This window comes from Oncorhynchus mykiss, chromosome 25, assembly GCF_057628025.1.
Source record: "Oncorhynchus mykiss isolate SJ-2025 chromosome 25, ASM5762802v1, whole genome shotgun sequence".
Classification (NCBI taxonomy): Eukaryota; Metazoa; Chordata; class Actinopteri; order Salmoniformes; family Salmonidae; genus Oncorhynchus; species Oncorhynchus mykiss.
This window is the reverse complement of record NC_143046.1, coordinates 30,522,894-30,575,299: the sequence shown is the minus strand read 5'-3', so window position 1 is coordinate 30,575,299 and position 52,406 is coordinate 30,522,894. Positions and strand designations below refer to the sequence as shown.

General features: G+C 41.9%; 3 protein-coding genes across 4 annotated transcripts; 1 reads left to right on the top strand and 2 right to left on the bottom strand.

Annotated features, from left to right (window-relative positions):
* Positions 1–12,391: 12,391 nt before the first annotated feature.
* LOC110504969 (ligand of Numb protein X 2) lies at positions 12,392–27,726 on the top strand. The gene is made up of 9 exons (XM_090219640.1): positions 12,392–12,858; positions 13,773–13,969; positions 16,497–16,693; positions 22,395–22,832; positions 22,969–23,112; positions 24,050–24,224; positions 24,461–24,701; positions 24,937–25,095; positions 26,314–27,726. The coding sequence occupies exons 1-9, from the start codon at positions 12,446–12,448 to the stop codon at positions 26,447–26,449; spliced, it is 2,100 nt and encodes a 699-aa protein (XP_090075766.1). The 5' UTR covers positions 12,392–12,445; the 3' UTR covers positions 26,450–27,726.
* Positions 27,727–30,614: 2,888 nt separating this feature from the next.
* Positions 30,615–35,870, bottom strand: LOC110504968 (cysteine-rich hydrophobic domain-containing protein 1). Of its 2 annotated transcripts, XM_021583882.3 has the most exons (6): positions 35,674–35,870; positions 34,715–34,769; positions 33,458–33,613; positions 33,035–33,091; positions 32,535–32,594; positions 30,615–32,352 (listed from the first exon to the last, which is right to left on the bottom strand). In XM_021583882.3, exons 1-6 carry the CDS (start codon positions 35,814–35,816, stop codon positions 32,302–32,304), a joined length of 522 nt encoding a protein of 173 aa, XP_021439557.2. In that variant the 5' UTR covers positions 35,817–35,870; the 3' UTR covers positions 30,615–32,301. The 2 variants fall into 2 exon arrangements, with proteins under 2 accessions (XP_021439557.2, XP_021439558.2); XM_021583883.3 differs by lacking the exons at positions 30,615–32,352; positions 32,535–32,594 and adding an exon at positions 32,737–32,882 and having other exon boundaries at positions 35,674–35,839.
* Positions 35,871–37,379: 1,509 nt separating this feature from the next.
* cdx1 (caudal-type homeobox protein 1) lies at positions 37,380–40,868 on the bottom strand (the record flags this gene model as incomplete). Its single annotated transcript, NM_001124632.1, is given in 5 exon segments — positions 37,380–38,185; positions 38,297–38,442; positions 40,353–40,772; positions 40,774–40,777; positions 40,779–40,868. Coding segments are annotated over 5 exon segments (810 nt in total). The 3' UTR covers positions 37,380–37,954.
* Positions 40,869–52,406: the final 11,538 nt, after the last annotated feature.

The window sequence follows — 52,406 nt, the reverse complement described above, 5'->3', positions numbered from 1 at the left end:
CTCCGGTATGCTTGCCGTGCGGTAGCAGAGAGAACAGTCTTTGATTTGGGTGACTGGAGTCTTTAACAATTTTTGGGGACTTTCTCTGACACCGCCTAGTGTATAGGTCCTGGATATCAGGAAGCTTGGCCCCAGTGATGTACTGGGCCGTGCACACTAACCTCTGTAGCACCTTCCGGTCAGATGCTGAGCAGTTGCCATACCAGGCAGTAATGCAACCGGTCAGGACTCTCTCGATGGTGCAGCTGTAGAACTTTTTGAGGATCTAGGGACACATGCTAAATCTTTCTCCTGTGGAGGAAAGGGGTGTTGTTGTGCCCTCTTCACAACTATCTTAGTGTGTTTGGACCATGATAGTTTGTTGGTGATGTGGACACCAAGGAACTTGAAACTCTAGACCCGCTCCACTTCAGTCCCGTTGATGTTAATGGGGGCCTGTTCGGCCCTCCTTTTCCTATAGTCCACGATCAGCTCCTTTGTCTTGCTCACATTGAGAGAGATGTTGTTGTCTTGGCACCACACTGCCAGGTCTCTGACCTTTTTATAGGCTGTTTCATCGTAGTCAGTGATCAGGCCTACCGTTGTTGTGTCGTCAGCAAACTTAATGATGGTGTTGGAGTCGTGCTTGGCCACTCGGTCGTGGGTGAACAGGGAGTATAGGAGGGTACTAAGCACGCACCCCTGAGGGGCCCCAGTGTTGAGGATCAGCGTGGCATTTAGGGCCTGCATGTGGAGGCCAGACAGAGCCTGGGGTTGGGAGTGCAAGCTGTGGTCTAAAACAAATGCCTTGCTGTCTAGCCCAGTGGTAGGTTCTGTTTGGTGAGGGAGGGGGGGGGGGGGGCAGGACCGGGAGGAGGACTGCGGGTTAATTCCCCCCCCAGGCAATAGTTAAGCAATAGAGTGATATTCATTACACCTGCGCCTTGGTCTGTGTGTGTGTGTGTGTGTCTGTGTGCAGACGCAGGCCCAGGTCATATTTTTAAATGGGTCACTTGTTTTAAGTCATTGGGATATCCTCCTCTGTGTAAAACAGCCATCACTCACCTTATATCCTCTTCTTTCCTTTGGCACGTACATTTCTGATTTAAACCTTTTTTAACAGGAATATTGTACAACAGTACAGCATTTAATTTTACTGCCCTAATCTAAAGGCAAATTCATAGGCCACTTTACATATCTCACTTAACTCCATATGTAAGCCTAACACCATATAACAGTAATTGACAGAACCAGATTGACTTTTGTTCTGTGTACTATTTTTAAACATACAATATCCCATTACAGACATGGCGTATCAATTTGTAACATCCAAGCTCCAATAAAAAGGATCAAGACGTTAGGGGACTTCATTGTCAGCTCTGCCCTAAAGACATCAAAGGTGGAGTGAGAGTGCAGCTGCCCTCCCTGACGGTGTGAGTTTCTGCTCTCTCACTGGCGCTGCGGCCAAGACAGTGTTTGTGTTGAGGATGTTTACCAATCCCAGGAAAGACAAACAGCTTCATTCTTGTTTGTGAGTCCCCTAGCTCAAACAGAGGGCCGTAGGTCCTTTGTGTGTGTGTGTGTGTGTGTGCGTGTGAGAGAGACAGAGGATGTGTTGCATTGTGTATATCTTGTCTCTTTTTTTTCTTCCCTTCTCTTTACTTCCAGCATTTCCCGTCAGCTGCCATGCCAGATTAATTGTAAATCAAATCAAATCAAACACAATTTTATTTGTCACATGCTTTGTAAACAGCAGATGTAGACTAACAGTGAGATGCTAACAGTGGGATGCTAACAGTGAGATGCTAATAGTGAGATGCTAACATTGAGATGCTTACTTCCCCTTCCCAAAAATGCAGAGAAAAAAGTGAAAAAGAATAACACAATGAGTAACGATGACTTGGCTATATACACGGGGTACCCGTATCGAGGTAATTGAGGTAGATATGTACATATACTGTAGGTAGGGGTAAAGTGACTTGGCAACAGGATAGATAATAAACAGTAGCAGCAGCGTATATGATGAGTCAAAAGAGTTAGTACACCATGCAGATAGTCCGGGAAGCTATTTGGTTGACTATTTATCAGTCTTACGGCTTGGGGGTAGAAACTGTTCAGGGTCCTGCTGCTTCCAGACGTGCATCGGTACCGCTTGCCATTTACTGTGTGTTCTGGTGTGGTTCATAATAGAGCTTTATAATAGCAACAAAACAGATGAATTAATTTGGGCAAAATAAGATTGACATTTAGTCATCATAACAACTTGCAGTCATGCGGTAACTTGTTCATAACAACCTGCATCCTAGCAGAAACTTGTGCAAATGTATAACACCTTAATAAAAAAGACAGAAAAATACACAACATTTGTACCCTTACTTGGGTCAGTGTGAAACAGCAACGCTTGGTCATTAAAGGTAGGCTCAGCAAAATGACGTTGCCACGAGCAGCTCCACAGATATTGAGATGAGTGAGATGAAAGACTTCGCTCTCACACAGTCACACAGTATCTATGCATGAGTTCGCTTCATGCAGTTCACAAGCGCGGTAGCCAGGGCACCAAAACAGAGGAGAAGTTGAGCCTCCCGCTTCAACGCTCTTAGTTGTTGTGGGAATTGACCCACTATGCTGTATAGACATCACATCACTATCTATCTTTACTAGTCTATCTTTAACTTGTGTTAGTCATGCTACAATTGACCACATGGTGTCACTCTTACTCACCAAAGCTCATTCTCTTCAAGCAATGTGACAGTGTTAACAAGAGGCTCCGCATGCCTCTGTTCGATTCAAGTGGTTTACAGTAATTCACAAATGATTACCTCCCGCTGCTGGATATTGCAATTGTACCCTATAACGTCAATCTTTAGATCTCTTCCATTGGATCTGTTGGTGGGAAGAACCAAAAAATGGTCTACGCTACAGTTAATAACATTGTTCTAGACGTTTTTCTGAAGAGTGGGCTGTGATGTTATCACAAAACGGTTTAGAAATACATAGTAATGATAATGACAGTTAATTGAGGTTTGAGAGAATTAGGACACAACACATTTTTGGGATAAAAGTGTTACACCAAACGATTTCATCCGGTGAGCACAACACGTCAACAAACGTCAATCTTTGGATGTAGCTTTAACAGGCCTTAACAGAGAGGTTTTATGACGCAGAGACTTCCCTTCCATCCTGCAGGGGGTATGAAGCTAACACTGTTCATGTGTCAAAAGCCTTTTAACTGGCAGGGTCCCAAAGCAAGTATTATTACTTTATTGGGCACCATTCAGACGGCTCCTTTTCATTCAATGTGATTCTTCTTACCCATAAATCTGGGTTTGGGAGGCACTGAAGGGAAAACATAGCTTACAAACACTGTATTGTGTGTCACTTTCCTCACTCTCTAATGCAATGAGAATAGAGAGAAACTGGGAATGTTATTACAATTGAAATGAGCACAGTTACAATTTGTTCTCATAAAACTGTTATGGTCACACAACTCTGGAATCTCAATTGATCCTCAATTCATCATTCATACTCAATTGGTCATTACATTGTAGACTACTAGCAGAAAAATTGTCTTCAGCAGTAGGAACAATAATAAAAAAAAGTGTCCTTCCTGCCCCTGTATCAGTAAAAAGCTAAGGGATGGGGCTGGAGCAATGTAACCACTCTCCAACTCATAGACAGAGCTATGGATGGAAAGTCTGACCATCCATGATATCAAAAGGAGAGTTTTAACCATATTTTGAGGTTATACAGTGTTTGCTTACCTTACATTTGTTTATAAACATTTGAGTAAAATAGGCTTATATTTGGGTTCTGATGGGGTGCGGCACTCGAACTAAGCTCATGAGAAATTTCAAAATTATATTCTTCAAGAATCAATGTGTGCATATCATTAATTTATAAGTCAAACAATGAATGTAGGAACTGCTGATTGACCCTTAAGCATAACATGGTCTTCCACATAGTGTTTATTTAGCTAATTCAAATCTACATTTCCCTAAATGGGTTTTATGAATTCCTAGGCTACAGTATAGGCTGCTACTATGTCAAAACTGAATCTGAACAAGGGACTGCCATTGTTCATGCAGGTCCTTCCAACCCAACTTTGTGGTATAGTGACTTGTATCCTGTGCATCGTCAGGAAGGGCTCGTAAGCAATCATTTCGTCGTAAAGTCTACAACACTTGTATTCAGCATGTGACAAATACAATTTGATTTGGTGTTCAATAATTAAAGATAAAGGATACCTATGCAGTGAGTGATTTATGGCAATGGTTTATCGCAATCCACGTGATACTGAGAAAGATTCATTGGAAAGTGAACAAAACATTTAAAAGTAACCTGGCTAATTTGAATATCACTTTTACGTCAGATCCTACTTGTTTGTTGTTCGAAACTAGGAATATTGCCTGGAGCAAAGATGGAAGATGAATAAAGGTAGTTCACTCTGGCTATTTACCATTGAAAAAAATGTCAGTTCCTGTCTACTTAAGGGGGTGGTTCTCCCATAGACACCAATGCGATAGCAGCTGGGTCTGGACTTCTTGGTTCATTGACTTCCATTGAAACATAAAACATGAGGGAGTGGGATGTCTCGCTGACTTTTCCATCTCTGGCCTGTACAACCAACAACACCTGAGGCGGCGCCCTGTGAAGAATGATCTGTACTATTCACTCAGAAATATAACGTATAGGATTATTGTAATCGTTTCTAGCTTTATTATCGGAGTTTCTCGAGGCTATAGGCTACTTTAGTCATAGCACGATTTCACGACCGTCTTTGTTTTATTACTTCCGGGAAAAAGCCCTTCACACAGGTAAGAAGACGAGTTTCGGTCTCGGCCATCTCTATGGTCTCGGCTCCCGCAAATTCTATTCTCTCATCAAACATGCTTGTTTTACATTTTTCAAATGTATTCTCACACATTTCATACAGTCCACCTATAGCATAAGTGTATGAAAATATAGCCTAGCCTAACACATTCCAACTAATTAAAGGTAGCACATATCACCCGCTGTGTTGTTGAAGGTGAGAGAACGTAATGTGGCCAGTAAGTTTCTGTTTTTAGATTGCGTAATGTTTCGCATTATTTTCCAGTGACTTGAGTAGATAAAATAATAGCCTATGTCATAAAATGTAAAGGAGGGTTAACACGTAATAAATTTGCCATACGTGTGCAATGTATAAATGAAGGAAGGGGAATGTTTGCTCGGTTGTTAACCTCGTCATCAGCTGTTGGTGTCAGTGGGGACAGTGAATTATTTATGGTTTCTGACCAAGGAATAGATCAGCCCCAATGATGGCCTCTTTTCTACATTAACACCATGGTGCTGAAGCCTGTGTGTCAGCATTAAAAGCGGGCACTATCTGGTGAATGATGTAACAATGTAGAATATAACTAGTTTAATAAATGTTAAATAAAAATAAACAAAAACATGTTTTATTCTATAGTACCAAGGCCGTGTTATTTACAGTGAATATTGCAATAATACAGAATATCGAAATGGTACATAATTTGACTTAAAGCATTTAAATAGAGGTAACAGAAGATTTGCTCATACAACCAGGATGTGCATGGCAATTTCAGACAGTCCTATTTGATCTTGAGGTGGTAGGGGCTACTGGTTAATGACGTTATTTTCGTTAATGCTGAGCTCCTCTCCATGGGAAACGGGTGTCATTTTTCCAAGAGCCTAAATCAGGAGGTTGTTTGTATCAATTGAACCATCGACTTCACATGATTATTAGGGCTCCCAAGTGGAGCAGCGGTCTAAGGCACTGCATCTCAGTGCTAGAGACTTCACTACAGACACCCTGGTTCGAATCCAGGCTGTATCACAACCGGCCGTGATTGGGAGTCCCATAGGGCGGTGCACAATTGGCCCAGCTTCGTCTGGGTTAGGGTTTGGCCGGGGTAGGCCGTCATTGTGAATACAAATTTGTTCTTAAATGACTTACCTAGTTAAAAGAAGGAAAAAAAAGAAGATGGGCAATTCCACAGTAATGGAATGATGCTTTGACTGTTTAAAATGTATGCCAAACAAAAACCAAGTTTAACAAACCACACAACTATGCACAAGGACTACATTTAACAATTTAGACTGAAAAAAATGTACAAAAGCTCATTTAGTGGAAGAACTGTGCATATGTAAACTTTGTTTTTATGCGAACTCATTTTCCAAAAACTCTTGTTAAATATCTGTCGTTTGTGACCACTATGATTTCCTCTTGTAGCCAATTCAGTTGCAGTAATTGCATTACAAATGTTTTGATAATTCCGTTAACAATTTGGTAATGGAATTACGACTTTTAATCACTTCATATTTCATAAACAAAATTGATATCATAAAAATAAATCACTATAACTAATTGGTAGGTCTACCGTTACTTGTTACTTCTGTGAACTTTCATTATCCTCCCTCCTCATGAGGGATACAAATTATAAAATATCTTCAAGATATGTGTGTTTTTGGTAATGGAATTACAAGGCACAAGGCAATATTGCTTAAACTTACAGCTATTCTCTAGTTATGGATGGATATTCATAGATATTCATGGTCAGAAGTTAATGTCTTGTTTCTGGAGCCCAGTGTGAAGTGTGCTCTCTTCAGACAGTGGTCTGCTGCGGAACAGTGGGAGGATTAGAGCCTATGACTGTGCGCTTTAACCTGGATGGGTCTCTGTAGCAGAGACTGTGGTACCAATGGGTACCATGCTCAAGGCTCCAGGGTGGCTAGCAATCATGCGACTGTCTGGTAGAAAGGGAGTGGGTAGATTATGAAGCAATGTGAATTTTAAGGGGGAGGTTTTCTGTTTTGGCATTGCTTGAATTTTCACTTTCAGTCAATCCGAGTCAAATCCTTCAGGACACACCCCTTTTATATTATTAAATACTGTCTTAGCCAAGGGAGTTGTTCGGTCTGCCTCATGGCTTTACCCCTGCGTTCACTTCACGAGGGTGTGGCGGAACATGTGACATGGAGACACAATGGAGACATTTGTGAGGTGAGTTTTATTGTCAGTCATATAGCAGTTATAACCACAGTAACTGAACAGCTGACAGTCCTGTCTGACTTAAAAGTTCACCTGGCTATGAATGACTGTAACGATGTGCGCTGAGAGTCGGGAAGCAAGTTCAGGGAGTGAGTGTTTTTAAATAAAATAAACGTAAGATAATACAAAACAAGAAACATTAACAGCACACAGACATGACACAGAAACAATAACGCCTGGGGAAGGAACCAAAGGGAGTGACATATATAGGGAAGGTAATCAGGGAAGTGATGGAGACCAGGTGAGTCTGTTGACGCACAGGTGTGTGTAATGATGGTGACAGGTGTGCGCCATAATGAGCAGCCTAGTGACCTAGAGGCCGGAGAGGGAGCACATGTGACAATTACTTTTCCAATTCCAAGTTGCATTGGAAAAAGGACACTTAATGGTGAGCCAAGACATTTTTCCTAGAAAGCTTTGAATGTCACATGATTATTCATTGTTGTTGAGGCATTTTCCCCCATCAAGGTGACTTTGTCACCTTCAGAACATACCTTTCAACAGGATTCAACGTCACATGAACATTTCAGTACTTAACAATGCAACATCACGTTGACAATGTATACCACTGCTGTCAAAGCATGTTTAGCCCGAGATAACGATTGACTAAGAATTATGAAAACATCCATACCACTGAGGATTTTCCTCCTAGCAATTGCCTCCTAGCATTAGAAACCATTGATTAAAATATATGATATTAAACATTGAAGCTCAATGGGACTTTAGATCGGTTATACACAACAACATGCGCTTTTAGGAGATGAGTAGTTGAACAGACATAATTAATAAAGTTATAACATGAAAGAAGAATCAAAGAAAGGTTTATGTACAACCAGGGGATGTGTAAAGGCAGTAGTAATAACCAGGTGATGTGTAAAGGCAGTAGTAATAACCGGGAGATGTGTACAGGCAGTGGTAATAACCAGGGGATGTGTACAGGCAGTAGTAATAACCAGGGGATGTGTAAAAGCAATAGTAATAACTGAGTGATGTATAAAGGCAGTAGTAATAACCAGGGAATGTGTAAACGCAGTAGTAATAACCAGGGGATGTGTAAAAGCAGTAGTAATAACCAGGGGACGTGTAAAAGCAGTAGTAATAACCAGGGGATGTGTAAAAGCAGTAGTAATAACCAAGTGATGTATAAAGGCAGTAGTAATAACCAGGAAATGTGTAAAGGCAGTACTATTACACAGGGCATGTGTAAACGCAGTAGTAATAACCAGGGGATGTGTAAACACAGTAGTAATAACCAAGGGATGTGTAAAAGCAGTAGTAATAACCAGGGGATGTGTAAAAGCAGTAGTAATAACCAGGGGACATGTAAAAGCACTAGTAATAACCAGGGGATGTGTAAAAGCACTAGTAATAACCAGGGGATGTGTAAAAGCACTAGTAATAACCAGAGGATGTGTAAAAGCACTAGTAATAACCAGGGGATGTGTAAAAGCAGTAGTAATAACCAGGGGATGTGTAAAAGCAGTAGTAATAACCAGGGGACGTGTAAAAGCACTAGTAATAACCAGGGGACGTGTAAAAGCACTAGTAATAACCAGGGGACGTGTAAAAGCACTAGTAATAACCAGGGGATGTGTAAACGCAGTAGTAATAACCAGGGGACATGTAAAAGCACTAGTAATAACCAGGGGATGTGTAAAAGCACTAGTAATAACCAGGGGGCGTGTAAAAGCAGTAGTAATAACCAGGGGATGTGTAAAAGCACTAGTAATAACCAGGGGACGTGTAAAATCACTAGTAATAACCAGGGGGCGTGTAAAAGCAGTAGTAATAACCAGGGGATGTGTAAAAGCACTAGTAATAACCTGGGACGTGTAAAAGCATTAGTAATAACCAGGGGACGTGTAAAAGCACTAGTAATAACCAGGGGATGTGTAAAAGCACTAGTAATAACCAGGGGATGTGTAAAATCACTAGTAATAACCAGGGGACGTGTAAAAGCACTAGTAATAACCAGGGGACGTGTAAAAGCACTAGTAATAACCAGGGGATGTTTAAAAGCTGTAGTAATAACCAGGGGACGTGTAAAAGCACTAGTAATAACCAGGGGACGTGTAAAAGCACTAGTAATAACCAGGGGACGTGTAAAAGCACTAGTAATAACCTGGGACGTGTAAAAGCAGTAGTAATAACCAGGGGACGTGTAAAAGCACTAGTAATAACCAGGGGACGTGTAAAAGCACTAGTAATAACCAAGTGATGTGTAAAATCACTAGTAATAACCAGGGGACGTGTAAAAGCACTAGTAATAACCAGGGGACGTGTAAAAGCACTAGTAATAACCAGGGGATGTTTAAAAGCTGTAGTAATAACCAGGGGACGTGTAAAAGCACTAGTAATAACCAGGGGACGTGTTAAAGCACTAGTAATAACCAGGGGACGTGTAAAAGCATTAGTAATAACCAGGGGACGTGTAAAAGCAGTAGTAATAACCAGGGGACATGTAAAAGCACTAGTAATAACCAGGGGACGTGTAAAAGCACTAGTAATAACCAGGGGACGTGTAAAAGCACTAGTAATAACCAGGGGACGTGTAAAGGCAGTAGTAATAACCAAGGGACGTTTAAAGGGAGTAGTAATATCCAGGGGATGTGTAAAGGCAGTGGTAATAACCAGGGGATGTGTAAATAATAACCAGGGGATGTGCAGTAGTAGCAGTAATAACCAGTGGATGTGTAGTGGCTGTAGTTATAACCAGGGGATTCTGTATGGTAGCTAGGCTTGTGGCGATATACCGTATATACCGGGGTATATAGACATACCGACGGTATGATTTTCAATACCGTAAAAACAAAATGAGTGCCACGCCACTGCTTATAAATACAAGTAAACTGTCTAAGATGTGTCAAATAAATGATATCCAGCTCAGGGCTCCAGCTATGCATTTGGTTTGCTATTTGCTTGCTAGGTGGCAAGATCAAGCTTCTTGGTTACAGCAGAGACATTCAATCCCTTCCTGGATCAAGATCCATGTTGCCTAAATTATTTTGTGCGTCAAAAAATAAAAGTAATAATAGCGCTTCTTGTGTGCACATCCGTTAATACCGTATGGTACAAAAACTGTATGACGGTATGAAAATCTGTATACCGCCCCAACCCTAATGGTAGCTAGTCTCACCACTGCCATGAATGAGCAGTGTGCGTCCTTGAGGAACAGCCACAACATCGTAAACCACTGCAGTAGTGTGTGTCTGGGGGGGGTAGTGGACATTGACACATGGCTTCCCAGCTGTCCCTACTTGGTATATGAGAGGGCCTCCACCATCCAGAAAGAGCTGGAGTGGAAGGGCTAAGGGGCTGAGCAGGCCATCCATCACATCCTGCCTGCCTGGCTCCTCAGTGGCCCACTGCCTTTAATAACAGCAAGGGCTGCTTCCTCAATGACACTCAATGGATCCTTCCACTCCTTAGGACACGTTCTCTGTCCAGCTCTCTCCTATTAAACATTTATAGACAGTGTGCTTTTATGCTATGGCAAATATGCATATCAAAGATTATGAGGAATTTTATTTAGGCTAATCTCTTTCTCGGTCAGGCAAGTCTAAACATGCATGTGCTGAAAAGGAGGCATTCCACTAAAATGGGTAGGGTTTGTTTTGTTATGTACAGAATTCCAATATAGGACACCCTTGGCCTTCATCTGAAGTAGTCTCAGGTCAGATTGATTATTTGTAGAGCCATGGAGCCTGGTCATGTGAATTCCCAAATACTGTAAGTGGGGCAGAACCTTGGTTATGCTTCCTCCACCCAGCCACAGGATCCATGACCCTTATCCATTACAAGATGAGGGATCACTTGAGTAACAAGAAAGAAAGGCGAGAGAGTGGGCCGTCCTGTTTGACCTCAGGCTGTGTGTGTGTTTGTGTGTGTGTGTACACCAGCCTCTGTGTAATTGGTCAGCCCTCGGTTTGGTCTCCGAGTGTTTTGCCTGAGCTAGTGCGACATCAGCAGTTTTAGTCCCCCTCCACTCCTCCTCCTCTCCCCCCTCTTCAGGAATCGACGGAGGCAGGCTGAACGCCTCTCCTCCTCTCTGCCGAGCTCCCCTGTGCCTAGTCACACCACTCCCCCTCAGTTTGCCACACACACACACACACAGATCCACTGACTGTGTGCCGGGGATGTGGAGCTCTGGTTTCAGTCAGGCTGCAGGCAGCCAGCACAGCTGTTGGGTTTGAGGTTCTCGTTTGCATGCAGTGGCTGCCGACCGGCTGGGGTTCTTGACAACGCTGATATCAGCTTCTCGGGTAGGTGGAACAAAGCTAATGACGAACAAGATAAAGAATCCGTCTGCTCTTTTACCTTGCTGACCTCTCAACGGGGTCAGAGAGGAGTGCTGGGACCGGTGAATGCAGGGAATCTGATCTTAACCATGTGACAAAGTGGAACAAGAAATGGTGACATGTAAACACAGTATTTGCATCAGTAATGTTGGAGAGGAACTCCTACTCAGTGTACTTTGTAAGCACAGGAGGCTGATGAGGGGAGAATGGCTCGTAAAAAGGTCCGGAACGGAGCAAATGGAATGGCGTCAACGTGAAACCATGTGTTTGTATTAGATACCATTCCACCGATTCCACTCCAGATATTACCATGAGCCTGTCCTCCCCAATTAAAGTGCCACCAACCTCCTGTGTTTGTAAGATGTTGATATATGCTTGTTAGTTTGTTTTGCAGTTTGTGGGTTTTACGATTCATTTGACGAGAGTGTTGATTGAAACGTACAAATCAGCTCCTTTTCTTTGCACATGTGTAGAGTTTGTTGCCAAAAGACTTGTTGCCGAAGAATGCATTAATAATCAGCCTCTCCTAAAGAGAGGGAATTAGTGGAGAGATTAGAAGCCTCACAGAGGGATGGAGAACTCTGCTGATTGGGCACGAGGGGGTCATTAGTGATGGGGATTGCATTTCTGCCCAGTTCATTCAGAGTTCTCATTCTCTCCCAGTGCCATGCCTTTGTTCCTACCATTAGCACGGTTTTCACTTTTAGTCATTTTTTCTCCTTTTCTCGCCTCATTTCATTTCCTTTAGTTCCTCAGGAAACCGGCTGAGAGGAAACAGCTGCGGCTGGCCTCCATATTGTTGCCGCTCTGTGGATTTGTAATTTCCTGTTGTGCCGGTCGGTATGAGTAGGAAAAGTACCAACTCTAACTGCAGACCTCTTTGTGCTCCCCTCAACAGAAATCCAGGATGAAGACATGAGGCGGAGAGGACGAACAGTGGATCAGGGTTTCAACTTCACCCCTTTCAATGGATTCAGTCTGGGATGTTTGCCCCCTTATGAAATAATCTAAGCAGGCACTTCCTTTCTGGGATCAAGAGTGAGTGCGGGAACAGAGAAAGTTGGACAGTGGAACAAAGGAAGTTGAACTTGCTAGATAGCTATTCCAGCCAGTGGCCATGACGGAGCCCAATGTCCCCAACAGTAGCAGCAGCATCAGCAGTGCTGGCCTGGCATGGGCAAAGATGTGTAAGGACTGTGGCCAGCAGCATGAAGGGGGCCAGGAGAACCACTTGTATGAGTACCAGGATGAGGTAGATGATGAGCTGGTGTGCCACATCTGTCTGCAGCCCCTGCTGCGGCCCATGGACACGCCGTGCGGACACACTTACTGCTTCCAGTGCCTCAGCAGCTTCCTGAAGGAGCAGGACTTCTGTCCCGTGGACCGCCAGCGGCTGCAGCTGCACCAGTGCCGGCCCTCCAGCCTGCTGGTCAGGAACCTGCTGGACAAGCTGACCGTGCTCTGCCCACACCACGTTGAGTGCCAGCAGCAGATGCAGCGCTGCGAGCTGCAGCCCCATCTGCACAACAGGTAAAGAGGGTTGTGGCCGGGGCACAAGTAAGCGGGAGTTGGAGATGGGAAAGATATTTTGTTTAGAGTTAAGCTTTGCAGCAACAGTAAAAAAAGCCTAAATAGGATCTGTCTTTTTACACTGGTTTAAATGTGTCCATTTCCCTCTGCCTGAATTTGTTTATGCCTATGCCTGACATGCATTTTCCTACGCAATTCATTTAGAGTTAATGGGTACACAGGCCTGTCAAATGTTAACCTAACATGGATACACTGACCATAAGTCAGTCACGTTTAGACTTCAATGAAATAGCTTTAATTACATAGTACCTGGATTCGAAGGAGAGGTTCAGTCTCAAATATCATACCCTCCGGGAGGAGTGTAATTTATGGATTAGTCTTCCCTTTCATCACGTGGCCAGTGTGGTGCTTATCATCTTAGTGGTTAGCGAGCAACAATGACGCAGTCAGTAGTGGGTAAAGGTTGTTTTGTGATAGCTGGTCATGTTGCAGCCATCCGCCCAGTGCAAACAGAGAGGAGGCAAAGTTCAGACAGCAGGACCAGCAGCAGTAGCTCTCTCTCTGACTTAATCACACTCGACCTGTCCCCCCCTCAGACTCCCTGCAATGCAGTAAAATAGCCTCCTCATCTGCATAGCTCCTCTCCTCTTCCCATAGTCTCTCTCTCTTTAACTCCCTCACCAGTCACTAAATCTATTCATTTCCACACCTCTAGCTTGAGCCCCATTTGGTGTTTTAGAATGATCCTCCTCACTGAAACAAAGGAATAAACATCTAATCGTACTCTCTTTTTTTCTGGTCAATACTTTAGGTTACCTTCACTGACTGTTTTGGACAAATGTCATGAGGGTTAAATAAAAGGACTGTTGAAGGTTGACCTCTCTTTTTCTCTACCCCACTCCTCCCTCTCTCAGATGTCCTGTTTTCAGAAGGCTGAAGGAGGAGGCGGAGAGGAGGAAGAGACCCCACCGGAAAGCCCTTAAGGGGAACAGGGGCGAGGGGGAGTTGGATGCTGATGCTAAACACACCCCTACGATGACCCGCACCCCCACCCGGGGTGTCCTGCCAGAGCCTGGCCTCATCAACCCCGCCTTCGAAGAGAGCGAGGAGGGTAAGATGTCACACGTCACTCACTCCCTACTCTGCCCACACCGCAAAGAGTTAGACGTCTCACAGACGTCACTATGTCTGAAGTCTGATTTAATGTGTATGATAATGATAGTCTGTCAGTCTAAGTAAATAGCACTGAGCTCCCATTGAAAACATTTGAACTTTTTAAGAATGGAAAAATCTATATCCGTTTAGGTGCTGTGGCGGTCACGAAATGTTGTCAGCCGGTGATTGTTAAGCAAATAGCTGCCGGTCTCACGGTAATTGACCGTTAATTAACATAAACACATTTAGCATCTCCTGGCTTCCACAGCCTACAAGCCACTGATGCAGACCTTAGATTTATTATACTTTTTAAAATGTAGATGTTCCTATGTAATATAGCCTACACTTCCACAATAAATCCATGATTTATTTTAGACAGGTCTAAAGAATCATGATATGAAGAAAATGTAGTCTATTTCAGATGAACAGAATAGCATACTCTGAGTTGTCCTTATGTTAGGTCCTGATGTTAGGTCCTGTGCCATATTGCTGTGGGCTACACTAGTTAATTTAGCAGACAAGATTTGCTTAGAATTCCATGGCATTATTTAAAAAATGTTATAGTATGAAGAATACAATTGAACAAAGCTGAATAAAATAGAAAGGATATGCCCCATAAAAAAATATATTCATTTTGTGGCCAGTGGCCGTTGTGACCTTGGGCTAAATATAATAATTATAATTCCCTTATCCCTGAGTGCTGCATGCTCCGAAGCGCCTCTCAGTCACATGGCTCTCCATCAACTGATCGGGTATTTCTCACAGGCTACAAGTGAAGACAGACACATCGGGGACGCAACTGCGCGCGTCCTTATCCAATTCCGAGGTGCATATTGAAGATATTGGAAGAACTGTCCACATTTACTTTTCGTCAGCCAACAAGATGAGTAGACCTAACGAACATCAAAAGTACTACTAGCCTATGTCAATCTACTATCCTCCATAGTACAAAAGTTGACCAATTCTGTGCGAAAAATAAATATTCCATAGTCTGGGACAGTTGTGGAATGCGCTAGATCCCAAATTAATACAACCACTAGCATAAAAACAAAACTTTTTTACGCAATGTTGATCAATAACTATTAGGCTATTTCCTCACATTATAAGCGCAGCAATGCGAACACGACTATGATTCAAAAAAGTTTTGGTATTGTTTCTTGCCTTGGGCATCATTCACAAGTGATAGGCTAATATTGTCACCCATCAGACTATTCTTGATTTGATCTTGTCCTTACATACAGTATATTATTTAGTATATGTGTGAAATTTTTTTTGATTTAGAATGGGCCATTATAATGCACCTGTCTCGGAACAGGGGCAGGGGTAAAAATACATATAATCTATGCAGTTGAATAGCGGATGGAGGACACTTTTCCTGTGGGTCATTTTCATGCCAGCCAGGTAGGCTATACTCCTGTTTTAAAGAAAAGCAATTTGCTTCATATTATTAAAGTTGAGAAATAAATATAGTAGTCCTAGCCAATAGAAAGGTGATGGGATCCTCCTCTTTTTAATAGAGGCCATCACTCAGTTTTTTTTCACGCAATTGCATAGCCTATAGAAATGTAGCGCAACATGAGCTCATGGGCTCTCATGAAGTGTTTGATTTGATTTTCGATTACATTTGCGTTGATGTCAAAGTGATTAGAGGGCAAATAGAATGCTGAGTACCAGGCAGTTAGCAAGTTTGGTAGGCTACTAATGGCCATCAACAGCATGGAGAAGCCTAATTACAGTGACTAAACGGTCACTTGGAATTTGACTGCCTTTGTGACTCGTGACCGCCGGTGTGGGAGTAATACAGTCACCGTACCAGCCCTAACAGTGTTAATTGGGTCAACGAAGATGTAAGGAGTTTATGAACGACCCAAGGGAACGGAAATGAGTGGAAACAGTCTGTCAGCTGTGTTGACTTTAGGGAAAATCCCAAACCCCTTTAATGTGGCCATCCCTGGCAAGAGAGCTGTCTAAGCTGGAGAAGAGGAGTATTGCTGACATCGTTAATTTAGCTGGGGGCTTTGGATTTCAGACACTCGGGCCAAATCATCGTCTGAACCTTCAGAACGTGTATCAACCAGTCCTCCTATAGCTCCTCCCACCAGCCTCCTCTGGTATCAAATCTAAACTCTGTCTGGTCTAGCCTTAGAACCCCTTCAGGCATTTTGTAATCCAGTACCGTGGAACGAAGTCCATCAAAACAAAGTTACCTGGCAACTGGCGATTGATATCACAGAAATGATTACCTCATCGTGAGTGTTTCTTGGGGAATAGTTTGCTACCCGCCCTACTTGATTCAAAACCAGGGCTGTGTGTTGGAATTGGACACACAATAAAAGGCAACCATGGACCATTGATAAAATGTGTTTGAGCATATATGAATCTGTGTGTGTGTGCGTCAAGTTGTATGTCTCAGGTTGTTTGTCTCTATATATGTAAACATGTGTACCTCCATTGCCCATGTCCTTCCCCTCGTCTCTCCACAGAGACCCCCCTGCGGTCCAGCCTGGTGGCCGAGACCAACGTGGTGGAGATGTTTCGGGAGCAGCAGGAAGAGGAGTTGGGCTTGCGTATCGTGGGAGGAAAGGACACGCCCCTGGGGAACATAGTAATCCAGGAGATCATCCGTGACTCATTGGCAGGCCATGACGGCAGGCTGGCCCCAGGGGACCACATTCTGGAGGTGAGACAGTTTCTTCACTGTAAATAAGAGGGATAATAGGTCACCTGGAAGATATGTTCAGTCCTCTCCCCTCCTTCCCATCCTCGTGTAATTTTAGTGCTGTAGCTGTATACTTTGACATGATCGCCTTGACGATGGTAATGGCTGCACTTTGTGTAGATAGTGCTTGTTAGGAAGCTTTGACCTATCCAGTCAGGATACCCCCCCCAAAAAAAAAAAAAATACAGTGCCTTCAGAAAGTATTCATACCCCTTAAATCACATAAATATCTAATTTACATAAGTATTCACACCGATGGGTAAATACTTTGTAGAAGCACCTTTGGCAGCAATACAGCTGTGAATCTTTCTGGGTCTCTAAGAGCTTTCCACACCTGGATTGTGCAACATTTGCCCATTATTCTTTTTAAAATTCTTCAAGCTCTGTCGCAAGAAAACCATTTTAAGGTCTTGCTATAGATTTAAGTAGATTTAAGTCCAAACTGTAACTCAGCCACTCAGGAACATTCACTGTCTTCTTGGTAAGCAACACGATTTGGGCTTGTGTTTTAGGTTATTGTTCTGCTGATAGGTGAATTCATCCCCCAGTGTCTAATGGAAAGCAGACTGAACCAGGTTTTCCTCTAGGATTGTACCTGTGCTCAGCAACATTACATGTATTTTTTATCCTGAAAAACTCCCCAGTCCTTAACGATTACAAGCATACCCATAACATGATGCTGCCACCACTTGAAAATATGGAATGTGGTACTCAGTAATGTGTTGTATTGGTTTTGCCCCTATCATAACACTTTGTATTCAGGACAAAAAGTTACTTTAGTGCCTTGTTGCAAACAGGATGCATGTTTTGGAATATATTTATTCTGTACAGGCTTCCCTCTTTTCACTGTCAATTAAGTTAGTACTGTGGAGTAACAACATGAAATGCTGTTGATCCATCCTCAGTTTTCCATTAAACTCTGTAACTGTTTAAAAAGTCACCATTGGCCTCTTGGTGAAAGGATGCCTGTATCTTTGTAGTGGCTGGGTATATTGATACACCATCAGATGTGTAATTAATAACTTCACCATGCTCAAAGGGATATTCATTGTCTGCTTTTTAAATGTTTACCCATCTACCAATTGTTGCCCTTCTTTGTAAGGTGTTTGAAAACCTGGTCTTTGTGGTTGAATCTGTGTTTTGAAATGCACTGCTCGACTGTGGGACCTTAATTGTATGTGTGGGGTACAGAGAGAAGGTAGTCATTCAGAAATCCTGTTAAACACTATTATTGCACAAAGAGTCCATGCAACCTACGATGTGACATTTTTTACTCCTGAACTTATTTAGGCTTGCCATAACAAAGGGGTTGACTCAAGACATTTCAGCTTTTCATTTTTTATTAACTTGTAGAAATCTCAAAAAAATGTAATTCCTCTTTGACATTACGGCATAGGCCAGTGACATAAAATCTCAATTTAATCAATTTAAAATTCAGGTTGTAACACAACAAAACATGGAAAAAGTCAAGGGGTGTGAATACTTTCGGAAGGCACTGTAAACCCACTTTCTTGATAGGATGGGTCTTATTTGGTTCCCTACAAATGAAAGTGGACACTGGTTGAGAGAGTGACCTTTCAGAATCTTAATGGTTTATTCAAATGGATACATTGTGGAGAGTAGATCCTGAACTATTTCAAAACAGATGTAAACAATGCATTCATCTGGTTTTTATCCAAAGGGTACAACTAGTGTACAGAGATAGTACTGTATGTCTTTGAAGGGGGTTTCACAAAGATGCAGCTTCCTTTCTTCCCACGATCTTGCTCCCTCTCTCCTCCTTGGATTTCTCCTCCCCACCCCTCCGGCTGTTCTGGAATGTGGCGGTGCTACTGTAAACTGAGCTGACAGACCAGTTCACTCTATTCTGGCAGGGGTGCAGGACAATGCCGGAGCCCATCTCTTCCTCTGAGCTGACCAATCAAAAAGGTGCAATTTGGAATGAAAACACCTCTCATCTAACCTCACTGGCTGCCTCAGGAGCAGTAATATAACCCCCTACTTTTGGGGTCTTTTGTGGACGGCTGGCTAGTGGCTATAAAGAGATACTGTATGCGTGAAGGAGCGGAGATTGTGTTCCTAATTTTTTGCAAATGAATCTCTCGCTTCCCCTTGAGTCGATCCATTGATTTTAAGAAGGGCTTCTCTTGGATGATGTTTGTAAAGCTGGAATTGCTCTAAATTGGGACCAACTATTTTGCACACCTATTCTACAGGAGGTCGGTACAATACAAGGATACCTTTCACCTTCAGTGCCCGGTTGTCTCCACAAGTCAGTCCCCAAACAATTTGATTTGCTGGTTTTAAGCATTAAACTTTCAAATAGCTCTCTGTTGACTGTTGCTGGGTGCTATTGTCCTCCATCAGCCCCGGCCTGTACCCTTCCTGCTCTAAGCTCTCTCCTGGCCCCTTACACTAAGTCTGAATTTGTCCTGCTTGGTGACCTAAACTGGGACATGCTTAAACCACCTGACTAAGTCCTAAAGAAATGGGACTCCCTAAATCTTTCTCAGATTATTCCCATTCCCACAAGGTATGACTCCAAACACCCAGAAAAGGATTCTTTCCTCAATGTTATCCTCACAAATAATCCTGATATGTCATTACAGAAAACACCAGACTGATACCTTAGTGATCACTATTATACAGCCTGTGTTCGTAATGGCTGCTCAGTGAAACGACTTGTCCTGATTTGTCATAGACGCTTTCTAAAAAACTTTAATGAACAAGCCTTCCATCATGAACTGGCCTCTGTATAGAATCAGCTTGATCCCCTCTGTTGAAGACGCTTGGACCTTCTTTCTTTATATTTTCAGTGGTATTGTTAACAAACACGCCCCCATAAAGAAAATTACAATTAAATACAGGTTCAGCCCCTGGTTCGACCGTGATCTTGTGGAGTTACTCTACATCAAGAATTGCATTTGGCGAAAGGCTCGGCACATGCACGCTCAGGCTGACTGGCTATCGTTCAGGCAAATGAGAAATAAGTGCACTCTAGAGGGTGGCTGTCCAGAGGGCAAAAGTGAGTTACTTTAAGGAGCAGTTCTCTCTCTGTGGGTCTAACCCCAAGAAGTTCTGGAAAACGGTTAAAGACTTGGAGAATAAACCCTCCTCCTCACAGCTGCCCATGTCCCTTAATGTTGATGTTGGTTGTTATTTACAAGAAGCATCATAACATCCATAACCTGAGCTCTTTAATCACAACTTCATTAAGTCAGGATCCCCATTTGACTCAGCCATGCCTCCTTGCCCGTCCAGCATTTCCTTATCTCCCACCCCTTCTAATGCGACTATCCCCGATGCTTCTCCCACTTTTTCCCCTGCCCCGCTACAAAGTTTCTCCCTGCAGGCAGTCACTGAGTCCAAGGTGCTAAAGGAGCTCCTTGAACTTGACCCAATAAAACCATATTGGTCAGATGGTTTAGACCCTTTCTTCTTTAAGGTTACTGCCCCATCATTGCCAAGCCTATCTCTGACTTTTTTAACCCGCCTCTCTTTCCTGGGGAGGTTCCCATTGCTTGGAAGGCAGCCACGGTTCATCCTATATTTAAAAGGGGGAGATCAAGATGATCCTAACTGTTATTGGTCTATTTCTATTGTGCCCTGTTTATCAAGTGTGTTGGAAAAACGTGTCATTAATCAACTGACTGGCTTTCTTGATGTCTAGTATTCTCTCTAGTATGCAATCTGGTTTCCGCTCGGGTTATCGATGTGTCACTGCAACTTTAAAAGTCATCAATGATGTCACCATTGCCCTTGATTCTAAGCAATATTGTGCTGCTATTTTTATTGACTTGGCCAAAGCTTTTTATATGGCAGACCATTCCATTCTTGTGGGCCGGAGAAGGAGTATTAGTGTCTCTTGAGGGGTCTTTGGCCTGGTTAGCTAACTACCTCTCTCAAAGAGTGCAGTGTATAAAGTCAGAAAATCTGCTGTCTCAGCCACTGCCTGTCACCAAGGGAGTACCCCAAGGCTCGATCCTAGGCCCCAAGTTCTTCTCAATTTACATCAACAACATATCTCAGGCAGTAGGAAGCTCTCTCATCCATTTGTATGCAGATGATACAGTCTTATACTCAGCTGGCCCCTCCCCGGATTTTTGTGTAAAATGCTCTACAACAAAGTTTTCTTAGTGTCCAACAAGCTTTCTCTACCCTTACCTTGTTCTGAACACCTCCAAAACAAAGGTCATGTGGTTTGGTAAGAAGAATGCCCCTCTTCCCACAGGTTTTATTACTACCGCTGAGGGTTTAGAGCTTGAGGTAGTCACCTCATACAAGCACTTGGGAATATGGCTAGACGGTGCACTGTCCTTCTCTCAGCACATATCAAAGCTGCAGGCTAAAGTTAAATCTAGACTTGGTTTCTTCTATCGTAATCGCTCCTCTTTCACCCCAGCTGCCAAACTAACCCTGATTCAGATGACCATCCTAACCATGTTAGATTACAGAGACATAATTTATAGATCGGCAGGTAAGGGTGCTCTCAAGGGGCTAGATGTTATTTACCATCAGATTTGCCACCAATGCTCCTTATATGACACATCACTACACTCTATACTCAGTTGTAAACTTCTCATCTCTGTATACCCGTCGCAAGACCCAGTGGTTGATGTTTATTTATAAAACCCTCTTAGGCCTCACTCCCCCCTATCTGAGATATCTACTGCAGCCCTCATCCCCCACATACAACAACCGTTGTGCCAGTCACATTCTGTTAAAGGTCCCCAAAGAACACACATCCCTGGGTCGCTCCTCTTTTCAGTTTGCTGCAGCTGGCGGCTGGAACGAGCTGCAACAAACACTCAAACTGGACAGTTTTATCGCAATTCAAAGACTCAATCATGGACATTCTTACTGACAGTTGTGGCTGATTTGCGTTATGTATTGTTGTCTCTACCTCCCTACCCTTTGTGCTGTTGTCTGTGCCCAATCATTTTTGTACCATGTTGTTGTTATGTTATGTTGCTTCCTTGCTATGATCTCTCTTGTTGTGATGTGTGTTTTGTCCTATATTTATATTGTATTTATTTTTTATTATTGGTAGGCCGTCATTGTAAATAAGAATTTGTTCTTAACTGACTTGCCTAGTTAAATAAAGGTTTAAATTATTTATTCTTTATATCAATGGAGGTACCTGCGGTTTTTGTATAGCACATGTCAAAGATAAGTGTTTCCCCTATATGCATTTAGCAGCGGTGCACTGCCACTGCTAAATGGTGGCAGCCACTGCAAAAAATAAATAAGAATTAAAATAATTTTAAAAAATTATAAAAATACATTGATTTTGCCTTGTCACTTTATCCCTACCTAAATGTACATATCCACCTCAATTACCTCGTACCCCTGCACATCGACTCGGTACTCCCTGTATATAGCCAAGTTATCGTTACTCATTGTGTATTTATTCCTTGTGTTATTATTATACATTCTCTCTCTGCCTTGTTGGGAAGGGCCCGTCAGTAAGCACTTCACTGTTCGTCTACACCTGTTGTTTACGAAGCATGTGACAAATAACATTTGATTGGATATGAATTATATCTTGAAGAGGGAAAAAGTATTTTATTTCCACTATCCATCAGCGCAGGGACCAGCTGTTGATACTCTGTGTATTTAGTCCAGCTGCGGTGTTACTGACCATGTGGGGTTGTGTTTCTAGGTGAATGGTGTCAGCCTAGCCTCTATCCCACACGGCCGGGCCATCTCCGTGCTGCGGCGGCCATGTCCTTTGCTCAGACTCATCGTCATGCAGGAGAAGGGCTTCAACCCCCGTCACCCACAACGTCCTGGCCTCGAGCACCACCCACCCCCCTCCCCCAACATGGCCACTGCCTCCCCTTCCTCTCACAGTCCCCACGGCACCGCCCACAGCCAGGGCACGGTGATCCAGGTGACGCTGGTAAAGAGGGACCGCTCGGATCCGCTGGGTATCAAACTGATCCGCAAGTCGGACGAGACTGGGATCTTCATTCTGGACCTGCTGGCGGGGGGGCTGGCGGCCAAGGACGGGAAACTATGTAACAATGACAAGGTGCTGGCCATCAACGGGCAGGACCTGAGACACGGCACCCCAGAGAGCGCAGCACAGATCATACAGGTATGTCTTATGTAGACCAGTTACAGCACGGCTATTTCACGGAGACGTTCCCAGGATAGATTCCAGGATAGATTTGCTGGATGTGTATTGAATGTGAGGCCTGAACGACGTGTGTGTATAATGTGTGTGTCTGCAGGCCAGTGAGGTGCGGGTGAACTTTGTGGTGATGAGGCAGCCGGAGCCCCAGGAGGAGGGGGGCAGCGGTGGAGAGGGGCAGGGCCGAGTGGCCAGGAGGGCTCCAGAACCCCAGTACTTCAGACGGCCCTCCACCTACATGAAGGTAAACAATCTCCTCTCCGGATGTTTGGAACCTACAAATCACTGTACCCCAAACTGCTGTATATCTCCGTTAGTATTGTGTATGCTAGTGTAAGTTAGTGTGGACACACATAAGAGCCTGTCATGTTTACATAGTGTAAAGGTAATCATGGCACCACAGTCACACCCCAGCCCTCTGTTACCAGTCCAGACTACCTAGCACTTCCACAGAAGCCCTCCTCACTCAGACAGAGGTGAAAGGGGCCTTGGGAGCAGACAGACGCCTGTGTCCCTGTTCCAGAGATGAAAGCCCTTCTCTGGGGCCTGCTCACTCCAGATCAAAAGGCCCAGGGTGCTGCCTCACTCTGCCGCTACGGGGCCACCACTACGTTTTGTTTGTTTGTTGCTTTGGGTGGCAGAGGATCAAAGCTGTTGGCAGTTAGCTTTCGCCTGTAGAGCCCAGGCTTTGAGTGTTGCTGGGAGGGGGGTCCCTGCTGGTGGAGGAAGAGGGAGGGCTCTCCTCCCCATCCCCTCTGAAGATTTACAGTCTCCAGAGAGAGCGAGAGAGAACCAAGGAAGCCGGCAGGAGCCGTGGATTTCGACACGTGCACTCCGCTACTAGAGTCAAGTGTCAACCTCTGGGTTCGAGTCCGCAGCTGCATCTGAGATGCTGCCTCACATTGGTTTGACACAAGCGATTTCACAAGGAATCAATTAAGTCAAAAGATCCTTCTCACTTCTAGGTAATAGAGAGGGGAAGATAATAGCGACACAGCCCAGAAAGGATGTAGTGTCAGGCAAATTGTGCCCGTCTTCATTGACGCCAGTCTTCTCTGTTGGCCAGAAATAATTCTTATGAAGTAGTTTTGATCATAAGAACAGGAAGTCAATCTGAATGGACTACTGTATGCACCTAATGACTGTAAGGCAAATTAAGGGTTCTTCCTGGTCTTTCCTAGGATCCTCCAGGGGGCTTCTCTAGCCAGGAGAAGACAGTGAGTCTGAAGAAGGAACCGAGGCTCTCCCTAGGCATCACCATTGCTGGGGGGAGGGACTGCCGCAGCCGCCTGCCCATCTACATCACCAGTGTCCAGCCTGTCGGCTGCCTGCACCGAGACGGCACTATCAAAACAGGTACTCCTGCGATCTATGCTTTCCTACAACCACATGACAGTTTTCATTCCATACCTTGATCTAATGTAGTATGGCTAATGTTCAGATTTAAATGCCTACGGGGATATTTATGTTAGTGATGGGGAAGACAATATGCATACCTCTTGCACATTGAACCGGAAGACCTTTTGATGTAAAGCCAGCTTTGCATGCAGAGACTACGTTTTCTTGACGCGCTTCTGGTTTCGGTTGCCTAGGGGATGTCCTGATGAGCATCAATGGCGTGGATCTGACCCAGCTGACCTACAATGAGGCGGTGTCAGTGCTGAAGGCCCAGACGGCCCACTCCCAGGTAGTCCTCAGAGTCATCCAGACCATCTCAGAGGAGCCTGAGGGGGAGGGGGAGGCTGGCAAAGAGGAAATGGAGTCTGTGGAGAACCTAAGGGAGGATGATGTCAACTGGGCCCCGCTGTGGACCCACTGGCTGGGTCTGCCAAGGTAAACAACATTCTAATCATTGGTTTGGAAAATAACTCGCCTCAAGTTTACATGCCTTCAGTTCACATCCATCTGTGTCATAGTGAGTGATAATGTTCTGTACAGAATGAAAGAAATGACCCTATCAATTGTTTCAGGTGGCCATTTAAAACAATGGAAGTTTTCATTTTGTGCTTATGAAATGACACTGACCCTTTAGAGATTTGAATTGGTCCACTTCCTCTCCTCCTTACAGTCACATGCACTGGTGCCGTAACATCGTGTTGCTGAAGACCAATCAGGAGAGCTGGGGCTTCAGCATTGTGGGTGGCTACGAGGAGAGCCACGGACAGCAGCCCTTCTTCATCAAGACCATCGTGCCTGGTACACCTGCCCACTTCGACGGACGCCTCAAGTGAGTTGCTTCACATGGACGAAGCTAGTTTAATAATAAACCTGAGAAAATATGTGTCGTTACTATCTGTGTGGGTGAAATGTAGGAGGCGATGAGTAGTAAGGAGGGGGTTATGTTTCGGTAAGCCTGCAAAGTTCTTTGATAAGTAGTATGTACTCCCTTTCAGGATTGAGGTCAATTCCAATTCAATTCAGAAAGTAAACCAAATTCCAATATCAAATTTTCCTCATTTAAAGATGCAGTATGTAATGTTTTGGGGGATCCAACCAAATCCACATAGAAATGTAGTTATAGATCTCATTTGTATTGAAAGCAAGTCTAAGCGATAGATCTGTTCTATGTGTGCTATTTCTATGCTTCCCGTTCTTAAGTTTCATTTTTGCTAGTTTTCCTTTCGGTTTTGTACACCAGCTTCAAATAGCTAAAAATACAATATATTTTTTTATTGAAAAGATATTGCACAGCAGTTTAGATGGTACAATGATTATCTACACTATACATTGCTTGTTTTGTCACATAAACTGTAATTAGGCAAACTATTAAAATCTTTGAAACCAGGAAATGGCAGAACGATTCTGCATATTGCACATGTAAAAGCACACGTCAATCTAAGTAACATCATTTTAAAAATCCCCATAAAAATCCCTCTGTTTAAGCTAGAGATATGTTTTTGCTTGGTCTGTGTCTCAATCCACCTTATCCTCCTGTCTGCATTGCACATCCGTGGTGGAAGGTGGCAGAGAGCACAGCGGTATTTGTCAGACCATGAGATATCCCAAAAATCAGTCTTCTCACGAAAACATCTGTACATCTGAACGGTTTGGCCTAGAGGTTAAAGGATTGAAGGGAGTTGAAATTGGAATTTCAGTATACTTCCTGAATTTAAATGGAATTGACCCCAACCCTTCTCCTTTTTGTGCAGGCCTGCCTCTCCAAGGACAGGATTTAGCAGAAATAAATACCTGCTTTCAACATAAATTTAACGGAGTGTAGAGATGGAGCCAGCCTAGTCTCCAGGTTACATTAGACGTGTGATTCTCCTGTAGAAGTCCATTGTACTGTATTTGGAACTTACTGCACAGCTGTTGGTTCTTAACTGACTTGCCTAATTAAATGAAATATAAAAATGAGGGTGGTGGGTAGGTCATTGTGTTACATGTATTGTACCCATCCCTGCCCCATGTTTACTGACTGTCCCTCCCTCTGGGTTGTCTCCAGGTGTGGTGATGAGATTGTAGCTGTGAACGGAGCCACCACGGTGGGCATGAACAACTCGTCCCTCATCCCCATGCTCAAACTGCAGAAGAATAAAGTTACACTGACTGTGGTGTCCTGGCCGGGGAGCCTGGTGTAGACGCACACACACACACAGACACACACACCCTGCCCTGCTCAGTTCATGTCTCCACTGAGTCTCTTGTCATCCCTGCACACAACACCCTAGAATCTCATTGGTGACATTCTTAGAAGGTTTGTTGTATTGTTATTTTCACGACATAATCTCTTCTGGATTGTAATATAAATTGTCAATTTGCACATTGCCCTAGCTGACTAGTGGGACTGAATTACACATGAGTTGATTCACTGCGTTGATTATTGTTGTTGTCGTTACTCAAAAGGGCAGTTGATGTGTGATTGTGAACAAATTGGGATAATCAGGGTGGAAGATGAATTGACAATCAATGAACTATGTTTCATGGTAAACTGGAAGGATCTTTATCGTTTGGAAGAATAGTTTTTACCCTGTGTCTTGGACGCTTTATGCATTTTTGTTTTCAGCAGATTTGACGTACTTGTTCAATACTCATTCATGTTTGTTTTCCCACATTAGTTAATGATGATTTGAAAAAATGCTACTGGCCTATTTGTATTAGCCAAAACTGGGATGTATATGTAGATCTCAAATTCCATGTGAAAAGGGCCTAATTTAGGCTAGGAAATATATGTATCCCTATAATTTCACAGTTAATGAAGAACATGGATTTAATGTAACACATGTATTAGGAAAGGGTGACCGTTGACAATGTAGAAAGATGCCAGTCACACATGTACCCATCCTCTCCAACACCTTTACCTTTTGTACTATTTAGAGTTGAACAGATACTGTGTTGTTTTATCCATATATAAGGACATTCTAGTGGCTGCAGATTTTTAATATTGATTTAGTTCCTAACTGTACCGTAGTCATCTCTTCAATTTCTGTGCAATGCATCATACCAAATGTCTCTGATTAATGTGGGTGCCTTGTACATGTTAAAGGACAAATCAAAGTTTGAACACTTGCCTTAATTGCCACAACCAAAAAACATGTTCTTTGTTCTTTAAGCTCCCACCTCTCATTTTCTTACCAATGAGAACGTGGAGGATCTGTTCATTATTATCCAGCATATTGTAGTTGTAATGTTCACAAGAGGAGGAGACCAGAGCTGCTGGCCTTAGTTGGAGCATGAGATTCACTTCAACTGTTCTTTTCAGGGTTAAATAAAAACACTAGAGGTCTCTCATTGAATCCTGAGAATGTTATGGGAGCCCTCTGTATAGTTTCATATTTCAGTTAAGGGAAATATAGGCATTATATATTGTGTAAATGGACCATCCCCTGTTTTGTAATGTTCTAAAACCTCAATAATATGTGTACTGTGTCTTTTTGTATTTTATACATAATATTTACAGCATCCCAGAAGAGCTTTACAATAACAGTATGGTTTTACAGTAGGCCTAGGTATGGGATTGAATATGTTTACCAGTCCAGCACTTTAAAAAAACAAGTATATTCCTGCATGGCCGTTCCCCCACAGGCCTGTGTTGTGCTATCCTCTCAATGGGGCTTGCTTAACTATCGGTACCCTGGCTCTGGCTGTATTGTGGCTGGGGGGATATCAGTCATCTGGAGTGGCATGATGGGTAAGTGGGCCAGGCATGTTGCCACAGGAGCACTTTAGGAAGAATGTAAATCAAGACGATGGAGTCGCAGAGCAAGCAGCACTGGATAGAGGACATTAGCTTTAAATCAACCCTGGCTCTCCAGTAAGGATCATGGCCTCAATTTCAGCTCAGTGAAAACTATAAGGGATGAAATGGTTGGTTAGAAACGGTTATTTTAGTATCGTTATTGATCAATGAAAAGATTCTACTTGTTGCCTCTTGTTTTCTATCGTTACTGCAACGTGGTAATGAAAACATACGGTGTTATGGGTGTTTACTGCAGAGGATGTTGAGAAACAGCTGTTGTGCTAGAATATAAAGACGCCGGTAGAAACAGTTATTCCCTTAACTATCAATCATTCAAAAAGGTTGTTATTGAATTGCGGTGGCATTTGCGTCCTTAGCCCTTTATCGTGACTCAGTTCCGTTACATTACACATAAGAGTCATTGGACGAAGGTGCGTTCTGTAGGGGCAGTTGTTATAAAAAGCCCTGACGCTCATTCTGAACATTAACACGCATCGCTTGCAGTACAGGTTTTGAAAGCGTAAGAACAATTTAATATCAGCGATAGTACACACCTTGATAGGGTTAGTGTTCACACACTGCCATCTTCATGTTACAGTGCTTGTTTACGGAAGACGGACGGAATACAGAGGGACCATGTACTAATTAGCGATCTAGCATGCTCGGAACACCTGTGTGTAATCGAGTCACGTTCAGATTTAGTTTTGGCTGCCAAAGCCAGTCTACCTCTGAAAATAACCTAGAAGGTCCTTGAGGAGCAACGGTAGGCTCCTTAAGAGTACATCTCGGGCTATTGCGCCCTTTGTCTTTTCAACCATGAAGAACACTTTAAAATGACAAAAGTTCTAGTTATTTATATAAGTTTGATTATATTGAACTGTTTTTCAATGATAAAACATAATGCAAGTATTTAATATTGTGTAGATCAATAAAAACATAAGGCTATTAATATATAGTTTTAATTATTAGTATGTCTGTCTTTTTAAGTCATTGGTGTTACCGCCTTGAAAGTCACTCATTACAAATATACAAGAACCTTGAGCATTCCCTCCAGTAGCTAACTGTAGTCGGGGGAGGGGTCTATAAAGACAATTATTAGCTACTCACATCCTTTTAGTATGTCATACATTTGAGGACTCGAAATCCAGTGTCACCTGGGTGTTAGTCAATTTAAACGAAGGGAAATTACATTGAGCTAAATTATGAATCATATCACTTCAGTAAATTATTTTTAAAGGGTTAATGACCTGGTATTTGAGCATCTGTGGCCTCCATTTAAGAACATCCTGAATTACCATTTGTTCGTTGGTGTTGCTACTCCTACTAGTGTGTTATCATAATAGTAAAAATGATTTAAACACATTATGCTGCCGTGTTAGAGGATTTAGAATGGGAAGATTTCCCATAAGTAATGTGATGCATTTGTTACATAATGATGTGATTGCAAGTACACTCAATTAACTTCAACACTCCATATATGATACTTTCAAAGCATTTAAATCATGTTTGGGTGGGGGAATATTGGTCCTGGTTTCTTCTTCTCATACCGCGATCAGGACATTTGGAAATGTAGCTTTAAGGGTCAGATTTGATTCAATGAGACAATTTAGCCGAGACGTGACATGAATACAAAAGGGTTAGACCTGCGGTGCACTGCTACACACTCATACCTCATCTCCTCTCATAGTGTGTCAATCTGCCCTCTGGAGGACAGAGGAAGAGAACCAGCCACCCATCTCCATATCTCTGAATTGTCACAAACTGCCTGAACGAAATCCCCCCCAATTGGTTGTATATGATCTCTGGTGGTAATGTTAGGCTTTTGGAAAGGGCACTAGAGGTCACACAACCCAAAGTGTGGTACTCCATTAGATTGGTGCTTGATACAGTAGGTGAAGTGAAGAAAGGCAACTTCCCTTGATCCTCAAGACCCCTCAAACTCAACTCTGGACCTGGAAGCCAGTTCCACAGCATGTTTTTATTGTTCCCCTCTAACCAGGGACTGATTTAGACCTGAGACACCAGGTGTGTGCAATTAATTATCAAGTAGAACAGAGAACCAGCAGGCTCCGGACCTCGTACGGAAAGAGTTGAGTACCCCTGCTTTAGACCTTTCCACATCCCAACTCCAATGGGACAATAAATCCAAGAACAAAGGGGTCTATAAAACAACCCTCTACTCATTACAGTGAAGCCCACCACTCCAGTGTATGTATGGGGGTTTGTGATATAGCAACCTATTTGATTTTGGCCCCAAACTTAGGGGCCACAGTTCCATGTTGTGAAAGTGCTAGCTATTTATGGTAATTGTATTCCAGAGTTTTACAAATGTGTCAAGTAATTACAGGCCATCTTGTTAAGTTAACGATTCAACACCTTGTTGTGTGTTGTCAAATAGCCAGGTATCAGGAGCAGGCTCTGGCCAAAGTACATTACCACATGCAAATTAAGATGATCTGTAGAACTTAGATGATGCAGAGTAATTCACCATATGGCAATAAGGTAAGTATGTCAACAGTTAATGTCAGCTTGTGGTTTTCAGTTGGACAAACTTGAAGACTCGAAGATTCAAAATCAACCATATATTTTAGCTTTCCATAGGGATTGAGTTGTCATGACAAACATTTACAAGTACTCTGTAACAGGGCCAATAGTGGGAAGAGGGCCAGGGCTCTCCACAATACAAGTGAGCAGATGTCAGTCTTCACAACCACACCACTTCTCTGACTGCGGTTCATCTACCATTCCAGAGGCACTATAATGCAGCAAAACTCTCAGCTACAAGTGAATGAGACAACTCTGTACAAAATGAAAAACAAAGGAAACGTTTATCTCAATATGTAATGTACTGTAGGTTGCACATGGTTTTTAACAACTAACAGAAAGACAAAACACAGTATAGGAAAATAAAAACTATAAAAAGGAACAAAGACAAAGCTGCAATAAAAAGTTTGGCAAAAAAACAAGAGACATGGAGGTGCCAAGTTGGAGTCTGTTTCCAACAGTACATCATAAAGACAAGTAGCCATCTCACATTGAAATGGATGACACTATTTTTAGTTGGCAAAGTCACAAATAACATGCATCACTAGTGTCATTGTAAAATGATTAAAAACCTCAGTTTGAAATCATTCTCTGAAATCCTGACATTTTGATAAGCTCAAGTGCAATTTTCAATCCTACCTCTGGCATCACATACATTGTAAATGATATGGCTTACTAAGTAAACAGGTCCATATAAACTGGAAAGAGACATCTTTCATAAACAAAACTATGGTATAGCATTATCTTGGCAAAACAAATCAAAGATCTAAATAACAATGTAAACAGCATACCACTGTAGGCCTACAGTTTATACTAACATATTTACAGGTTGTTTATTTTTTAAGTTCCCTGTAAAAAGGGTCATTTCTGAAATGAGAGAGAGAAAAAAACATGACGCAAACTTACACCGTATGTTTGGCAAATCCAAGCATCCCATCTACTTTTTGTCACAGAGACCAATTGATTTGAGGGAAATAACCAACATTTGAACTTGCTGAGCTACAAAATGTTTGTCTCCTCCTGTCTTATAAATAAAATTGTTTGTTTTACATAAGGCAAGGATGCTCTAGGATAAGTGGTGTCAAATTCATTTTGCCCCGCGGGCCGCATTCGGTCTTCCTCGCCATCAAAATCGGCAAAAAATTGTTTCAATGCTCCCGGACTGTCTAGCTTTCGTCTCGATAACTGCTAGAAAGCTGGACAGAGTGAAGAGACTATATATGTAGGTCTATTATCTTTACTGCAGTTTCCATTTGTTTTTCCTAATTTCAAATGTCCAAAAATTATAATTACAACAACGTTGTAAAAATGCTCCGGCCCACAGGTCGTAGGTTTGACACCCCTGCTCTAGGAGGTGTCACATGTTTTTCCAAAGCAATAATGATATGATACATGGACTCAATTGATGATGGCTCTTTGGGCTAAATGCACTTTTCAACAGTGTTATTTTTTCAATCACTTGTTGTCATATATGTAACAAAAGCAAAGTATTAGTGTGCAACAAAGAGAGCATTGTTCTACTTCATCAGGAAATGTGCAAAATCTGCTCTAAAGCAAAGTGACAGTGTTGCAATTTCTAATGTACAAGGTACCGGGAGATGTAAGGGACACCCCAAGACACAGGTGCAGACCCTCATTCCAACATTTATACAAGGCACTAAGGATAGGAGTCAAGGGCCACACTGCAGGTCTCCCAACAGCCTCCTCAGCTCAGTCTGGTCGGAATATAGGATATTTGGGTAAGAATTCTATAAGAATTACCTGTGGAGGGGAAAGTTCATTTCATTTAACACTTCTTTCAGCATTGAATATTTCCAGTGGGCACTCTTCTATAATACATTCATGCCAATATATTTTGACTGTTGCGATTTGAGTTTGTAATACTCAATAAGTTGGCAAGAATCATATTCTGTTTTAAGGGAGCATAAATGTGTTACACTCACGTATTCCATCATATTGCTGCTTTCACATTTCCTTTTGCTGAGCTTCCAGTGCAGGCCCAGCTAAAGAGAAGAGGTGAAAGTGAGGACAGACAACACTGTGCGCACACACACCCACCCACCCACATCCCGTCTGGTTAGCAAATCTGAGTGTGAGGGGAATTTAGGATCGCTTCAAACCATGTCTGGCTGGGGTCAGGTAGTGGCCAGACACCCTGAAGAGCTTCCTTCATTCTTCTGCTCAGTTACTAGCTGTCACTCATTGTTCCATGACAAAACTAAATTAACATGCCTTTTACTGCTGATCTTTAGGTCTGGTCAGCCTCTGTCCACTATGTCAGATGGAAATAGCTTTGAGGGAAATTCGTTTTAAGGGTTAAAGTTGACATAATGAGTTAAAGACCATTATCCATCAGAAACCTGCTACTTTAACATCACTCAACCCTTCACAACTGACATAACTTGGTCTTTCAGACAGGTGCTAATATGCAATTTGTTCTTACCTTGTGATATAACTGGTTGTTTTCCCATTCTAACAACTTCTGAATAGATCTTCTCGCCTGTTGGGAAAGGAGCACATGCAATATCTTCTAGTATTAACCTCAACTTCACACTCTTTTACAATTGACAACAACCTCAGTATTATGACAAAGAGCTGTTCATAGACTGAACTTCTACTTTTACCAGCTCGTAATTTCCACTTTGTTGTCAATAACACTGGGTTGGGGCACCACCTTTCAGTGATGTACCCTTCAGCGGTGTGATGTGTCATTTCTACACACAAACCCTAATTCCACACAGGTTGCCTGCTTAAGACCAATACGGCTGATTGCTAAACTAGTCCATGAGTAATAAGTGGATGTGCTGATTTAGAGAGAGAGTAGGACTGTGCAGCACACATGACGCGAGGGAAGACTGAGACTTACTCTCTTGTTGAGGCATATAACGGGCCACAGACTGAAGCCCACCGTACAGCAACAGCACAGGCAGCCGCAAAGAAGCCACTTCCCATTGACAGGCAACGTCTTCTTCAAGCAAGTGTTCACTCTGCTGATGCTGGTTTTAAACTCCTCTGGAGCCACCTGGAAAAGAAGGGGGAGAAGAAGGGAGGATGAAATGGACAGGAAGAGTCAGACAGAGGAAAGAATGTGGTTGTAATTTATATAGCTTTTAATTTTATTATTGGTAATTCTCGGAGACAAATCAAATTCTTCATTTTCAATTATTTTGCGCTTAAAATAGTTTATCTGAAGCAGTAAGCAAAAAGAAACCCAAAGGGAAAGTTGGAGAATGGCAACCATTCCTTTGCGCTAGTCTAATGTACTGACTGAAGTGTAAAATGGCACCACTTGTTTCAAGAAAAACCTGTACTGTGGTCTGTGGTCTGTAGAATCAAAGAGCCTTAGAAAACAAACAGGTAGCCTAGATATTTGGAGATGCTTTCCAGAGATCAGATGAGATCTCTCACTAGTACGGCTGTAACTTGCTAACCAAGCTTGTCTATTCACGGCAGAGAGGAACTAAAGAGTGAGATAAGCTTAGTGCCTGTGGCAGCGGCCGTCCAAACAACATGAATGGATGCTCATTCCTCTCTGGGTCTGTACGCCATAAAACCGGGGTCGTAATATTTTATGACAGGATGCAAAGGTCTCTTTGCAAAGAGCGAAAGGCCTTAGAATAAGGGCCTACTGATCTGCACCCTTCAATCATCATAATTGTGACCTCTTCCATCACGTCACAATACTGGAGGGACATTTTATTGCCCTGCACTTCCCTCAGCCTGCTCTTACCCCTTCAGCCTTTTTGTGTTGCAGTGTCTGACCCAGGAAGCTGCCCTTTCTTGTGTATGGCACAGTCTTTATTTCATTATTTTATCACCTGGAGCTGTGTCCTCCCGAACACTGGGCCCCCGACCAACTGGGCTCCAAAGACAGCTTACTCATTGACAGAGTTTCACTTCAGCTTTGGACGCACAGTGGTGTGTTGCTTGAAATGCATCAGCATCAGATAGAAGCCACTCAAGAGACTTGAAAGAGGTAATTCAGGAATGGTCTGATTTGTCAAAGGGGAAATAGAACAATAGAGCCACCATAATAGCTTAAATTGCTTGATTCACAGCCCAGTTTAAATAAGTTGGAAAGCCTAGCACAAGACGAAGACACAAATTAATTTGGCTACTGTACCTTTCCCGTGAGAACTGAGGGAAACTCAGTGTCAAATTTGTTGCTCAATCCAAACCTGTCAAAAAGAGAAATACAAAATGGTAAAGAAATGAAAAACTTTCCACTGAACATGTATAAAGTACTATGACCGTGGGCTGTCACAAGGGAAACCTAGCAATGCTTTTTTTATGGGGATGGAATTAGACACTTTGTACTGTCAACAAATAAATACCTATAAAATGTAGACCTTGAGCCTAAAACTTGACATAGTCTACAGACAGCAGAAATAAACAACTTAATGTCCTGAATGACCTGTAATTTGTTTCATTATGTGAATAGCTTCCCCTGTCGAGACAATTCTGTAGGATGACAAGGATACATCATATGCATAATGCAGTTGTAGACACTAGAGGAAGTATACGTAACTATTATGTCATCATTTGGCAAGGTAATTGGTGTTGTGTCCATTGCTGGTAAGCAGGGAACTATAAAACAGTAAACAGAATGTTAGGCTATGGATGGTAGCTAGCAAGCTTGTTGGAAATAATATGCTTGATTCACCACCATTTGAATAAGCCAGCTGCTGGCAAAGTATTCACTACAGTGGTTAGCTATAGCTACTTATTGAATGTTGTGCAATTAATGTTCGTTTGCTGGCTTGTCATTTTTGTTAAAGCAGATGCTTTCTCATTTCAGGCTAATTTGCAGAAACCCAGTGTACGTAACGTTAGGTAGCGAACTAGCTAGTAAACTATAAAGCAGGAATAGCAGGTACGCAATAGATAACCCTAGCCTCGTCAATTAAGGCAAACGTAACAGTTAACGTTACGTCCTACGATAGGACCAGACAGCTAACTGACTGTTATTGCCACGGCCTAGCTAGTAAGTTGTATTTCACAGCAGGCATTGTTTTTAGCAGGCTAGCGTTAGCTAGTAGCGGATTATAATGGCAGCGTTAACAGTAGCTTTGAATTGCTTACACTGTGATGTGCCCGGCCCCTCGCATAATCACAGGTTCTGAGCAATATCTAACAAGGTGTTCTTCACTCACTACACGTTCATCGTCCTCGTCCAACTCATAGATTGTATCAAAGTCCGCCATGTTAGGTAGTAAGACGCTCATGACGTCTTCTTAACTGCCAGCATGACGTCAACAAGATATGCCTTCAAGGCAACTAGGAGCTCGGCGGGTGGGGGGGACTAGCTCAAATCATGAACCGTCATCCAACTCTGAATTCCCATTCGGAAACTCGGGCATCTTTATAGAGCTCCGACTTTCCGATTTGGAATTCAGAGTTGGATGACCGTTTAAAACACTTTTTTCCCAGTCGAAGCTCATTTTTTTTCCGAGTTCCCAGTAGTCATGAACGCATTGAAGTCGGAGATTTCCGAAATCCCAGTTCCTCGTTGTTTGAACGAAGCATCACACGACCACAAACATCCTCGGAAGCACTCAATTGGAATTCTGTAAATCTGTGTCCAAAAGTGAGGGATATCATGTCATATCACATAAGCTTATTATTTGGAAGAATACGATCAAATAGGCTTCCCAAACTAGCTAATAATTGCACAACTATAACTGTAGGCTACACACTCACTTGTTTATAGCATTTCATGGAAACCTATTATTACCCATGTAACCTACATATTTATCATCTTACTGAGGGTTAATTTGCCCATATTCTATGAAAAATTAGGGCATACAAGTCATCATCCAAGTGCCATACAACAATAGTCCACAATTAGTTTATACAACTTCTCATTTTGCATTTTGGCCTAGGCTAAAGTGTCTCCAACACCTTCTTACCAATTTATAAAGGCGTTGTGTTTTGTGAAGAAAAACCATAATGCCTAGACAGTAGCCGGTAAAATACTGGTTTTGTCTTTTGGACAAGTAAATTGACCTCTGTCCAACAGGTTTGTTGAGGTTGTGCAGCACTTCTATACAGATCTCTTGCAAGTTTTTGGAATAGGCCTCGGCTATGTTATGAGGATGTTAATGTTTAATGACAGTCTTGGGTAACCTTTTTACAGGTTCATGATTGTAATCTATCCATACTACACTATGCATCCCATCCCAGCCCATATACCAGACACCCAGAACACACTGGTTGAATCAACGTTGTTTCCCTGTCATTTCAATAAAATTATGTTGAACCAACGTGGAATAGACCTAGAACTGACGTCTGTGCCCAGTGGGTAGAGTCTATATTACATCATAATGGCTCAAAGGTCAACATGAATTGAGAAGACAGTTTGACAGTTGTCAGTTGCTGTACTTGGACGAGCATAGTAGGTATAGTCTACAAAAATCTAAAACTTGACACTAGAGTCCTTTACAAAAAGTAACTGTCTAAGTTGCATGTATATTGCTTTGGCTAAATTAAGTTGCTTGGGCCAATTGCACTTTATCTGGTGCAATTTATTGGACAATATCTTCCGATTTAATGTTACACATTGCCTTTGGCACATGCTGGGCTGACAGAATCCCATCCTAATAGTTTGGAAACGACATAGAAGGTTGATAAACTGATCTAATTTTGTTTGCGGTTATAGGTATCAAATAATGAGAGTAGGTAAAACTATAAACAATGAAGTCTGTTTGAAAACAGTATGCACACTTAGTCTGGTCATTTTTGCAAAAGTGAGCTATCCTTTTCCAGTCAATGAAATAAGTAGAAAAAGGTAACGTTAAAACACATTTTATTTACATTTTGAACATCAAACAAACGTTCCACCCGTATCTCACTTAAAACCTGATTTACTTGTCCCTGTAGAAAAACGTTACGAAAGTGTGCTTTGCAATCAAATTGGAGAAGAAAATGCATAGTTTGGCAAGCCATTATAAAAGCTCCAAATTAATGATATCCCTTTTCATTCCAGATCAATTTCAAATAAAATGTACCTGGTTTTTTATTTTATTTACAAACACTTATACACTTCATTACATAGTCTACAGAAAAGTATATTTATATCTCAATAACTCAGACACAAACAAACAATTTAAGCATTACATGTCTGAACCATATGTTGATTTTGTATGGGTTTTTTGGAATTATTATTAGAACTATTCTATAAAAACAATATTTCAAGAGCCTCCAGCATTTCGTTGCAGTTATAAATCATCTTGTTTCTCGAAATCTCCTAATCCACAACATGTTCTTCAGGACGTTTGAATAATCCATTGGAATCCAAGTCTTGAGGAACGGTCCTTTCAGCGTGTTGGAGTGCTCAGTTGTGTTGAATGGTCTAAATTCGATTCTACTGAGTGACAGTAACTTGCTGTATGTTCCTAATAGATGGCAAGTTGTTCATTCCGGGGGGTGGGTAGAGAGAGCCGTGAATATCCGACGGACTGAGTGAGCCTGGTACGGGCAGAGGACTCACTGAACCCGGGTCACTGTGCACTGATCCTCCACTGCCATCAGACCCCATTTTCTTTTTGATTAATTTCCTCTCCTTGGCTCTGCGATTTTGAAACCAGATCTTCACCTGTAAATGTAAAAGGAAAAACTTGTCAAAATTGCATTCGTTTTATCTTTGATTTATCATTTGATTTGTCAAGTCTAGGGTCCTAATGCTCTATCAATTAATTGGTTTTACCTGTCGTTCTGAAAGGCCCAGGTTCCCCGCAAGTTCGGACTTTCTTCGGATAGTGATGTAACGATTAAAATGAAACTCCTTCTCCAGCTCCAGTCTCTGGTGATCGGTGTAAACCACTCTGTATTTCTCCTTCGTTCTTGTTTTGCCTGAAATTGTGAGAAATTCAGAGAATTCAACAGGCTATGCTTCGTGTGCCTAATTTTTAAATAGCCGTCACACTGAACAACGAAAATGATGCAAAGCAACGATGCAATTTCATGGCATTCAAATGATTGCTGAATACAGGGGCAATAGCCTATTTCAACTCTAAAGTTAATTATTGTTTTAAATTCACCTTGTAATTTTTTACTATTTATAGCAAGTAATACTAGAGAGGTAGGATAATCAACAGGCTACTTATCAAAACGCCTATTAAACTTGATTCTTCGTTTATCTAATAACTCTCTAAATGTGTATGACACGTCTTTAGGCGCTTTCAACCGAAGTGGTGGCTATCGTGTTAATCTAGATTGTGTTGCTTTGTTGGTAGCTATGCTAATCGAGCCACTGATCTTCTTTTGATGTCCCTTTTTGAACAAACTGCAGAACAAAGAGTCTCAGAGATTTTACCTAAACTCCATTGATGTGTTAAGAGGCAACACACGACACATAAAGGAGTTACAAGGCAGACATCTCTCTGGCTTGGATCAGGTCGCTCTTGTTGATAAACCATAAACACGTCAGCACCTTTGCAGGTAGAAAATAATATTAGTCGTTTAGAACAACATTGAAACATTTTGATATGGATAGTTATAGCCTAGGTCATGCTTGGTAAGTTTTACAGGACTAGAGATAGCCTCCTAGAATTAAACACTTTATAACACATTTGATGGGCTTGCCTAACAAGAAAAATACACCTAGGCTATAAAATTGTATTTTCTGAATATTTCAATGTGGGTGGGGGTGATTTGACAAGTTAATAGGCTATAAAACAAAATTTACGAGTTAATTGAGGCTCATACGATATTATGACTTAATTGATAAATATAGTCTACAATTATTTATTTTTTTACACATTAATAAATGTTGTGGTTTATTGCCCAGTTATAAAGCTTTGTATATATTTGTCAAATACATTTATTTGCTGTGAAAAACGCCACCCTTTCCGGCAATATAACTCTCGAAGAATGGGAGACGAGGAAGACACTTTGGTGCATATCAAAGTAAAACGAGGTGTTGAAAGGGGTCGCCGCCTGAATTTGACTGATAACCCTCAAAACCAGAGACAATGTAGCAAGAAAAGTAGACCTCGCATCTAGTCGACGGGAGTAGAGAAATTAGCATTACAAGTAGCACCTGGCGCCCTTTCTTGACACGTTCATCGTTTCCTCCACAAGGCTATAGGCCTGTATCAGAAAATAACTAAGATGTTGTAATTGATATCATACTTTATCAGACCATTATCGCGATGGGAGGCTTACAGTTGCATTGTCCATAATTAATTTGATACGTTCGATCGAGTGCCTATACTTTTTCTATTTTCTCTTCTGTTTTGAGTCTGGTGCAATTTCCAATTTAGTGCCTTGAAGTTGTATCTTACATGTTTCAAAATAAGCCTAACTCCAAACTGAACTATCTATTTTCATACATTTCACATGCAACTGTGTAATTATGGTGACATCTCATTTAAAATGTGATTAAATGATTCGTTCTGAGACCACGAACAGTTACAAATTAAAGGAGAATTAGCTATTGTTAGCAATTCGTTACGAATATCACCTAAAATGTACCCAAATGTACACATTACGTGTTATGCATGAGGTTATTCGTTTTTATAGTGAGATTTATCACTTAATGTTTATATTGTATCCATTCTCTAAATACTACCTGTTGCACAAGTTTATGAGCCGGCACAATTATGCATTTCCATGCAAGAGAAAACATAAAATGTCCGGCTCTTCTTAGGTAAATATGAAGATGTAGTTTGACATTAGTTGAGGCTATGCTCATTGCACGAATAATTTTAACAGTGGCATGCGTGTCTTGACACAATATAGTTGCTTGTGACCTTTCTCACCCGTAGATGATGATTGTACCGTTTTGTTCATCCACTGGTAAGAAGAATTGCGCCTTTCTCTATCCGGGGAAAGTTGAGCAACAGAAATATTATCTGTAGGTGGTTGCAATACTGCTGACCCTGGCGCGTGCATGGGATTGTATTCAGGTGAGCAATATGAAACTTGTCCCGGCGAGGAGTTGTTCATGGGCGTAGGAATAGTGTTAGGAGGCCCCAGACTATAGGCGCCCCAGTCCTCCCTCGGTGCGACATAAGGAGCTCCCCAAGCCCCCGAAGACTGTGTATGAGTATCCATGTTTGGCACATGATGGTATCCAGTAAAGTCGGAATATTGTGGCGTGGAAACAAAGTTCTGTGGTGGGATGTTGATTCCCGATCGTCTTACAGGTCCTTGGTGATACATGCTGCCTTCTTTATCCAAGAGGTATCCCACATACATGATTTGAAAAAAAAGTTACAAAAGTGACATTCAAGTCGACATAGTTTCCGGGCGACTCCTTCTGTAAATCTAAAAAACAATCCTCTTGCTATGGTTCTGATGTGTATAGTCCAATGGTGCTCCCCAAAATGAAATGCGAACTAGTTCCTGACTTGATACTGTCTCACATAATGTGGCGCTGTTGACAAGGTGGTGGTGCTAAAGATATATTATGGTCTTCCTTCCTGACGTCAGATGAGTCTTCAAACCCTGATGATTTGCATTCAAAAGAAGAGTCAATAATGCTGCCAAACCCACTGTCCCCTAGCGCATTTTTTTTTAACCTATCACCCCAAATAGAGCAAACCCTGCACTTCAACTCTGAAATATTATCGGCATGCATCAAAATATAATTGCGAAATTGAACTGCAACTTCACCAACAAACAATATGCTTAAATTAATATGCTCCTGATGACGTTGGGCCTTACACCTATCTCTTGGGCCTATGTATAATTGAAGTGTGCTTGAAATACATGTTCAATTTTCAACATTTGTATTTATTTAAGCCTACTCTGAAGCTGCAAACATTATTCCTTAGAAAGTAAGATGTGATAGCCTGAGCCTAATTTTAATACAGGGCTATTACTGTGCTATATTATACGCTAGAATTGTAGGCTACTAATGATATAAAGTGTAATTGTGGATGTCAGCCTCTTGATTGTGTTATTTTCATTTTGTTATGTGTCAGAGAATAATAAAAGATAGCATTAAACATTTACAGCGCTGTCAGAGCGTGCATGGTCACACTCCTCTCCTTTCGTTGAATGTCTTTGCGAACGCAACGTCTCCCACGCAACGTATCCCATCCCATGTCCGCAGCCACGTTTCACGCCTTCAGAAGCCGATCGTATTTGTTAAAGCTATTCACTTACAAAGGAGGTACAGCTAAGTATGATGATATTTTCTCCTGCAACAAGGCCAACTATTCACATTCCTTCTAATTCGCACTTCAACACTTCAAGGTCGCACTTCGCAGCTAATTCCGGTTTAAAGGAACCTGAAGTGTCACCTATGACACCCGCTCAACGACAACGTGGTCTTGCTCCCGTGCGTGCCATTATAGTTGGCATGATCTTGGTTGTTATCTATCCCTCTTTTGCAGAAGAGATTCCGTAATACATCTCAAATTAATTGCAATATCTACCATAAAACAAATCAACACAAATCGAATTACAATTGTCAAACATATGCCTAGTCCCAGGCCTACTAATAACACATGTACATTGGCCTACTAGGCTTACAAATATGTATATCTTTGAAATAATTTGTTGTTTTTATATTTGGTGACTGATACGTGTTTTCACAAGAGGCAGTAGGAATCGGCTAGCATCAAATAACCCTGATGGAGATTAAGGTTGAATTGAATTGAATTTATTTTGGTAACAGACATATACAACAAAATATACAATGTGGACCCAGTGGATATCACTTCCAAATATTAATTAAAACACGTCTTGTTTCCAAAGCGGTCCTCGATGGTACAAAACAACAACACGTGTAACTTGTCTAGTTAAATAAAGGTTCAATCAAAAATAAATACAAATAATTAGTAAAAGGCAAGACAAAATTACAAACAGCCACAATACATTAATTTATATTGACATCTTTAAAAGTGGCACATTTCCCTAACCTTAAAAAAAATATATTTATTGCATCATCCCTGCTGCCCTATATTTGTCCTCCTGGTGCTTTTTTCTGTTCAAAGCATGCAAAGTGTGGAAACAAATAGAGATCTGTTTGGCATCTGAATCTCAATGACCATACATTGATACAGGTCAGGTGAATTGAGTGACTGTAAGCAAGAAATTGCTTATTTCCTCAGGCCTTGGTGTAAGGATATTTTTGCTGAGATAATTGATGACCACTGCTCCCTTGTGGATGGATACAGAACTCCCATCAGTGGGCAATCAGAGGTGAAATCCATCCCTAACAACTGTCATGTAGTCCCCTCAAGAGGGCACCATCTACCAGAGAATGAGATACTGTCCACCATGGAGTATGTTTGGCAACTTGTGCACAAGACACTGATTGATGCCTTCAGCAAAGGTACTTATCGAGAGCCATTTACAGTTCCAAAGTGCTGAATTTATATTACAAGTCAAATAATTGCTTTACAGTAGGCCTATATGATGTACAAGTCCTCCCAGAACAGAACAGCAAAAATAATATTCATTACATTAAATAAAGAATTTTAAAAAATCCCCTACTGAATCCAACTCATCAGCTGATATCCCTCTGTATGTACCTTGATAAGTGCATTCCATAGGTTTGTACAATGCGTAACCACAGGATGTGTTGGAGTTACTTCTATATTTTTGGGGCACTTTTATGTATGTTTTTATGTGTGGATTTAGTTATAAATATGTGTAAATATAATCTTCATACAAAGGTATTAATTACAGAACAGTGTATTTTGTGCAGCTCCCTGTGACAACTGCTTGTCAGTGATTGCCCTCTGCTGGTGACAGAGTGAACCCCTCTTTGCACATAAATTCCTCTGTCTCTGTAAACCCCAAATCACGATGGAAATTTAACATATATGGTAATGTAGTCTCAAAATTCCAACACTTCCATAAGTCCAATGAATCCATATTCTCTCTCTCTCTCTCTCTCTCTCTCTCTCTCTCTCTCTCTCTCTCTCTCTCTCTCTCTCTCTCTCTCTCTCTCTCTCTCTCTCTCTCTCTCTCTCTCTCTCTATATATATATATATACAGTACCTGTCTAAATGTTGGACACACCTACTCATTCCAGGATTTTTCTTATTATTATCTATTTTCTACATTGTAGAATAATAATGAAGACATCAAAACCATGAAATAACACATGGAATCATGTAGTTACCAAAATAGTGTTAAACAAATCAAAATATATTTTATATTTGAGATTCTTGAAAGTAGCCACCCTTTGCCTTGATGACAGCTTTGCACACTCTTGGCATTCTCTCAACAAGTTTCATGTGGTAGTTACCTGGAATGCATTTCAATTAACTCACACGCCTTGTTAAAAGTTAAATAGTGGAATTTCTTTCCTTTTTAATGTGTTTTAGCCAGTCAGTTGTGTTTTGACAAGGTAGGAGTAATATACAGAAGATAGCCCTATTTGGTAAAAGACCAAGTCCATATTATGGTAAGAACAGCTCAAATAAGTGAAGAGAAATTAAAAGTCCTTCACTACTTTAAGACATGAAGCTCAGTCAATATGGAACATTTCAAGAACTTGAAAGTTTCTTCAAGTTCAGTCACAAAAACCATCAAGCACTGTGATGAAACTGGCTCTCACGAGGACTGCCACAGGAAAGGAAGACCCTCTGTTGCAGAGGATAAGTTAATCAGAGTTACCAGACTCAGAAATTGCAGCCCAAATAAATGCTTCACAGAGTTCAAGTAACAATCACATCTCAATATCAACTGTTCAGAAGAGACTGCGTGAATCAGGCCTTCATCGTCGAATTGTTGCAAAGAAACAACTACTGAAGGACACCAATAAGAAGAAGAGACTTGCTTGGGCGAAGAAACACGAGCAATGGACATTAGACGGGTGGAAATCTGTGCTTTGGTTTGATGAATCCAATTTTTTGATTTTTGGTTCCAACCACCATGTCTTTTTTTGATGCAAAGTAGGTGAACGGATGATCTCCGCATGTGTGGTTCCCATCGTGACCGCAGAGTGAAGGAAAAGCAGCCAACAAGTGCTCAGCATATGTGGAAACCTCTTCAAGACTGTTGGAAAAGCATTCCAGGTAAATCCCAAGAATGTGCAAAGCTGTCATCAAGGCAAAGGGTGGCTACTTTAAAGAATATATTTGTTTCACACTTTTTTGGTTACTACATGATCCCATATGTGTTATTTCACAGTTTTGATGTCTTCACTATTATTCTACAATGTAGAAAATAGTAACAATAAAGAAAAACCCTTGAATGAGTAGGTGTGTCCAAACTTTTGACTGGTACTGTGATGTAACACAATGTGGAGTCAAGGGGTCTGAATACTTTCCGAAGGCACTGTATATACACAGAGTGTTCAAAACATTAAGAGCACCTTGCTAATATTGAATTGCACCCACTTTTTCCCTTAGAACACCCTCAATTTGTTGGGGCATGGACAAGGTGTCAAAAGCTTTCCACAGGGATGCTGGCCAATGTTGAGTCCAATCCTTACCACAGTTGTGTCAAGTTGTCTGGATGTCTTTATGTTGGTGGACCATTCATGATACACACAGGAAACTTTTGAGCATTGAAAACCCTAGCAGAGTTGCAGTTCTTGACACACTCAAACCGGTGTTCCTACCCCTACCACCTGTTCAAAGGCACTTAAATCTTTTGCCTTGCCTATTCACCCCCTGAATGGTACACACGTACAATTCATGTCTCAATTGTTTCAAGGCTTCGTTTACACTGATTGAAGTGGATTTTACAAGTGACATCAATAAGGGATCATAGCTTTCACCTGGATTCACCTGGTCAGTTTATGTCATGGAAAGAGCAGGTGTTCCTAATGTTTGGTGAACATGTTATATGTCAGCAAGGTTTTGTTGGAGAAACTATGTTTAATATAACTAAATTATGTTGCAGGTGTTTTTAATGTTGTGTATCTCGTTTCTGCTACCATCCCAATGTTGAACAGAAATGCGTCTCGAGATGAGGTTGGAGAAGCACAAGGTTTTAGTTGGTTGCATAAGTCCAGAGATGTTGTTGAGATGGACCCCAGGACATCGCTGCAGGAGAAGTGCTCGAACATGACCCTGTGCTAGTCTTTCTAGAGTCGCTGCTCTGACTGACCCATGTAAGGCCGATAGAGCAACAGACACTGGTTCTCAGTTTGTTGATGGGATGTAACGTCTTCACATGCACTCTCAAGTTCAAACAGGATGCTTGTTGAAGCCCAACTTAGGTTCAAGTATTTCAATCATTTTCTTCAGGGGATAACAGGAAAGGGGTGTTTTGCTAGCTTGTTGAAACAGCCTTTTCCCTCCCTGTGTTTTATCATTAGATTTACAGTGAACATTTTGTGCATCTACAGGACAGGACAGGATATTACAAGAGACGTGAAGGATTTTCATAGAGGAAACATGTACAGGAAACTTCAAGTTGAAGACATCCCTCTCAGAGCACAATGCTCTGTATGTGTATCAGCAGCTGCGCCTCCACTAGGTCCTGTCCTAGTCACCTATAGATTGATGAAACTTACTCTACACTGTTTAAGTGAGCGAAACAACTTACTCATAGGCTGTAGTCATCAAGGAGTAATACAAGTATTTCATTCCATCAAATACAGTGCATTTCGGAAAGTATTCAGACCCCTTCACTTTTTCCACATTTTGTTACGTTACAGCCTTATTCTAAAATTGTTTGTTAAAAAAAAAATTTTACTCATCAATGTACGCACAATTTTAAATTTCAAATTGAACCTTTATAGGCAAGCCAGTTAAGAACAAATTCTTATTTACAATGATGGCCTACCCCGGCCAAACCCGGACAACGCTGGGCCAATTTTGCGCTGCCCTATGGGACTCCTAATCACGGCCGAATGTGATACAGCCTGGATACCTCATAATGACAAAGCGAAAACAGTTTAAATTTTTTTTTGCACATTTAAATAACTTATTTACAAAAGTATTCAGACCCTTTGCTATGAGACTCAGAATGGTGCTCAGGTGCATCCTGTTTCCATTGATCATCATTGAGATGTTTCTACAACTTGACTGGAGTCCACTTGTGGTAAATTCAATTGATTGGACATGATTTGGAAAGGCACACACCTGTTAATGTAAGGTCCTACAGTTGACAGGGAATGTCAGAGCAAAAACCAAGCCATGAGGTCGAAGGAATTGTCCGTAGAGGTCCGAGACCGGATTGTGTCGAGGCACAGATCTGGGGAAGGGTACTAAAACATTCCTGCAGTATTGAAGGTCCCTAAGAACATAGTGGCCTCCATCATTCTTAATTAGGAGTTATTTGGAACCACCAAGACTCTTCCTAGAGCTGCCCCCCCAGCCGAACTGAGCAATCGGGTGAAAGGGGCCTTGGTCAGGGAGGTGACCAAGAAACAGATGGTCACTGACAGAGCTCAAGAGTTCCTTTGTAGAGACGGGAGAACCTTCCAGAAGGACAACCGTCTCTGCAGCACTCCACCAATCAGGCCTTAATGGTAGAGTGGCCAGACGGAAGCCACTCCTCAGGAAAAAGGCACTTGACAGCCCGCTTGAAGTTTGCCAAAAGACACCTAAAGGACTCTCAGACCATGAGAAACAAGATTCTCTGGTCTGATGAAACCAAGGTTGAACTCTTTGGCCTGAATGCCAACCATCACGTCTGGAGGAAACCAGGCACCGCTCATCACCCGGCAAATACCATCCCTACAGTAAAGCATGGTGGTGGCAGCATCATGCTATGGGGATATTTTTCATCGGCAGGGACTGGGAGACCAGTCAGGATCAAGGGAAATATGAATGGAGTTTTTTATAAATTGATCAACATGACATTACATACCACGAATAACTACAAAAACATAACACTCAACAAGACAGAAAACAAGACAGCACCTTTCAACCATATATCAGTGGTTGGAATATTAAACAGCAAATAAAAGCAAATAACAATGAAAATAAAAACATGTTTTTTCTAACTTTTGCCCTAGCTTCTCACCATATCTTACTACATTTCCCTTTCCTCTCCTGTAATTTTGCTATCATTGATTCATAAGATGCAGTCTCCACCATGAGTTTGAGCCAATCTGTTGATTTCGGACTAGCTGTAAAGTAACAAAATGTGAAAAAAGTCAAGGGGTCTGATTACTTTCCGAATGCACTGTAGCGTTGTCTAAATACTAGGCCATTGTAGGTCATTGTCGCTTTTGATAGAATGTGCTGGAAATGACTAATGACAACGAGCTAAAAGGAATGCAGAAAAACAGAGCATGATATGCACGTGTTCGACAAATACACCTTAGAGCCAGCTCATTTCAAGACTGAATACTCTTCCAGATAAACGACAGCAAAGATCTTATTCTATGTATGGTTCATTTCCATTCATGTGTTGCGCATTAGGGAGATGAGATGGACATAGCTCAATTAGGATTTTAAAGAAAGATTTTGAAAAACAGACGAGCGGAACAATGGAATGCCTGTGTGGAAGTCTGTATTTGTATCAGAAAGGCATGCCATTGTGGGGAAACACTAATCAACTCAAAGAGATATTGCACAATGTTTACTCCATTCATGGCGTGTTTCCCTCCTGTCGTTCTCTATTTGTGTATCTGCGGGTAAACTGAAAACACACTACATGCTTATCAGACAAACTGACTTAATCTGAAGATCTGCTTCCAGTTTTCACAAATATCACAGACTGCAGACTAAACTGGACTTGTAAACCTACATGATGTGTTTGGTTTTTTGTCCAAGATCTGTCAAAAACATCTTAGCTCTCACCGAAAATGTAATTGACTAGGTATGCCAACCATTAGGCAGAGAGAGAATGTCTGCATATTTATCCCTGCCAATCAAATGAAAAACTCAGTGAAACCAGCTCACCCGTGTTGCCACGGCATCAGAGAACACAGAGAGAACGCAGTGCTGGAACCATCAGGGGGGCATGGGGAAAATGCAGAGACCACTTTGTCATAATCAATTCCGGGGAACGCCGCAGCTATTTATGAGCACAAAGCCAAGTTTGTGGCAGGCTGTGTTGCGCTAATCCTGGTTGCCCAGACCCCTCTGGCTGGGTCTGGTGGTGCTGAGGCTTCCATTCGGAAGACAACACATCCCGGCCGCCAACCCACCAACGCCTGCTCTGTGTCTAGGATGCTCCCTGTCAACTGGTCCCCATGTTGGACATCACATCACTACTTCCTGTTGCCTGTCAGCATCAACCAATGTCGAGCATGGCGGAGGCAACCAACCAACCAGCATCATCCTCAGATCTGTGATGGTGAACGTGTAGAGTTCGGTTTAGCCTCAACGCCTCTGGGTCTAATGCTACACAGTGCCAACATTTTCAGCAGTTTGGTGTGGCTTAAATGATCATACATCATTCATGAATAAATGAATGAATGTGTAAACCCATCTCTTGTTTTCCCTTGTGTTGATTTGCAGGCCATTCTCTTCAATGTCAGGCAACAGGGGCGGTCTGTTTAAGACAATGCAGTTACAGTAGAGCAGCTTTTGGGGGATTCTGTGGTCCAAATGAAATGATAAATTGGAGGGCTTTTATTTCTAGACCTCATTCTGCTTTGCCTTGAAACACTCGCAGATGCAATGCGTTTTCTTTGCAGTCAAAATGGATTTTAGGAGTTTAAGCAGAAAAAAGTGAAGACATTTATGTTCCCTTTAAGCCCCAAACCACAGTCACTGTTGGTAGAGGAACCCGCTAATGTTTGCTGGAACTCTGATGGTCTATACACACAGTGATTCTTTCTCACACCCGTACACACCTTGTTCTGCACCCCTGGAGTTTCCAAGTCCATTTTCGGGAGGAATCTTTATTTAGTTGCACTTATTGTTGCTTGTGATACTTCCTTGCTGCTTAAAGGTGGGGTGAAGCTCCAGCTAGTCTGTCTTTGCAGACAGCATCCGGGCCATTGTTCTGCTTCTAGGTGAGAGGAGGTGCGGACGTGACCCACAGTCCACCTTCTCGGGGCAAGGGGTCTGGGAATAGTTATTGGGCATTATTGTGTGGTGGATGGCTTCAAATGGGCACATGATAGGATTTCAAGCTGCTTTAATTTCCCCCTGATGAAGGGAATGTGTTTTGGCATGGTTTCAGAAGGCCCTCAATGTGTCGCCTCTGTTATAGTGATTAATGTAGAATTCTGCCACGGGGGGGGGGGGGGGGGGGGGGGGGGGGGGGTGGCGTCTGTTAAATGAAAGAAAGGAAAACAGAGCTCAATAGGTGAGGCCCTTTAATTAGAGGCAAACTGGATGTTTTTTTACAGGTCCGTCTTTTGTGGTTGTTGCAGAGACCATGGGGTTACCTGGGGCAACACACAAACTGTGACTAACAGCTTGTTTTGTGTTGGCTTGCAGTCAAAGCATTGTATTAATGATGCTTCGTCACAAGCCCTGGGTGCTTCAGATGGCAGATTTATGTTATTTTTTTTGTGTCATCTCTGTGTAGGTGGTGTATTAGTCATGTTTCTGATCACCAGGCAAACAATATACTCTGGTGATGGTGGGCTATGCTCACGACCTTGAGTAAAGCTGTTTTAGGGGCAACGTTCATTTTTCACTGTACTATCAAGATGGAGGTTTTCATTTGAGAGGTTCTGTTATGAAAGACCAGCGCCACTCAATTGATTTGGTTTCTGCTTAACAATGTTTTATGTCTTTACTGGCAGAGCAGTTCCAGTAATGACATATTTCTTCTAGATATCCACTCATTGGTCAGTTCCAGTAATGACATATTTCTGCTAGATATCCACTCATTGGTCAGTTCCAGTAATGACATATTTCTCCTAGATATCCACTCATTGGTCAGTTCCAGTAATAACATATTTCTGCTAGATATCCACTCATTGGTCAGTTCCACTAATGACATATTTCTCCTAGATATCCACTCATTGGTCAGTTCCAGTACTGACATATTTCTGCTAGATATCCACTCATTGGTCAGTTCCAGTAATGACATATTTCCCCTAGATCTATCCACTCATTGGTCAGTTCCAGTAATGACATATTTCTGCTAGATATCCACTCATTGGTCAGTTCCAGTAATGACATATTTCTGCTAGATATCCACTCATTGGTCAGTTCCAGTAATGACATATTTCTGCTAGATATCCACTCATTGGTCAGTTCCAGTAATGACATATTTCTGCTAGATATCCACTCATTGGTCAGTTCCAGTAATGACAAATTTCTCCTAGATCTATCCACTCATTGCATCATACAGTGCATTCTGAGACTATTCAGACCCCTTGACTTTTTCCACATTTTGTTACGTTACTGACTTATTCTAAAATGGATTAAAACATTTTTTTCCCCTCATAAATCTACACACAATAACCCATAATAACAAAGCAAAAACTATTTTTGGGGGATTGCTAATTTATTAAAAATAAAAACAGAAATATCAAATGTACAGAAGTAAATTCAGACCCTTAACTCAGTACTTTGTTGAAGCACCTTTGGCAGCAATTACAGCCTCAAGTCATCTTGGGTGTGATGCTACAAGCTTGGCAAACCTGTATTTAGGGAGTTTCTCCCATTCTTCTCTGCAGATCCTCTCAAGCTCTGTCAGGTTGGATGGGGAGAGTCACTGCACAGCTATTCTCAGGTCTCTCCAGAGATGTTTGATCGGTTTCAAGTCCATGCCCTGGCTGAGCCAGTCAAGGACATTCAGAGACTTGTCCCGAAGCCACTCCTGCATTGTCTTGGCTGTGTGCTTAGGATCGTTGTCCTGTTGGAAGGTGAACCTTCGACCCAGTCTGAGGTCCTGAGCGCTCTGGAGCCGGTTTTCATCAAAGAACTCTCTGTACTTTGCTCTGTTCATCTTTCCCTCGATCCTGACTAGTCTTCCAGTCCCTGCCGCTGAAAAACATCCCCACAGCATGATGCTGCCACCACCATGCTTCACCGTAGGGATGGTGCCAGGTTCCCTTGGCATTCAGGCCAAAGAGTTCAATCTTGGTTTCATCAGACCAGAGAATCTTGTTTCTCATGGTCTGAGAGACTTAGGTGCCTTTTGGCAAACTCCAAGCGGACTGTCATGTGCCTTTTATTGAGGAGTGGCTTCCGTCTGGCCACTTTACCATAAACGCCTGATTGGTGGAGTGCTGCAGAGATGGTTTTCCTTCTGGAAGGTTCTCCCATCTCCACAGAGGAACTCTGGAGCTCTGTCAGAGTGACCATCGGGTTCTTGGTCACCTCTTTGACCAATCATGTCTCGGAGCTCTCTGACAATTCCTTCAACCTGATGGCTTGGTTTCTGCTCTGACATGCACTGTCAACTGTGGGACCTTATATAGACAGGTGTGTGCCTTTCCAAATCATGTCCAAATCAATTTAATATACCACAATTGGACTCCATTCAAGTTGTAGAAACATCTCAAGGATGATCAATGGAAACAGGATGCACCTGAGCTGAATTTCGAGTCTCATAGCAAAGGGTCTGAATGCTTATGTAAATAAGGTATTTCGGTTTTATTTTATTTTATACATTTGCAAAACTTTCTAAAAACCTATTTTCATTATAGGGTATTGTGTGTAGATTGTAGAATAATTTAAGCAATTTTTGTATAAATCTGTAATGTATGAAACTGTGGGAAAATTCAAGGGGTCTGAATACTTTCCAAAGGCACTGTAGTTTATTGCAGCAATTGTGTCACAATGAATTCTGCCTGTATTAGAGTGCCATCCAAGGTTCATGGATGCATGTTAAAGGAATTGGTTTGTCGTATATTTTGAATTAACGCAATACAACTTCCATATCCATACTGTACAGTACACATTATAATATTTTAGCAATATTCTGCACATTATTAGCTTCAAATGCAGTTTTTGCAATGCCAATTGTCTTAGGAGATTCCTATTTGACCTTACTCAGAAGATATGACTGCTTAGTACTCACAAAAGAGGCATTGT

What these genes read in the sequence shown, in the direction of transcription:
- LOC110504969 (XM_090219640.1), top strand. Translation starts at nt 12,446, where the DNA reads ATGACGGAGCCCAATGTCCCCAACAGTAGCAGCAGCATCAGCAGTGCT. An exon ending in CTTCGAAGAGAGCGAGGAGG is followed by an intron (nt 13,970 to 16,496) that starts GTAAGATGTCAC and finishes GTCTCTCCACAG; the next exon opens with AGACCCCCCTGCGGTCCAGC. An exon ending in GGCCCTCCACCTACATGAAG is followed by an intron (nt 23,113 to 24,049) that starts GTAAACAATCTC and finishes GGTCTTTCCTAG; the next exon opens with GATCCTCCAGGGGGCTTCTC.
- LOC110504968 (XM_021583882.3), bottom strand. Translation starts at nt 35,816, where the DNA reads ATGAGCGTCTTACTACCTAACATGGCGGACTTTGATACAATCTATGAG. An exon ending in GGGGCCGGGCACATCACAGT is followed by an intron (nt 34,770 to 35,673) that starts GTAAGCAATTCA and finishes TCTTTTTGACAG; the next exon opens with GTTTGGATTGAGCAACAAAT. An exon ending in CCTCAGTTCTCACGGGAAAG is followed by an intron (nt 33,614 to 34,714) that starts GTACAGTAGCCA and finishes CTTCTTTTCCAG; the next exon opens with GTGGCTCCAGAGGAGTTTAA.